Source organism: Pseudophryne corroboree, assembly GCF_028390025.1.
Source record: "Pseudophryne corroboree isolate aPseCor3 chromosome 7 unlocalized genomic scaffold, aPseCor3.hap2 SUPER_7_unloc_4, whole genome shotgun sequence".
Taxonomy (NCBI): domain Eukaryota; kingdom Metazoa; phylum Chordata; class Amphibia; order Anura; family Myobatrachidae; genus Pseudophryne; species Pseudophryne corroboree.
In genome coordinates, this window is record NW_026967613.1 from 721993 (window position 1) to 792546 (window position 70554).

General features: G+C 46.2%; 18 non-coding genes across 18 annotated transcripts; all 18 read right to left on the minus strand.

The window, feature by feature from the left end:
- Window positions 1-17506: 17506 nt before the first annotated feature.
- On the minus strand, window positions 17507-17669 carry LOC134986581 (U1 spliceosomal RNA). The gene has a single exon (XR_010192431.1). It is a non-coding gene; the product is annotated as a U1 spliceosomal RNA (small nuclear RNA).
- Window positions 17670-17814: 145 nt separating this feature from the next.
- On the minus strand, window positions 17815-17978 carry LOC134986634 (U1 spliceosomal RNA). The gene has a single exon (XR_010192485.1). It is a non-coding gene; the product is annotated as a U1 spliceosomal RNA (small nuclear RNA).
- A 661-nt stretch (window positions 17979-18639) lies between these two features.
- Window positions 18640-18802, minus strand: LOC134986596 (U1 spliceosomal RNA). The gene has a single exon (XR_010192447.1). It is a non-coding gene; the product is annotated as a U1 spliceosomal RNA (small nuclear RNA).
- Window positions 18803-18954: 152 nt separating this feature from the next.
- LOC134986619 (U1 spliceosomal RNA) lies at window positions 18955-19118 on the minus strand. The gene has a single exon (XR_010192469.1). It is a non-coding gene; the product is annotated as a U1 spliceosomal RNA (small nuclear RNA).
- A 14972-nt stretch (window positions 19119-34090) lies between these two features.
- On the minus strand, window positions 34091-34253 carry LOC134986611 (U1 spliceosomal RNA). The gene has a single exon (XR_010192460.1). It is a non-coding gene; the product is annotated as a U1 spliceosomal RNA (small nuclear RNA).
- A 152-nt stretch (window positions 34254-34405) lies between these two features.
- On the minus strand, window positions 34406-34569 carry LOC134986543 (U1 spliceosomal RNA). Its single transcript, XR_010192395.1, has one exon. It is a non-coding gene; the product is annotated as a U1 spliceosomal RNA (small nuclear RNA).
- A 671-nt stretch (window positions 34570-35240) lies between these two features.
- Window positions 35241-35403, minus strand: LOC134986612 (U1 spliceosomal RNA). Its single transcript, XR_010192461.1, has one exon. It is a non-coding gene; the product is annotated as a U1 spliceosomal RNA (small nuclear RNA).
- A 152-nt stretch (window positions 35404-35555) lies between these two features.
- Window positions 35556-35719, minus strand: LOC134986545 (U1 spliceosomal RNA). Its single transcript, XR_010192397.1, has one exon. It is a non-coding gene; the product is annotated as a U1 spliceosomal RNA (small nuclear RNA).
- Window positions 35720-36390: 671 nt separating this feature from the next.
- Window positions 36391-36553, minus strand: LOC134986607 (U1 spliceosomal RNA). The gene has a single exon (XR_010192455.1). It is a non-coding gene; the product is annotated as a U1 spliceosomal RNA (small nuclear RNA).
- Window positions 36554-36705: 152 nt separating this feature from the next.
- On the minus strand, window positions 36706-36869 carry LOC134986549 (U1 spliceosomal RNA). Its single transcript, XR_010192401.1, has one exon. It is a non-coding gene; the product is annotated as a U1 spliceosomal RNA (small nuclear RNA).
- A 671-nt stretch (window positions 36870-37540) lies between these two features.
- On the minus strand, window positions 37541-37703 carry LOC134986613 (U1 spliceosomal RNA). Its single transcript, XR_010192463.1, has one exon. It is a non-coding gene; the product is annotated as a U1 spliceosomal RNA (small nuclear RNA).
- A 152-nt stretch (window positions 37704-37855) lies between these two features.
- Window positions 37856-38019, minus strand: LOC134986546 (U1 spliceosomal RNA). The gene has a single exon (XR_010192398.1). It is a non-coding gene; the product is annotated as a U1 spliceosomal RNA (small nuclear RNA).
- A 671-nt stretch (window positions 38020-38690) lies between these two features.
- LOC134986608 (U1 spliceosomal RNA) lies at window positions 38691-38853 on the minus strand. The gene has a single exon (XR_010192457.1). It is a non-coding gene; the product is annotated as a U1 spliceosomal RNA (small nuclear RNA).
- A 152-nt stretch (window positions 38854-39005) lies between these two features.
- Window positions 39006-39169, minus strand: LOC134986563 (U1 spliceosomal RNA). The gene has a single exon (XR_010192414.1). It is a non-coding gene; the product is annotated as a U1 spliceosomal RNA (small nuclear RNA).
- A 670-nt stretch (window positions 39170-39839) lies between these two features.
- LOC134986590 (U1 spliceosomal RNA) lies at window positions 39840-40002 on the minus strand. Its single transcript, XR_010192440.1, has one exon. It is a non-coding gene; the product is annotated as a U1 spliceosomal RNA (small nuclear RNA).
- Window positions 40003-40154: 152 nt separating this feature from the next.
- On the minus strand, window positions 40155-40318 carry LOC134986562 (U1 spliceosomal RNA). The gene has a single exon (XR_010192413.1). It is a non-coding gene; the product is annotated as a U1 spliceosomal RNA (small nuclear RNA).
- Window positions 40319-40990: 672 nt separating this feature from the next.
- Window positions 40991-41153, minus strand: LOC134986585 (U1 spliceosomal RNA). The gene has a single exon (XR_010192435.1). It is a non-coding gene; the product is annotated as a U1 spliceosomal RNA (small nuclear RNA).
- Window positions 41154-41305: 152 nt separating this feature from the next.
- On the minus strand, window positions 41306-41469 carry LOC134986632 (U1 spliceosomal RNA). Its single transcript, XR_010192482.1, has one exon. It is a non-coding gene; the product is annotated as a U1 spliceosomal RNA (small nuclear RNA).
- Between the last annotated feature and the right edge of the window lie 29085 nt (window positions 41470-70554).

Here is a 70554-nt window from a genome sequence, read left to right on the forward strand (position 1 = left end):
AATGCAAAGGTACAAGACAGCTTTTCCTTGCCAATATCTCTCTTTTGCAAAGAGCTGCGCATTGGAAAATTCAGGGCTATGCCGTGTAGATGATGGCCTAACTGGAGGCTTTAAAATGTTCTTTCTAGTGTCCTTCGTTTGGGAGAAAAATGCAAAGGTACAAGACAGCTTTTCCTTGCCAATATCTCTCTTTTGCAAAGAGCTGCGCATTGGAAATTTCAGGGCTATGCCGTGTAGATGATGGCCTAACAGGAGGCTTTAAAATTTTCTTTCTAGTGTCCTTCGTTTGGGAGAAAAATGCAAAGGTACAAGACAGCTTTTCCTTGCCAATATCTCTCTTTTGCAAAGAGCTGCGCATTGGAAAATTCAGGGCTATGCCGTGTAGATGATGGCCTAACAGGAGGTTTTAAAATTTTCTTTCTAGTGTCCTTCGTTTGGGAGAAAAATGCAAAGGTACAAGACAGCTTTTCCTTGCCAATATCTCTCTTTTTCAAAGAGCTGCGCATTGGAAAATTCAGGGCTATGCCGTGTAGATGATGGCCTAACAGGAGGCTTTAAAATTTTCTTTCTAGTGTCCTTCGTTTGGGAGAAAAACGCAAAGGTACAAGACAGCTTTTCCTTGCCAATATCTCTCTTTTGCAAAGAGCTGCGCATTGGAAAATTCAGGGCTATGCCGTGTAGATGATGGCCTAACAGGAGGCTTTACAATTTTATTTCTAGTGTCCTTCGTTTGGGAGAAAATGCAAAGGTACAAGACAGCTTTTCCTTGCCAATATCTCTCTTTTGCAAAGAGCTACGCATTGGAAAATTCAGGGCTATACCATGTAGATGAAGCACTAACAGGAGGCTTTAAAATTTTCATTCTAGTGTCCTTCGTTTGGGAGAAAAACGCAAAGGTACAAGACAGCTTTTCCTTGCCAATATCTCTCTTTTGCAAAGAGCTGCGCATTGGAAAATTCAGGGCTATGCCGTGTAGATGATGGCCTAACAGGAGGCTTTACAATTTTATTTCTAGTGTCCTTCGTTTGGGAGAAAATGCAAAGGTACAAGACAGCTTTTCCTTGCCAATATCTCTCTTTTGCAAAGAGCTACGCATTGGAAAATTCAGGGCTATACCATGTAGATGAAGCACTAACAGGAGGCTTTAAAATTTTCATTCTAGTGTCCTTCGTTTGGGAGAAAAATCCAATGGTACAAGACAGTTTTTCCTTGCCAATATCTCTCTTTTACAAAGAGCTGCGCATTGGAAAATTCAGGGCTATGCCGTGTAGATGATGGCCTAACAGGAGGCTTTAAAATTTTCATTTTAGTTTCCTTCGTTTGGGAGAAAAATGCAAAGGTACAAGACAGCTTTTCCTTGCCAATATCTCTCTTTTGCAAAGAGCTGCGCATTGGAAAATTCAGGGCTATGCCGTGTAGATGATGGCCTAACAGGAGGCTTTAAAATTTTATTTCTAGTGTCCTTCGTTTGGGAGAAAAATGCAAAGGTACAAGACAGCTTTTCCTTGCCAATATCTCTCTTTTGCAAAGAGCTGCGCATTGGAAAATTCAGGGCTATGCCGTGTAGATGATGGCCTAACTGGAGGCTTAAAAATTTTCTTTCTAGTGTCCTTCGTTTGGGAGAAAAATGCAAAGATACAAGACAGCTTTTCCTTGCCAATATCTCTCTTTTGCAAAGAGCTGCGCATTGGAAAATTCAGGGCTATGCCGTGTAGATGATGGCCTAACAGGAGGCTTTAAAATTTTCTTTCTAGTGTCCTTCGTTTGGGAGAAAAATGCAAAGGTACAAGACAGCTTTTCCTTGCCAATATCTCTCTTTTGCAAAGAGCTGCGCATTGGAAAATTCAGGGCTATGCCGTGTAGATGATGGCCTAACAGGGGGGCAGATGTATTAACCTGGAGAAGGCATAAGGAAGTGATAAACCAGTGATATGTGCAAGGTGATAAAGGCACCAGCCAATCAGATCCTAACTGTTAATTTACATATTGGAGCTGATTGGCTGGTGCCTTTATCACCTTGCACATATCACTGGTTTATCACTTCCTTATGCCTCCTCCAGGTTAATACATCTGCCCCAGGAGGCTTTAAATTTTTCTTTCTAGTGTCCTTCGTTTGGGAGAAAAATGCAAAGGTACAAGACAGCTTTTCCTTGCCAATATCTCTCTTTTGCAAAGAGCTGCGCATTGGAAAATTCAGGGCTATGCCGTGTAGATGATGGCCTAAGAGGAGGCTTTAAAATTTTCTTTCTAGTGTCCTTCGTTTGGGAGAAAAATGCAAAGGTACAAGACAGCTTTTCCTTGCCAATATCTCTCTTTTGCAAAGAGCTACGCATTGGAAAATTCAGGGCTATACCGTGTAGATAAAGCACTAACAGGAGGCTTTAAAATTTTCATTCTAGTGTCCTTCGTTTGGGAGAAAAATGTAAAGGTACAAGACAGCTTTTCCTTGCCAATATCTCTCTTTTGCAAAGAGCTGCGCATTGGAAAATTCAGGGCTATGCCCTGTAGATGATGGCCTAACAGGAGGCTTTAAAATTTTCTTTCTAGTGTCCTTCGTTTGGGAGAAAAATGCAAAGGTACAAGACAGCTTTTCCTTGCCAATATCTCTCTTTTGCAAAGAGCTGCGCATTGGAAAATTCAGGGCTATGCCGTGTAGATGATGGCCTAACAGAAGGCTTTAAAATTTTCTTTCTAGTGTCCTTCGTTTGGGAGAAAAATGCAAAGGTACAAGACAGCTTTTCCTTGCCAATATCTCTCTTTTGCAAAGAGCTGCGCATTGGAAAATTCAGGGCTATGCCGTGTAGATGATGGCCTAACTGGAGGCTTTAAAATGTTCTTTCTAGTGTCCTTCGTTTGGGAGAAAAATGCAAAGGTACAAGACAGCTTTTCCTTGCCAATATCTCTCTTTTGCAAAGAGCTGCGCATTGGAAATTTCAGGGCTATGCCGTGTAGATGATGGCCTAACAGGAGGCTTTAAAATTTTCTTTCTAGTGTCCTTCGTTTGGGAGAAAAATGCAAAGGTACAAGACAGCTTTTCCTTGCCAATATCTCTCTTTTGCAAAGAGCTGCGCATTGGAAAATTCAGGGCTATGCCGTGTAGATGATGGCCTAACAGGAGGCTTTAAAATTTTCATTCTAGTGTCCTTCGTTTGGGAGAAAAATCCAATGGTACAAGACAGCTTTTCCTTGCCAATATCTCTCTTTTGCAAAGAGCTGCGCATTGGAAAATTCAGGGCTATGCCGTGTAGATGATGGCCTAACAGGAGGCTTTAAAATTTTCTTTCTAGTGTCCTTCGTTTGGGAGAAAAATGCAAAGGTACAAGACAGCTTTTCCTTGCCAATATCTCTCTTTTGCAAAGAGCTGCGCATTGGAAAATTCAGGGCTATGCCGTGTAGATGATGGCCTAACAGGAGGTTTTAAAATTTCTTTCTAGTGTCCTTCTTTTGGGAGAAAAATGCAAAGGTACAAGACAGCTTTTCCTTGCCAATATCTCTCTTTTGCAAAGAGCTGCGCATTGGAAAATTCAGGGCTATGCCGTGTAGATGATGGCCTAACAGGAGGCTTAACAATTTTCTTTCTAGTGTCCTTCGTTTGGGAGAAAAACGCAAAGGTACAAGACAGCTTTTCCTTGCCAATATCTCTCTTTTGCAAAGAGCTACGCATTGGAAAATTCAGGGCTATACCATGTAGATGAAGCACTAACAGGAGGCTTTAAAATTTTCATTCTAGTGTCCTTCGTTTGGGAGAAAAATCCAATGGTACAAGACAGCTTTTCCTTGCCAATATCTCTCTTTTACAAAGAGCTGCGCATTGGAAAATTCAGGGCTATGCCGTGTAGATGATGGCCTAACAGGAGGCTTTAAAATTTTCTTTCTAGTGTCCTTCGTTTGGGAGAAAAATGCAAAGGTACAAGACAGCTTTTCCTTGCCAATATCTCTCTTTTGCAAAGAGCTGCGCATTGGAAAATTCAGGGCTATGCCGTGTAGATGATGGCCTAACAGGAGGCTTTAAAATTTTATTTCTAGTGTCCTTCGTTTGGGAGAAAAATGCAAAGGTACAGGACAGCTTTTCCTTGCCAATATCTCTCTTTTGCAAAGAGCTGCGCATTGGAAAATTCAGGGCTATGCCGTGTAGATGATGGCCTAACTGGAGGCTTTAAAATTTTCTTTCTAGTGTCCTTCGTTTGGGAGAAAAATGCAAAGGTACAAGACAGCTTTTCCTTGCCAATATCTCTCTTTTGCAAAGAGCTACGCATTGGAAAATTCAGGGCTATACCGTGTAGATGAAGCACTAACAGGAGGCTTTAAAATTTTCATTCTAGTGTCCTTCGTTTGGGAGAAAAATCCAATGGTACAAGACAGCTTTACCTTGCCAATATCTCTCTTTCGCAAAGAGCTGCGCATTGGAAAATTCAGGGCTATGCCGTGTAGATGATGGCCTAACAGGAGGCTTTAAAATTTTCTTTCTAGTGTCCTTCGTTTGGGAGAAAAATGCAAAGGTACAAGACAGCTCTTCCTTGCCAATATCTCTCTTTTGCAAAGAGCTGCGCATTGGAAAATTCAGGGCTATGCCGTGTAGATGATGGCCTAACAGGAGGCTTTAAATTTTTCTTTCTAGTGTCCTTCGTTTGGGAGAAAAACGCAAAGGTACAAGACAGCTTTTCCTTGCCAATATCTCTCTTTTGCAAAGAGCTGCGCATTGGAAAATTCAGGGCTATGCCGTGTAGATGATGGCCTAACAGGAGGCTTTACAATTTTATTTCTAGTGTCCTTCGTTTGGGAGAAAAATGCAAAGGTACAAGACAGCTTTTCCTTGCCAATATCTCTCTTTTGCAAAGAGCTACGCATTGGAAAATTCAGGGCTATACCGTGTAGATGAAGCACTAACAGGAGGCTTTAAAATTTTCTTTCTAGTGTCCTTCATTTGGGAGAAAAATCCATTGGTACAAGACAGCTTTTCCTTGCCAATATCTCTCTTTTGCACAAAGCTGCGCATTGGAAAATTCAGGGCTATGCCGTGTAGATGATTGCCTAACAGGAGGCTTTAAATTTTTCTTTGTAGTGTCCTTCGTTTGGGAGAAAAATGCAAAGGTACAAGACAGCTTTTCCTTGCCAATATCTCTCTTTTGCAAAGAGCTGCGCATTGGAAAATTCAGGGCTATGCCGTGTAGATGATGGCCTAACAGGAGGCTTTAAAATTTTCTTTCTAGTGTCCTTCGTTTGGGAGAAAAATGCAAAGGTACAAGACAGCTTTTCCTTGCCAATATCTCTCTTTTGCAAAGAGCTGCGCATTGGAAAATTCAGGGCTATGCCGTGTAGATGATGGCCTAACTGGAGGCTTTAAAATTTTCTTTCTAGTGTCCTTCGTTTGGGAGAAAAATGCAAAGGTACAAGACAGCTTTTCCTTGCCAATATCTCTCTTTTGCAAAGAGCTACGCATTGGAAAATTCAGGGCTATACCGTGTAGATGAAGCACTAACAGGAGGCTTTAAAATTTTCATTCTAGTGTCCTTCGTTTGGGAGAAAAATGCAAAGGTACAAGACAGCTTTTCCTTGCCAATATCTCTCTTTTGCAAAGAGCTGCGCATTGGAAAATTCATGGCTATGCCGTGTAGATGATGGCCTAACAGGAGGCTTTAAAATTTTCTTTCTAGTGTCCTTCGTTTGGGAGAAAAATGCAAAGGTACAAGACAGCTTTTCCTTGCCAATATCTCTCTTTTGCAAAGAGCTGCGCATTGGAAAATTTAGGGCTATGCCGTGTAGATGATGGCCTAACAGGAGGCTTTACAATTTTATTTCTAGTGTCCTTCGTTTGGGAGAAAAATGCAAAGGTACAAGACAGCTTTTCCTTGCCAACATCTCTCTTTTGCAAAGAGCTAATTCAGGGCTATGCCGTGTAGATGATGGCCTAACAGGAGGCTTTAAAATTTTCTTTCTAGTGTCCTTCGTTTGGGAGAAAAATGCAAAGGTACAAGACAGCTTTTCCTTGCCAATATCTCTCTTTTGCAAAGAGCTGCGCATTGGAAAATTTAGGGCTATGCCGTGTAGATGATGGCCTAACAGGAGGCTTTACAATTTTATTTCTAGTGTCCTTCGTTTGGGAGAAAAATGCAAAGGTACAAGACAGCTTTTCCTTGCCAATATCTCTCTTTTGCAAAGAGCTGCGCATTGGAAAATTCAGGGATATGCCGTGTAGATGATGGCCTAACTGGAGGCTTTAAAATTTTCTTTCTAGTGTCCTTCGTTTGGGAGAAAAATGCAAAGGTACAAGACAGCTTTTCCTTGCCAATATCTCTCTTTTGCAAAGAGCTGCGCATTGGAAAATTCAGGGCTATGCCGTGTAGATGATGGCCTAACTGGAGGCTTTAAAATTTTCTTTCTAGTGTCCTTCGTTTGGGAGAAAAATGCAAAGGTACAAGACAGCTTTTCCTTGCCAATATCTCTCTTTTGCAAAGAGCTACGCATTGGAAAATTCAGGGCTATACCGTGTAGATGATGGCACTAACAGGAGGCTTTAAAATTTTCATTCTAGTGTCCTTCGTTTGGGAGAAAAATGCAAAGGTACAAGACAGCTTTTCCTTGCCAATATCTCTCTTTTGCAAAGAGCTGCGCATTGGAAAATTCAGGGCTATGCCGTGTAGATGATGGCCTAACAGGAGGCTTTAAAATGTTATTTCTAGTGTCCTTCGTTTGGGAGAAAAATGCAAAGGTACAAGACAGCTTTTCCTTGCCAATATCTCTCTTTTGCAAAGAGCTACGCATTGGAAAATTCAGGGCTATACCATGTAGATGAAGCACTAACAGGAGGCTTTAAAATTTTCATTCTAGTGTCCTTCGTTTGGGAGAAAAATCCAATGGTACAAGACAGTTTTTCCTTGCCAATATCTCTCTTTTACAAAGAGCTGCGCATTGGAAAATTCAGGGCTATGCCGTGTAGATGATGGCCTAACAGGAGGCTTTAAAATTTTCTTTCTAGTTTCCTTCGTTTGGGAGAAAAATGCAAAGGTACAAGACAGCTTTTCCTTGCCAATATCTCTCTTTTGCAAAGAGCTGCGCATTGGAAAATTCAGGGCTATGCCGTGTAGATGATGGCCTAACAGGAGGCTTTAAAATTTTATTTCTAGTTTCCTTCGTTTGGGAGAAAGACAGCTTTTCCTTGCCAATATCTCTCTTTTGCAAAGAGCTGCGCATTGGAAAATTCAGGGCTATGCCGTGTAGATGATGGCCTAACTGGAGGCTTTAAAATTTTCTTTCTAGTGTCCTTCGTTTGGGAGAAAAATGCAAAGGTACAAGACAGCTTTTCCTTGCCAATATCTCTCTTTTGCAAAGAGCTACGCATTGGAAAATTCAGGGCTATACCGTGTAGATGAAGCACTAACAGGAGGCTTTAAAATTTTCATTCTAGTGTCCTTCGTTTGGGAGAAAAATGCAAAGGTACAAGACAGCTTTTCCTTGCCAATATCTCTCTTTTGCAAAGAGCTGCGCATTGGAAAATTCAGGGCTATGCCGTGTAGATGATGGCCTAACAGGAGGCTTTAAAATTTTCTTTCTAGTGTCCTTCGTTTGGGAGAAAAATGCAAAGGTACAAGACAGCTTTTCCTTGCCAATATCTCTCTTTTGCAAAGAGCTGCGCATTGGAAAATTTAGGGCTATGCCGTGTAGATGATGGCCTAACAGGAGGCTTTACAATTTTATTTCTAGTGTCCTTCGTTTGGGAGAAAAATGCAAAGGTACAAGACAGCTTTTCCTTGCCAATATCTCTCTTTTGCAAAGAGCTGCGCATTGGAAAATTCAGGGCTATGCCGTGTAGATGATGGCCTAACAGGAGGCTTTAAAATGTTAGTTCTAGTGTCCTTCGTTTGGGAGAAAAATGCAAAGGTACAAGACAGCTTTTCCTTGCCAATATCTCTCTTTTGCAAAGAGCTACGCATTGGAAAATTCAGGGCTATACCATGTAGATGAAGCACTAACAGGAGGCTTTAAAATTTTCATTCTAGTGTCCTTCGTTTGGGAGAAAAATCCAATGGTACAAGACAGTTTTTCCTTGCCAATATCTCTCTTTTACAAAGAGCTGCGCATTGGAAAATTCAGGGCTATGCCGTGTAGATGATGGCCTAACAGGAGGCTTTAAAATTTTCTTTCTAGTTTCCTTCGTTTGGGAGAAAAATGCAAAGGTACAAGACAGCTTTTCCTTGCCAATATCTCTCTTTTGCAAAGAGCTGCGCATTGGAAAATTCAGGGCTATGCCGTGTAGATGATGGCCTAACTGGAGGCTTTAAAATTTTCTTTCTAGTGTCCTTCGTTTGGGAGAAAAATGCAAAGGTACAAGACAGCTTTTCCTTGCCAATATCTCTCTTTTGCAAAGAGCTACGCATTGGAAAATTCAGGGCTATACCGTGTAGATGAAGCACTAACAGGAGGCTTTAAAATTTTCATTCTAGTGTCCTTCATTTGGGAGAAAAATCCATTGGTACAAGACAGCTTTTCCTTGCCAATATCTCTCTTTTGCACAAAGCTGCGCATTGGAAAATTCAGGGCTATGCCGTGTAGATGATGGCCTAACAGGAGGCTTTAAAATTTTCTTTGTAGTGTCCTTCGTTTGGGAGAAAAATGCAAAGGTACAAGACAGCTTTTCCTTGCCAATATCTCTCTTTTGCAAAGAGCTGCGCATTGGAAAATTCAGGGATATGCCGTGTAGATGATGGCCTAACTGGAGGCTTTAAAATTTTCTTTCTAGTGTCCTTCGTTTGGGAGAAAAATGCAAAGGTACAAGACAGCTTTTCCTTGCCAATATCTCTCTTTTGCAAAGAGCTGCGCATTGGAAAATTCAGGGCTATGCCGTGTAGATGATGGCCTAACTGGAGGCTTTAAAATTTTCTTTCTAGTGTCCTTCGTTTGGGAGAAAAATGCAAAGGTACAAGACAGCTTTTCCTTGCCAATATCTCTCTTTTACAAAGAGCTGCGCATTGGAAAATTCAGGGCTATGCCGTGTAGATGATGGCCTAACAGGAGGCTTTAAAATTTTCTTTCTAGTTTCCTTCGTTTGGGAGAAAAATGCAAAGGTACAAGACAGCTTTTCCTTGCCAATATCTCTCTTTTGCAAAGAGCTGCGCATTGGAAAATTCAGGGCTATGCCGTGTAGATGATGGCCTAACAGGAGGCTTTAAAATTTTATTTCTAGTGTCCTTCGTTTGGGAGAAAAATGCAAAGGTACAAGACAGCTTTTCCTTGCCAATATCTCTCTTTTGCAAAGAGCTACGCATTGGAAAATTCAGGGCTATACCGTGTAGATGAAGCACTAACAGGAGGCTTTAAAATTTTCATTCTAGTGTCCTTCATTTGGGAGAAAAATCCATTGGTACAAGACAGCTTTTCCTTGCCAATATCTCTCTTTTGCACAAAGCTGCGCATTGGAAAATTCAGGGCTATGCCGTGTAGATGATGGCCTAACCGGAGGCTTTAAAATTTTCTTTGTAGTGTCCTTCGTTTGGGAGAAAAATGCAAAGGTACAAGACAGCTTTTCCTTGCCAATATCTCTCTTTTGCAAAGAGCTGCGCATTGGAAAATTCAGGGCTATGCCGTGTAGATGATGGCCCAACTGGAGGCTTTAAAATTTTCTTTCTAGTGTCCTTCGTTTGGGAGAAAAATGCAAAGGTACAAGACAGCTTTTCCTTGCCAATATCTCTCTTTTGCAAAGAGCTGCGCATTGGAAAATTCAGGGCTATGCCGTGTAGATGATGGCCTAACAGGAGGCTTTAAAATTTTCATTCTAGTGTCCTTCGTTTGGGAGAAAAATCCAATGGTACAAGACAGTTTTTCCTTGCCAATATCTCTCTTTTACAAAGAGCTGCGCATTGGAAAATTCAGGGCTATGCCGTGTAGATGATGGCCTAACAGGAGGCTTTAAAATTTTCTTTCTAGTTTCCTTCGTTTGGGAGAAAAATGCAAAGGTACAAGACAGCTTTTCCTTGCCAATATCTCTCTTTTGCAAAGAGCTGCGCATTGGAAAATTCAGGGCTATGCCGTGTAGATGATGGCCTAACAGGAGGCTTTAAAATTTTATTTCTAGTGTCCTTCGTTTGGGAGAAAAATGCAAAGGTACAAGACAGCTTTTCCTTGCCAATATCTCTCTTTTGCAAAGAGCTACGCATTGGAAAATTCAGGGCTATACCGTGTAGATGAAGCACTAACAGGAGGCTTTAAAATTTTCATTCTAGTTTCCTTCATTTGGGAGAAAAATCCATTGGTACAAGACAGCTTTTCCTTGCCAATATCTCTCTTTTGCACAAAGCTGCGCATTGGAAAATTCAGGGCTATGCCGTGTAGATGATGGCCTAACAGGAGGCTTTAAAATTTTCTTTGTAGTGTCCTTCGTTTGGGAGAAAAATGCAAAGGTACAAGACAGCTTTTCCTTGCCAATATCTCTCTTTTGCAAAGAGCTGCGCATTGGAAAATTCAGGGCTATGCCGTGTAGATGATGGCCTAACTGGAGGCTTTAAAATTTTCTTTCTAGTGTCCTTCGTTTGGGAGAAAAAAGCAAAGGTACAAGACAGCTTTTCCTTGCCAATATCTCTCTTTTGCAAAGAGCTGCGCATTGGAAAATTCAGGGCTATGCCGTGTAGATTATGGCCTAACAGGAGGCTTTAAAATTTTCATTCTAGTGTCCTTCGTTTGGGAGAAAAATCCAATGGTACAAGACAGTTTTTCCTTGCCAATATCTCTCTTTTACAAAGAGCTGCGCATTGGAAAATTCAGAGCTATGCCGTGTAGATGATGGCCTAACAGGAGGCTTTAAAATTTTCTTTCTAGTTTCCTTCGTTTGGGAGAAAAATGCAAAGGTACAAGACAGCTTTTCCTTGCCAATATCTCTCTTTTGCAAAGAGCTACGCATTGGAAAATTCAGGGCTATACCGTGTAGATGAAGCACTAACAGGAGGCTTTAAAATTTTCATTCTAGTGTCCTTCATTTGGGAGAAAAATCCATTGGTACAAGACAGCTTTTCCTTGCCAATATCTCTCTTTTGCACAAAGCTGCGCATTGGAAAATTCAGGGCTATGCCGTGTAGATGATGGCCTAACAGGAGGCTTTAAAATTTTCTTTGTAGTGTCCTTCGTTTGGGAGAAAAATGCAAAGGTACAAGACAGCTTTTCCTTGCCAATATCTCTCTTTTGCAAAGAGCTGCGCATTGGAAAATTCAGGGCTATGCCGTGTAGATGATGGCCTAACTGGAGGCTTTAAAATTTTCTTTCTAGTGTCCTTCGTTTGGGAGAAAAATGCAAAGGTACAAGACAGCTTTTCCTTGCCAATATCTCTCTTTTGCAAAGAGCTACGCATTGGAAAATTCATGGCTATACCGTGTAGATGAAGCACTAACAGGAGGCTTTAAAATTTTCATTCTAGTGTCCATCGTTTGGGAGAAAAATCCAATGGTACAAGACAGCTTTTCCTTGCCAATATCTCTCTTTTACAAAGAGCTGCGCATTGGAAAATTCAGGGCTATACCGTGTAGATGATGGCCTAACAGGAGGCTTTAAAATTTTCTTTCTAGTTTCCTTCGTTTGGGAGAAAAATGCAAAGGTACAAGACAGCTTTTCCTTGCCAATATCTCTCTTTTGCAAAGAGCTGCGCATTGGAAAATTCAGGGCTATGCCGTGTAGATGATGGCCTAACAGGAGGCTTTAAAATTTTATTACTAGTGTCCTTCGTTTGGGAGAAAAATGCAAAGGTACAAGACAGCTTTTCCTTGCCAATATCTCTCTTTTGCAAAGAGCTACGCATTGGAAAATTCAGGGCTATACCGTGTAGATGAAGCACTAACAGGAGGCTTTAAAATTTTCATTCTAGTGTCCTTCATTTGGGAGAAAAATCCATTGGTACAAGACAGCTATTCCTTGCCAATATCTCTCTTTTGCACAAAGCTGCGCATTGGAAAATTCAGGGCTATGCCGTGTAGATGATGGCCTAACAGGAGGCTTTAAAATTTTCTTTGTGGTGTCCTTCGCTTGGGAGAAAAATGCAAAGGTACAAGACAGCTTTTCCTTGCCAATATCTCTCTTTTGCAAAGAGTTGCGCATTGGAAAATTCAGGGCTATGCCGTGTAGATGATGGCCTAACTGGAGGCTTTAAAATTTTCTTTCTAGTGTCCTTCGTTTGGGAGAAAAATGCAAAGGTACAAGACAGCTTTTCCTTGCCAATATCTCTCTTTTGCAAAGAACTGCGCATTGGAAAATTCAGGGCTATGCCGTGTAGATGATGGCCTAACAGGAGGCTTTAAAATTTTCTTTCGAGTGTCCTTCGTTTGGGAGAAAAATGCAAAGGTACAAGACAGCTTTTCCTTGCCAATATCTCTCTTTTGCAAAGAGCTGCGCATTGGAAAATTCAGGGCTATGCCGTGTAGATGATGGCCTAACAGGAGGCTTTAAAATTTTCTTTCTAGTGTCCTTCGTTTGGGAAAAAAATGCAAAGGTACAAGACAGCTTTTCCTTGCCAATATCTCTCTTTTGCAAAGAGCTACGCATTGGAAAATTCAGGGCTATACCGTGTAGATGAAGCACTAACAGGAGGCTTTAAAATTTTCATTCTAGTGTCCTTCGTTTGGGAGAAAAATGCAAAGGTACAAGACAGCTTTTCCTTGCCAATATCTCTCTTTTGCAAAGAGCTGCGCATTGGAAAATTCAGGGCTATGCCGTGTAGATGATGGCCTAACAGGAGGCTTTAAAATTTTCTTTCTAGTGTCCTTCGTTTGGGAGAAAAATGCAAAGGTACAAGACAGCTTTTCCTTGCCAATATCTCTCTTTTGCAAAGAGCTGCGCATTGGAAAAGTCAGGGCTATGCCGTGTAGATGATGGCCTAACAGGAGGCTTTAAAATTTTCTTTCTAGTGTCCTTCGTTTGGGAGAAAAATCCAATGGTACAAGACAGCTTTTCCTTGCCAATATCTCTCTTTTGCACAAAGCTGCGCATTGGAAAATTCAGGGCTATGCCGTGTAGATGATGGCCTAACAGGAGGCTTTAAAATTTTCTTTCTAGTGTCCTTAGTTTGGGAGAAAAATGCAAAGGTACAAGACAGCTTTTCCTTGCCAATATCTCTCTTTTGCAAAGAGCTGCGCATTGGAAAATTCAGGGCTATGCCGTGTAGATGATGGCCTAACAGGAGGCTTTAAAATTTTCTTTCTAGTGTCCTTCGTTTGGGAGAAAAATGCAAAGGTACAAGACAGCTTTTCCTTGCCAATATCTCTCTTTTGCAAAGAGCTGCGCATTGGAAAATTCAGGGCTATGCCGTGTAGATGATGGCCTAACAGGAGGCTTTAAAAAAAAATTTCTAGTGTCCTTCGTTTGGGAGAAAAATGCAAAGGTACAAGACAGCTTTTCCTTGCCAATATCTCTCTTTTGCAAAGAGCTGCGCATTGGAAAATTCAGGGCAATGCCGTGTAGATGATGTCCTAACAGGAGGCTTTAAAATTTTCTTTCTAGTGTCCTTCGTTTGGGAGAAAAATGCAAAGGTACATGACAGCTTTTCCTTGCCAATATCTCTCTTTTGCAAAGAGCTGCGCATTGGAAAATTCAGGGCTATGCCGTGTAGATGATGGCCTAACAGGAGGCTTTAAAATTTTCTTTCTAGTGTCCTTCGTTTGGGAGAAAAATGCAAAGGTACAAGACAGTTTTTCCTTGCCAATATCTCTCTTTTGCAAAGAGCTGCGCATTGGAAAATTCAGGGCTATGCCGTGTAGATGATGGCCTAACAGGAGGCTTTAAAATTTTCTTTCTAGTGTCCTTCGTTTGGGAGAAAAATGCAAAGGTACAAGACAGCTTTTCCTTGCCAATATCTCTCTTTTGCAAAGAGCTGCGCATTGGAAAATTCAGGGCTATGCCGTGTAGATGATGGCCTAACAGGAGGCTTTAAAATTTTCTTTCTAGTGTCCTTCGTTTGGGAGAAAAATGCAAAGGTACAAGACAGCTTTTCCTTGCCAATATCTCTCTTTTGCAAAGAGCTGCGCATTGGAAAATTCAGGGCTATGCCGTGTAGATGATGGCCTAACAGGAGGCTTTAAAAAAAATTTCTAGTGTCCTTCGTTTGGGAGAAAAATGCAAAGGTACAAGACAGCTTTTCCTTGCCAATATCTCTCTTTTGCAAAGAGCTGCGCATTGGAAAATTCAGGGCTATGCCGTGTAGATGATGGCCTAACTGGAGGCTTTAAAATTTTCTTTCTAGTGTCCTTCGTTTGGGAGAAAAATGCAAAGGTATAAGACAGCTTTTCCTTGCCAATATCTCTCTTTTGCAAAGAGCTACGCATTGGAAAATTCAGGGCTATACCGTGTAGATGAAGCACTAACAGGAGGCTTTAAAATTTTCATTCTAGTGTCCTTCGTTTGGGAGAAAAATGCAAAGGTACAAGACAGCTTTTCCTTGCCAATATCTCTCTTTTGCAAAGAGCTGCGCATTGGAAAATTCAGGGCTATACCGTGTAGATGAAGCACTAACAGGAGGCTTTAAAATTTTCATTCTAGTGTCCTTCGTTTGGGAGAAAAATGCAAAGGTACAAGACAGCTTTTCCTTGCCAATATCTCTCTTTTGCAAAGAGCTGCGCATTGGAAAATTCAGGGCTATGCCGTGTAGATGATGGCCTAACAGGAGGCTTTAAAATTTTCTTTCTAGTGTCCTTCGTTTGGGAGAAAAATCCAATGGTACAAGACAGCTTTTCCTTGCCAATATCTCTCTTTTGCACAAAGCTGCGCATTGGAAAATTCAGGGCTATGCCGTGTAGATGATGGCCTAACAGGAGGCTTTAAAATTTTCTTTCTAGTGTCCTTAGTTTGGGAGAAAAATGCAAAGGTACAAGACAGCTTTTCCTTGCCAATATCTCTCTTTTGCAAAGAGCTGCGCATTGGAAAATTCAGGGCTATGCCGTGTAGATGATGGCCTAACAGGAGGCTTTAAAATTTTCTTTCTAGTGTCCTTCGTTTGGGAGAAAAATGCAAAGGTACAAGACAGCTTTTCCTTGCCAATATCTCTCTTTTGCAAAGAGCTGCGCATTGGAAAATTCAGGGCTATGCCGTGTAGATGATGGCCTAACAGGAGGCTTTAAATAAAAATTTCTAGTGTCCTTCGTTTGGGAGAAAAATGCAAAGGTACAAGACAGCTTTTCCTTGCCAATATCTCTCTTTTGCAAAGAGCTGCGCATTGGAAAATTCAGGGCAATGCCGTGTAGATGATGTCCTAACAGGAGGCTTTAAAATTTTCTTTCTAGTGTCCTTCGTTTGGGAGAAAAATGCAAAGGTACATGACAGCTTTTCCTTGCCAATATCTCTCTTTTGCAAAGAGCTGCGCATTGGAAAATTCAGGGCTATGCCGTGTAGATGATGGCCTAACAGGAGGCTTTAAAATTTTCTTTCTAGTGTCCTTCGTTTGGGAGAAAAATGCAAAGGTACAAGACAGTTTTTCCTTGCCAATATCTCTCTTTTGCAAAGAGCTGCGCATTGGAAAATTCAGGGCTATGCCGTGTAGATGATGGCCTAACAGGAGGCTTTAAAATTTTCTTTCTAGTGTCCTTCGTTTGGGAGAAAAATGCAAAGGTACAAGACAGCTTTTCCTTGCCAATATCTCTCTTTTGCAAAGAGCTGCGCATTGGAAAATTCAGGGCTATGCCGTGTAGATGATGGCCTAACAGGAGGCTTTAAAATTTTCTTTCTAGTGTCCTTCGTTTGGGAGAAAAATGCAAAGGTACAAGACAGCTTTTCCTTGCCAATATCTCTCTTTTGCAAAGAGCTGCGCATTGGAAAATTCAGGGCTATGCCGTGTAGATGATGGCCTAACAGGAGGCTTTAAAAAAATTTCTAGTGTCCTTCGTTTGGGAGAAAAATGCAAAGGTACAAGACAGCTTTTCCTTGCCAATATCTCTCTTTTGCAAAGAGCTGCGCATTGGAAAATTCAGGGCTATGCCGTGTAGATGATGGCCTAACTGGAGGCTTTAAAATTTTCTTTCTAGTGTCCTTCGTTTGGGAGAAAAATGCAAAGGTATAAGACAGCTTTTCCTTGCCAATATCTCTCTTTTGCAAAGAGCTACGCATTGGAAAATTCAGGGCTATACCGTGTAGATGAAGCACTAACAGGAGGCTTTAAAATTTTCATTCTAGTGTCCTTCGTTTGGGAGAAAAATGCAAAGGTACAAGACAGCTTTTCCTTGCCAATATCTCTCTTTTGCAAAGAGCTGCGCATTGGAAAATTCAGGGCTATGCCGTGTAGATGATGGCCTAACAGGAGGCTTTAAAAAAAATTTCTAGTGTCCTTCGTTTGGGAGAAAAATGCAAAGGTACAAGACAGCTTTTCCTTGCCAATATCTCTCTTTTGCAAAGAGCTGCGCATTGGAAAATTCAGGGCTATGCCGTGTAGATGATGGCCTAACTGGAGGCTTTAAAATTTTCTTTCTAGTGTCCTTCGTTTGGGAGAAAAATGCAAAGGTATAAGACAGCTTTTCCTTGCCAATATCTCTCTTTTGCAAAGAGCTACGCATTGGAAAATTCAGGGCTATACCGTGTAGATGAAGCACTAACAGGAGGCTTTAAAATTTTCATTCTAGTGTCCTTCGTTTGGGAGAAAAATGCAAAGGTACAAGACAGCTTTTCCTTGCCAATATCTCTCTTTTGCAAAGAGCTGCGCATTGGAAAATTCAGGGCTATGCCGTGTAGATGATGGCCTAACAGGAGGCTTTAAAAAAATGTTCTAGTGTCCTTCGTTTGGGAGAAAAATGCAAAGGTACAAGACAGCTTTTCCTTGCCAATATCTCTCTTTTGCAAAGAGCTGCGCATTGGAAAATTCAGGGCTATGCCGTGTAGATGATGGCCTAACAGGGCTGGGGAGGGCCGCTGCTCAGGCACATCTCTGTCAAGTAAAGAAGATTCAACTGAGGCAGCACAAGGGAACTCTCATCTGGGGACAACAACTGCAGGGAGAACACTTATTTTCAGATGAACATGGGAGGGCAGAAGGCTGCCTAATACTGAAGCACCCCCAAACAACAAACCAAATGCAACAACTAGTGCAAGCATTCCTGGGGGAAGGCTGCAGCAGATGGATTTGCATATGGTGATGTCATCCAAGCAGTGGGTCAAAGTTGGCTTCAACCCTCGTCTGCATATGAAAAGAGAAAAGGGGCGTGCAGGGCATGGCGGCCTTTTGCGGCGATTGGATGACCCCTAGTTCGCATTAAACACATCCACCCTCCTTCGGTGTGGGGCTCATGTTGGCTATGCCCCAGCCCCTGAAGCATTCAAGCTGATTTCTTGCAGCAGCTAGGCACTGTAACAGCTCCAGAGCTGCTCTGTAAGGCAAGTAAAAGGGCGTGGGCCCTGCAGCACTACCTGTAGTTCGCATTGTGCGTTGGAAGGCACAAATTAAGCAGACGGGAGAAGTCAGGATAGTGCACAAGGGCATAGAAGGGAGCGGCTCAAGAAAAAAGAAGTGGAAATAGACAGCAAACTAGGCTGGAGAGAGACCTGAGACAAAGAGATCTGAATTATACGAGAGCCGACCAGGGGAAACACAAATTATGCAGTCAAGTTTCCCACATTTGGGGAAATCGCAGGAGCAGCACACCCAGAGTGCAATGGGTGAGACTTGCCCTGGGAGAAGCACCTTCATGATCATAGTATCTCACCTGGCAGGTAAGTAGGATTTGGGATAGTTCTGGGGAGGGTCGCTGCTCGGGCTGTCAAGTGAAGTAGATCCAACTGAGGCAGCACAAGGAAACTCTCGATAGAAGAACAAGGCTAGAGGAAGATCTGAGACAAATAAATCTGACTTTTACCAGAGCTGACCAGAGGAAAGAACAAACACAGTCCCCCACTACCACAAATAATGCAGTCGAGTTTCCCACATTTGGGGAAATCATAGGGGTCAGCATACCCAGAATGCAATGAATGAACCTCACCCTGGGAGAACAATCTTCATGACCATGGTATCTCCTATGCAAAATAAGTATGACTTAGGATAGGGCTGGGGAGGGCCGCTGCTAAGGCACATCTCTGTCAAGTAAAGGAGATTCAACTGAGGCAGCACAAGGGAACTCTCATCTGGGGACAACAACTGCAGGGAGAACACATATTTTCAGATGAACATGGGAGGGCAGAAGGCTGCCTAATACTGAAGCACCCCCAAACAACAAACCAAATGCAACAACTAGTGCAAGCATTCCTGGGGGAAGGCCTGCAGCAGATGGATTTGCATATGGTGATGTCATCCAAGCAGTGGGTCAAAGTTGGCTTCAACCCTCGTCTGCATATGAAAAGAGAAAAGGGGCGTGCAGGGCATGGCGGCCTTTTGCGGCGCTTGGATGACCCCTAGTTCGCATTAAACACCTCCACCCTACTTCGGTGTGGGGCTATGCCCCAGCCCCTGAAGCATTCAAGCTGATTTCTTGCAGCAGCTGGGCACTGTAACAGCTCCAGAGCTGCTCTGTAAGGCAAGTAAAAGGGTGTGGGCCCTGCAGCACTACCTGTAGTTTGCATTGTGCGTTGGAAGGCACAAAGTAAGCAGACGGGAGAAGTCAGGATAGTGCGCAAGGGCATAGAAGGGAGCAACTCAAGAAAAGAGAAGTGGAAACAGACAGCAAACTAGGCTGGAGAGAGACCTGAGACAAAGAGATCTGAATTATACGAGAGCCGACCAGGGGAAACACAAATTATGCAGTCAAGTGTCCAACATTTGGGGAAACCGCAGGAGCAGCACACCCAGAGTGCAATGGGTGAGCCTTGCCCTGGGAGAAGCACCTTCATGATCATAGTATCTCACCTGGCAGGTAAGTAGGAGTTGGGCTAGAGCTGGGGAGGGTCGCTGCTCGGGCACCCCCCTGTCAAGTGAAGGAGATCCAACTGAGGCAGCACATGGAAACTCTCGAAAGAAGAACAAGGCTAGAGGAAGATCTGAGACAAATAAATCTGACTTTTACCAGAGCTGACCAGAGGAAAGCACAAACACAGTCCCCCACTACCACAAATAATGCAGTCGAGTTTCCCACATTTGGGGAAATCACAGGGGTCAGCATACCCAGAATGCAATGAATGAACCTCACCCTGGGAGAACAATCTTCATGACCATGGTATCTCCTATGCAAAATAAGTATGATTTGGGATAGGGCTGGGGAGGGCCACTGCTCAGGCACATCTCTGTCAAGAATTTATAAAGTCTATACATATATATAACCAAATGTCAATATATATATATAGAACCCAGCGCTCCTATCAAAACTTATCTATTTCACCAATTTGTTGCTTATTTAATCTTTATACATCTATTAATTTTCACCATATATTATAAAATGCTGCTCCCATAGGTAGTACTGTTCTACCAATAATAAACCAAATTTTAAAGATAATCACACTTGTTATCAAGGGAGCGCAAAAAATAAAATATACAAGCTCCTTATTTTTAAAAAATATATATAGACAGAAGAAACCCACATTCAATAAAATACAATGGAGTCAACATATATAGGCACCACTATCCATATCTAAATGTAATCAGGATCTATTTCATATTGCCCTTGATGACAACGGAATGTTTATTAAAGGGTCCAAAAAATCCTACTGGATACAGCTGTTGTAATTTAATCGTTTGTAACCCTACCTTGAACGAGAGCTGTCTATGTATTCTATTAAGGGATGGTTACCTAATAGCTGTGCCTCCGCTCAAGCTATGTGTAGTATTTAACTACCGTTAAGGCTTGCTTGAGTAAGCCTGATCTCTATCCTTAGGGGATGATTCCCTTATATCATAGATATATTATCTAATATACCTGTCTCTTTCTTCCAGGATCTTCAGATCAACTTCCAGACGGACCAGACACACATGGAAAGTATAACACTTTAATGACCAGTACCAAATGGATTAAGTATACATTAACATTTCATCAATTACACATTCCCCTTTAAGTCATTAATCCATGCTAACCCCCTGTCAATTAGGCCTATACACAGTACCTGCATGCAATACAACAAATCCTTTTTCTTTTCAAGACACCCTTAGGTGTTAGAGTGACCCGGGTACTCTTAATATGATAGTGCACTATAAGGGCCCATAAACTTCCTAAAAATAACAGCAGTTAATACAGAATGTCTGACACTATGTTTTAGTATCAACTATCAGTTCTCCCTTCAGTTAAAGAGAAAGATGTTTGGCTCAGTCTACTTATGGTAGCGATTACTTTCTCCTATAAGGTTACTTATAGTTCCTCCTTGGCAGATAACAGAAAGTATCTATTTAGCTCATAGATAGTAACATCAACAGTTGATTACCAAGGAATCTGTATCCTTTCCTCAGTAAAAATGTTACTGTAGTTGTCCAGTATTAAACTAAACTCCTAAGAAGCTGGTATGATAAACCTTTGTTATGCTGCGTCCTTGTGTCCATTTGAAGTAGCTGATGCTTTCTATATTTCAGAGCATATATAGCTTTTCGATTCCTGTATGCCTCAAATTATTGTTGTCTCTTAGGATGAGTCTATATTAAATATATCTGCAAGAGATGGTTTCTCTTATCATAGTCACAGCGAGCTCAAATCCTTTAACTTTATAACTAATAGTCTCTTACGTGTCAGTCCTTCTTACGGGTTCACGAATATACATATAACACAGTTGTATTAAAGTGCCACAAGCTAGTCTTCGAATCGGGATGATATTCTAATCCTTTGTGGCTAAGAGGCTTTAACATCCATCCAATGTCACTGTAGTATGGCTACCTTTAATGTCCTTGACTCTAATTCTGCTAATTCAGGGGCATAAATACACACATTAGGTGGCAGCTTTAGGGTGTTACTTTCTATTTAGCGCTGCGGAACAATGTCTCTGGCTCTCCTTTGACTGATGTGATGCTGATATATGGGGGAGTTTTAAAACTATTTATGAAGCGTTAAACAGTTCAAGTTTCACTCCACTCCTCCTGTTACATATATATACCCAGTGCTTTCTACCTTCTCCTTAGCACTATGATTAAGCCATACATGGAACTGTAATTATAGGTCACTCTGACTACTGTGACCCATTACTATCCTCCTGCTTAATAGCCATTATTGCGGCCTAGCCCTGGAGTACTTAGTCCCAATATGAAATTGACTATGTACAATAGTCACCTATGGCTTGCTGTGCTTAGTGTAGGGGTAATATAAATGGCTGGATTATGCACTCACACTTCTACCATCTAGTGATGCTGCTGCCGGATGCTCCCCCGACTCCTCCCTTACACTTACAGCCACACAGAATGGAGCCTCTGCTGCTGGTCCTGGCTTCTTTGTTGTGGCTGTCAGAGTCTGTGCCGGTAATAGGTAGGAAGGAACCCTCTCTGTGTCCCTGTCACAGATGTGCCCTTCCAATACTGCTGGGTGAGTTGACTAGCGCTGATCTTGGGTTCTATGAACAGTTCTGAGTCTCAATGCTGCTGTCACCACCTTTACAGTAAGGAAGCCCTGTTCTGGCTTCACACACTAAGCCCCCTCCGGCCGCCGCAATGTATACCGCTCAGCTCTAATGCGGGCGACGGCCGGAGCAGCAAAAAACTATGTCCTCTCACCAAGGGATATGCAGTCTCTATCTCAGCTACACTCACAGCACCTCTCCACTCCTCTCTAGTAGTCACATGACCCACTCTGAGGTGATGCCCCGCCCACTGGCAATCACCTCACTAGGTGATTGACAGTTAGGAGCACAAGGACATTAACCCTTTAGATACACTGTGAAACCATAAAATAAGCCTTCATTGTATTCACCACTACATTTACATCAATGTACATACAATTACATATATGTGAACTGTATTATTTACCTCACAACATGCATACAGTATTACAACATCCATTAACTTTTATATGAATAATATATATGCTTATACTCCATTTTAGTCACCATATTATAACTACCTCAGTATAAGTGTTGTTTAAACCCTAAATCAGGGTTACATTTCTCCCCCTGGTGCATTGTCACTGTTTAACATCTTTAGGTGCCAATGCACCATCTACCTTACTCACTATGCTAAAATAGTATATATTCATTCACATCCATTAGCAAGCCACCTCATCTCAACCATTTTAACTGTTGGCCAAATAGGGAGGGATGGAACTACATAGCCTTCATGCCTCCCAGGGATAGTGTTCTCTGATCGTGCTGGTTTCCCTTGCTCTTCTACACCTGATTTATTGACTTCTTTTAGTACTGGACTTCGGATGGAAGATTTAAGAGATTGTGCTAGGGTAAAGTTATCATGTACCTCACTACGATTTTCACTGAGACTAGTTTCTTTCTCTGACGAAGCTTCTAAAGTTATCAAGTCTTTAGCATCTGAATTTTCCGTTTCTTGATCCTGGGACTGATTTACTCTACCATTGAATCTCGAGAGAGGTCGGTAATGTAAGGTTGTAGAAGGATGACATGGAGCTGGATCTCTCCCTTGCCTTTGTTCTGAATATGCACTTCCTTCATCAACCACTTTTTCTCGTGGTTGATAACAATAACTGTATGATCCTCGTCGGTTTGGAGCAAATCGACTCCCTTTCACTGGTACTCCACCTATGCCAGTCACATTTGCTGCATGTACACCCTTTTCCCCTTCCAACACTTCAAATTCTACTTTCTCTCCATCTCCTACACTGTACAACAGTTTTAGGGGATTATTCTTCGTTATGGATGTCCAATGTACAAATATGTCTTCTCCGGTGTCATGCCTTTTAATGAAGCCATAGCCTTTCTTCACATGGAACCATATTACTGTGCCAGTCATTTTAAGAGACATATACTGTGTCCCTTTACTATCAACTTTATTCATAGAAGATTGTCTCAGCAATATACCATCCACTACCTCAGTCTGTAATGCTATGTCCTTAGTATCCGGTCGCATAGAAAATTCATGGATACGGTCTTCAGGACAGTTGTTTAGGAAGTTGGCATCCTTGAGTATTTTATTCTCAGATTCTAGCTGAGACAGTCTTTCTTTCATTTCATTCAGACAAATATGATCCTCCTTTTCAGTTTCTTTACCCACTTCCAATAATTCAGACAACTCAGTTATTTTTGATTCCAGAGAATGAATATTGTCTTCCTGCTGCTGGTACATTATCAACTTTTGTTGCTCCTGATCCACTCTGGTTTGTCTTTCATCAGATGCCATGGTTTCCATCTCTCTCTGTATAAACCAAAGTTCTCTCTCAAGCTCTTTGTTCCTCTCATCAATTTTGGTGTTAAACATCTGTTCTTCTTTTAGCTTCCATTGGGTTTCATCTAGAACCTCCAACAACTGATGTTTAGACCTGTCCAGTGCTATATGTCTTATCACCTCTATCGGGGTCTGTAGATCCACTGGGCTATCTCTTCTTGTTGGTTCCTCAATGGAAGTTGGAAACCGGGAAAGCAGGTCCTTCTGTTGATCTTTTGGAAGAGCTAATACTAATTGTCCATGTTTCTTATAATCCTCAGCTATTTGCTTTAGCACAGTTTCTAATCTCTGTATACCTACATCTATCTTCACTTCCCCTGGAACTCTCTCTTTCAGTGGTAGAACATTCTTATCTCCTTTCATTCCATAATCCATGTTAGCGACCAAAGTATGAGCAAGGTTGTCACTAACACCTCCCTCACTATCCTTTAGGTGGGGATCAAGTTTGACTTTCTTGTCCTTTGATTTTTTTCTTTCTCTTCTCCAACTCTACAGGGACATCTAATATTTTTTCATTTTTCACACCTAGGTTATTTACAAAAGTTCCCACAAACTTGCATGTCACCTCTTCCTTTAAGCCTGGTCCCTTACGGTACTCTTGTTTGTCCATACTTTTACATTCTCTAATGGCTTCAACTCTCCCAACTGATACAGCAATGGCTTTATGTCCAACCTTCTCCCTGTTCCTTTGCTTCTTTCCCATATTTGTATTTTATTTTTAGGGATGTGAGGACTTTATCAATAATAATTAATGGCAGCTGACACCTGTGGTGTAACAGGGCCTGAGTGTAACTTCTATCTCACGCGGTGCCTCCAAATGTAACCCTACCCTCATTACCTTGAACGAGAGCTGTCTATGTATTCTATTAAGGGATGGTTACCTAATAGCTGTGCCTCCACTCAAGCTATGTGTAGTATTTAACTACCGTTAAGGCTTGCTTGAGTAAGCCTGATCTCTATCCTTAGGGGATGATTCCCTTATATCATAGATATATTATCTAATATACCTGTCTCTTTCTTCCAGGATCTTCAGATCAACTTCCAGACGGACCAGACACACATGGAAAGTATAACACTTTAATGACCAGTACCAAATGGATTAAGTATACATTAACATTTCATCAATTACACATTCCCCTTTAAGTCATTAATCCATGCTAACCCCCTGTCAATTAGGCCTATACACAGTACCTGCATGCAATACAACAAATCCTTTTTCTTTTCAAGACACCCTTAGGTGTTAGAGTGACCCGGGTACTCTTAATATGATAGTGCACTATAAGGGCCCATAAACTTCCTAAAAATAACAGCAGTTAATACAGAATGTCTGACACTATGTTTTAGTATCAACTATCAGTTCTCCCTTCAGTTAAAGAGAAAGATGTTTGGCTCAGTCTACTTATGGTAGCGATTACTTTCTCCTATAAGGTTACTTATAGTTCCTCCTTGGCAGATAACAGAAAGTATCTATTTAGCTCATAGATAGTAACATCAACAGTTGATTACCAAGGAATCTGTATCCTTTCCTCAGTAAAAATGTTACTGTAGTTGTCCAGTATTAAACTAAACTCCTAAGAAGCTGGTATGATAAACCTTTGTTATGCTGCGTCCTTGTGTCCATTTGAAGTAGCTGATGCTTTCTATATTTCAGAGCATATATAGCTTTTCGATTCCTGTATGCCTCAAATTATTGTTGTCTCTTAGGATGAGTCTATATTAAATATATCTGCAAGAGATGGTTTCTCTTATCATAGTCACAGCGAGCTCAAATCCTTTAACTTTATAACTAATAGTCTCTTACGTGTCAGTCCTTCTTACGGGTTCACGAATATACATATAACACAGTTGTATTAAAGTGCCACAAGCTAGTCCTTGAATCGGGATGATATTCTAATCCTTTGTGGCTAAGAGGCTTTAACATCCATCCAATGTCACTGTAGTATGGCTACCTTTAATGTCCTTGACTCTAATTCTGCTAATTCAGGGGCATAAATACACACATTAGGTGGCAGCTTTAGGGTGTTACTTTCTATTTAGCGCTGCGGGACAATGTCTCTGGCTCTCCTTTGACTGATGTGATGCTGATATATGGGGGAGTTTTAAAACTATTTATGAAGCGTTAAACAGTTCAAGTTTCACTCCACTCCTCCTGTTACATATATATACCCAGTGCTTTCTACCTTCTCCTTAGCACTATGATTAAGCCATACATGGAACTGTAATTATAGGTCACTCTGACTACTGTGACCCATTACTATCCTCCTGCTTAATAGCCATTATTGCGGCCTAGCCCTGGAGTACTTAGTCCCAATATGAAATTGACTATGTACAATAGTCACCTATGGCTTGCTGTGCTTAGTGTAGGGGTAATATAAATGGCTGGATTATGCACTCACACTTCTACCATCTAGTGATGCTGCTGCAGGATGCTCCCCCGACTCCTCCCTTACACTTACAGCCACACAGAATGGAGCCTCTGCTGCTGGTCCTGGCTTCTTTGTTGTGGCTGTCAGAGTCTGTGCCGGTAATAGGTAGGAAGGAACCCTCTCTGTGTCCCTGTCACAGATGTGCCCTTCCAATACTGCTGGGTGAGTTGACTAGCGCTGATCTTGGGTTCTATGAACAGTTCTGAGTCTCAATACTGCTGTCACCACCTTTACAGTAAGGAAGCCCTGTTCTGGCTTCACACACTAAGCCCCCTCCGGCCGCCGCAATGTATACCGCTCTGCTCTAATGCGGGCGACGGCCGGAGCAGCAAAAAACTATGTCCTCTCACCAAGGGATATGCAGTCTCTCTCTCAGCTACACTCACAGCACCTCTCCACTCCTCTCTAGTAGTCACATGACCCACTCTGAGGTGATGCCCCGCCCACTGGCAATCACCTCACTAGGTGATTGACAGTTAGGAGCACAAGGACATTAACCCTTTAGATACACTGTGAAACCATAAAATAAGCCTTCATTGTATTCACCACTACATTTACATCAATGTACATACAATTACATATATGTGAACTGTATTATTTACCTCACAACATGCATACAGTATTACAACATCCATTAACTTTTATATGAATAATATATATGCTTATACTCCATTTTAGTCACCATATTATAACTACCTCAGTATAAGTGTTGTTTAAACCCTAAATCAGGGTTACACGTTACTTTCCAATTGTAATTGATACATTAAATTCCTTCTTGTGGATGAACAGCAACAGTTGTAACCAACGCCTCTTTTCTCTAACGTCCTAAGTGGATGCTGGGGACTCCGTAAGGACCATGGGGAATAGCGGCTCCGCAGGAGACTGGGCACATCTAAAGAAAGCTTTAGGACTATGTGGTGTGCACTGGCTCCTCCCCCTATGACCCTCCTCCAAGCCTCAGTTAGATTTCTGTGCCCGACGAGAAGGGTGCACACTAGGGGCTCTCCTGAGCTTCTTAGTGAAAGTTTTAGTTTAGGTTTGTTATTTTCAGTGAGACCTGCTGGCAACAGGCTCACTGCATCGAGGGACTAAGGGGAGAAGAAGCGAACTCACCTGCGTGCAGAGTGGATTGGGCTTCTTGGCTACTGGACATTAGCTCCAGAGGGACGATCACAGGCCCAGCCTGGATGGGTCCCGGAGCCTCGCCGCCGGCCCCCTTACAGAGCCAGAAGAGCGAAGAGGTCCGGATAAATCGGCGGCAGAAGACGTTCCTGTCTTCAATAAGGTAGCGCACAGCTGTGCGCCATTGCTCTCAGCACACTTCATACTCCGGTCACTGAGGGTGCAGGGCGCTGGGGGGGGCGCCCTGAGACGCAATAAAACATGATAAAAATACCTTACATGGCAAAAAATACATCACATATAGCTCCTGGGCTATATGGATGCATTTAACCCCTGCCAGAATATACAGAAAAACGGGAGATAAGGCCGCCGAAAAGGGGGCGAAGACTATCTCCTCAGCACACTGGCGCCATTTTCCCTCACAGCTCAGTTGGACGGAAGCTCCCTGGCTCTTCCCTGCAGTCACTACACTACAGAAAGGGTTAAAAAAAGAGAGGGGGGCACTAATTAGGCGCAGTATTAAAACATACAGCAGCTATAAGGGGAAAAACACTTATATAAGGTTATCCCTGTATATATATATATAGCGCTCTGGTGTGTGCTGGCATACTCTCCCTCTGTCTCCCCAAAGGGCTAGTGGGGTCCTGTCCTCTATCAGAGCATTCCCTGTGTGTGTGCTGTGTGTCGGTACGTTTGTGTCGACATGTATGAGGAGAAAAATGATGTGGAGACGGAGCAGAGTGTCTGTAACAGTGATGTCACCACCTAGGGGGTCGACACCTGAGTGGATGTACTGTTGAAAATTACATGACAGTGTCAGCTCTGTATAAAAAAACAAAAAAAAAAACAGTGGTTGACATGAGACAGCCGGCTACTCAGCTTGTGCCTGTCCAGACGTCTCATAGGCCGTCAGGGGCTCTAAAGCGCCCGTTACCTCAGATGGCAGATACAGACGCCGACACGGATACTGACTCCTGTGTCGACGGTGAAGAGACAACCGTGCTTTCCAGTAGGGCCACACGTTACATGATTGAGACAATGGAAAATGTTTTATACATTTCTGATAATACGAGTACCACCAAAAAGAGGGGTATTATGTTCGGTGAGGGAAAAACTACCTGTAGTTTTCCTGAATCTGAGAAATAAAATGAGGTGTGTGATGATGCGTGGGTTTCCCCCCGATAACAATTGATCATTTCTTAAAAAGTATTGGCTGTATACCCTTTCCGGCAAGAGGTTAGGGTGCGTTGGGAAACACCCCCTAGGGGGGATAAGGCGCTCACACGCTTGTAAGAACAAGGGCTCTACCCTCTCATGAGATGGCCGCCCTTAAGGATCCTGCTGATAGAAAGCAGGAGGGTATCCAAAAATGTATTCACACACATACTGGTGTTATACTGCGACCAGCAATCGCCTCAGCCTGGAGGTGCAGTGCTGGGTTGGCATGGTCGGATTCCCTGACTGGAAATATTGATATCCTAGATAAGGATAGTATATTATTGCCTATAGAGCATTTAAAAGATGCATTTCTATATATGCATGATGCACAGCGGAATATTTGCCGACTGGCATCAAGTATAAGTGCGTTGTCCAATTCTACCAGTAAAATGGTCAGGTGATGCGGATTCCAAACGGCATTTGGAAGTATTGCCTTTGAAAGGGGACATTTGGGGTCGGTATTTTAGACCTGGTGGCCACGGCAACAACTGGGAAATCCACGTTTGTACCCCAGGTCGCCTCTCAAAATAAGACGCCGTATTATCAGGCGCAGTCCTTTGTTGGCAAGCGGACAAAAGGTTCCTCTTTTCTGCTCGTGACAGAGGGAGAGGAAAAAGGCTGAAGAGATTAGCCAGTTCCCAGGAACAGAAACCCTTTCCCGCCTCTGCCAAGCCCTCAGTATGACGCTAGGGCCTTACAAGCTCAGGCACGGTGGGGGCCCGTTCTCAATGAATTTCAGTGCGCAGTGGGCTCACTCGCAAGTAGACCCCTGGATCCTTCAGGTAATATCTCAAGGGTACATATTGGAATTCGAGACGTCTCCCCCTCGCCGTTTCCAAAAGTCGGCTTTACCGACGTCTCCCTCTGACAGGGAGGCAGTTTTGGAAGCCATTCACAAGCTGTATTCCCAGCAGGTGATAATCAAGGTACCCCTCCTGCAACAGGGAACGGGGTATTATTCCACACTATTGTGGTACCGAAGCCAGACGGCTCGGTGAGACCGATTCTAAATCTAAAATCTAAAATCTTTGAACACTTACATACAGAGGTTCAAATTCAAGATTGAGTCACTCAGAGCAGTGATTGCGAACCTGGAAGAAGGGGACTACATGATGTCTCGGGACATCAAGGATGCTTACCTTCATGTCAAAATTTACCCTTCTCACCAAGGGTACCTCAGGTTATGGTACAGAACTGTCACTATCAGTTCAGACGCTGCCGTAGGGATGGTCCACGGCACCCCGGGTCTTTACCAAGGTAATGGCCGAAATGATATCCCTTCGAAGGAAGGGAATTTTAGTTATCCCTTACTTGGACGATTCCCTGATAAGGGTAAGATCCAGGGAACAGTTGGAAGTCGGTGTAGCACTATCTCAGGTAGTGTTGCGGCAGCACGATTGGATTCTCAATATTCCAAAATCGCAGCTGGTTCCGACGACTTGTCTTCTGTTTCCTAGGGATGTTCCTGGACACAGTCCAGAAAAAAGGTGTTTCTCCCGGAAGAGAAAGCCAGGGAGTTATCCGAGCTAGTCAGGAACCTCCTAAAACCGAACCAAGTCTCAGTGCATCAATGCACAAGGGTTCTGGGTAAAAATGGTGGCTTCCTACGAAGCAATCCCATTCGTTAGATTCCACGCAAGAACTTTCCAGTGGAACCTACTGGACAAATGGTCCGGGTCGCATTTTCAGATGCATCAGCGGATAACCCTGTCACCAAGGACAAGGGTATCCATCCTGTGGTGGTTGCAGAGTGCTCATCTTCTAGAGGGCCGCAGATTCGGCATTCAGGACTGGGTCCTGGTGACCACGAATGCCAGCCTGCGAGGCTGGTGAGCAGTCACACAGGGAAGGAATATCCAGGGCTTAGGGTCAAGCCTGGATACATCACTTCACATAAATATCCTGAAGCTAAGGGCCATTTACAATGCTCTAAGCTTAGCAAGACCTCTGCTTCAAGGTCAGCCGGTGTTGATCCAGTCGGACAACATCATGGCAGTCACCCACGTAAACAGACAGGGTGGCACAAGAAGCAGGAGGGCAATGGCAGAAGCTGCAGGGATTCTTCGCTGGGCGGAAAATCATGTGATAGCACTGTCAACAGTATTCATTCCGGGAGTGGACAACTGGGAAGCAGACTTCCTCAGCACGACCTCCACCCGGGAGAGTGGGGACTTCACCCAGAAGTCGTCCACATGATTAAAAAACTCGACAGGTATTGCGCCAGGTCAAGAGACCCTCAGGCAATAGTTGTAGACGCTCTGGTAACACCGTGGGTGTACCAGTCAGTGTATGTGTTCCCTCCTCTGCCTCTCATACCCAAGGTACTGAGATTGATAAGATGGAGAGGAGAAAGCACTATATTCGTGGCTCCGGATTGGCCAAGAAGGACTTGGTAACCGGAACTTCAAGAGATGCTCACGGAGGATCCGTGGCCTCTACCTCTAAGAAGGGACCTGCTCCAGCAAGGACCCTGTCTGTTCCAAGACTTACCGCGGCTGCGTTTGACGGCATGCCGGTTGAACACCGGATCCTGAAGGAAAAAAGGCATTCCGGATGAAGTCATCCATATCCTGATCTAAAGCCAGGAAGGATGTAACCGCAAAAACATTATCACCGCAATTGGCGAAAATATGTTGCGTAGTGCGAGGCCAGTAAGGCCCGATGGAGGAAATTCAACTGGGTCGATTCCTACATTTCCTGCAAACAGGAGTGTCTATGGGCCTGAAATTGGGGTCCATTAAGGTTCAGATTTCGGCCCTGTCAATTTTCTTCCAAAAAAGAACTAGCTTCAGTCCCTGAAGTTTAGACGTTTGTAAAAGGGGTACTGCATATACAGCCTCCTTTTGTGCCTCCAGTGGCAATTTGGGATCTCAATGTAGTTTGGGTTCCAAAAGTCACATTGGTTTGAACCACTTAAATCTGTGGAGTTAAAATATCTCACATGGAAAGTGGTCATGCTGTTGGCCCTGGCCTGGGCCAGGCGCGTGTCAGAATTGGCGGCTTTATCCTGTAAAAGCCCTTATCTGATTTTCCATTCGGACAGGGCGGAATTGAGGACTCGTCCTCAGTTTCTCCCTAAGGTGGTTCCAGCGTTTTCACCTGAACCAACCTATTGTGGTGCCTGCGGCTACTAGGGACTTGGAGGAATCCAAGTTGCTGGATGTTGTCAGGGCCCTGAAAATATGTTTCCAGGACGGCTGGAGTCAGGAAATCTGACTCGCTGTTTATCCTGTATGCACCCAACAAGCTGGGTGCTCCTGCTTCTAAGCAGACTATTGCTCGTTGGATTTGTAGTACAATTCAGCTTGCACATTCTGTGGCAGGCCTGCCACAGCTAAAATCTGTAAAAGCCCGTTCCACAAGGAAAGTGGGCTCATCTTGGGCGGCTGCCCGAGGGGTCTCGGCTTTACAACTTTGCCGGGCAGCTACATGGTCAGGGGCAAACACGTTTGCTAAATTCTACAAATTTGATACCCTGGCTGAGGAGGACCTGGAGTTCTCTCATTCGGTGCTGCAGAGTCATCCGCACTCTCCCGCCCGTTTGGGAGCTTTGGTATAATCCCCATGGTCCTTACGGAGTCCCCAGCATCCACTTAGGACGTCAGAGAAAATAAGAATTTACTTACCGATAATTCTATTTCTCATAGTCCGTAGTGGATGCTGGGCGCCCATCCCAAGTGCGGATTGTCTGCAATACTTGTACATAGTTATTGTTACAAAAATCGGGTTATTATTGTTGGGAGCCATCTTTTCAGAGGCTCCTCTGTTATCATGCTGTTAACTGGGTTCAGATCACAGGTTGTACGGTGTGATTGGTGTGGCTGGTATGAGTCTTACCCGGGATTCAAAATCCTTCCTTATTGTGTACGCTCGTCCGGGCAAAGTATCCTAACTGAGGCTTGGAGGAGGGTCATAGGGGGAGGAGCCAGTGCACACCACATAGTCCTAAAGCTTTCTTTAGATGTGCCCAGTCTCCTGCGGAGCCGCTATTCCCCATGGTCCTTACGGAGTCCCCAGCATCCACTACGGACTATGAGAAATAGAATTATCGGTAAGTAAATTCTTATTATTTACTGCAGTTAAAGTTCATATGTAACTCACGTGAGTAATGAAAGAAAACAGGGGGAGAGCGCTGTGATGGTTGGTGAAACACAGCGGTATGCTACGACCCCCGTTAACCGTGGCTGGATCTTATTGGCACTCGCGGTCGGGATATTTCTCCCTGCCGTGGGGTAGAGACCTCCTTTTGCTCGGTCTCAAATTGCTTTTTCCCCTTCACCGCTGTCTTTACATCAGACGTCCGCCGTGATGTAGCTCGTTCATGAACGGGCTTATATCTCAGCAATCAGAGTGTCCGGTAATCACCTTTCTTACGCGTTTCTCCGCTGTTATCCAAGAGCGGTTTCGTCAGAGGATACATCAGCAGCCTAGCAGGCTCTTTTTAAAATGCACCGGACCAATAGCATTACTAATTAGTTGATTGGATACATACATGTACTAATTGGATGCATACATGTAATGACTCACATATGGAACAACTTTCTAATTGCAATTGCACATATAAAGGCATTTCATAATATAAAAATAAGCAACATGGTGATTAAAAATAATAATAAAATAAGCAACAAGGTGGTTTAAAAAATAACAGAAAATATATAATCTATATACAGATTAACCTATAATCTTTCAATCAATACCTCATATCTATAATCACATATACATAATTCAGAGACTCAGCACTAAGGATCCCCATTTACTTATATAAAACCTTTTAGGGTAACATAAATCCATGCCACTACTAAAGCAGTTCTTGTGGCGCAGGGGAAACATCAAATGCACTCTATGCAGCTAGTCCCATGTTCGAATCCAACCCGCTCAGCTTAACATCCATATTATTTATTTACTTTTAATGGGATCATTCTATCAATTCATTTTTACCTTTAATTTTTGTTAATATTATTTCTATATTTCATTATTTTAACCCCTGGAATAACTACATTGCTGTTTAAACAACAAAAAGAATTGAAGAAAAAATAAATATTAAACAGACAATTTAAGGATTCGAAGATTTAAATATTTAAAGATTTTAAAATTTAAAACAGGGAGGGGGGGGGAGGGAGGGGGGCCTTTTGGGAGAAGGAGGGTGGAAAAATAAAAATAGAAAAAAAAAAATATATATAGAACCAAGAGAAAGTGTAAAAAGAGGATGGAGGAAGAAATCTGATGTTCATCATTACTAGTGGATTTTACTAAAGAACTTTAAAGGAACACACACAACAGGATTATACAGTTTCATCCTAAGAGGAAAGCTGTTTCCAAAATAGCTACTTCTAATAATTTTGTTTATTTATTAAACATACAATAAATGGATATTCAATAAATAATATATTAGGTAAATCAATAGATAAAATCTTCAGAGACTGCAAATGTTGTTCAGTTCGATGCTCTCATTCAGACCATCAGGTGTAAGGGTACCCAAAGAAAAAATCCAAAATGCCTCCCTTGTCAAGTAAAGGAGATTCAACTGAGGCAGCACAAGGGAACTCTCATCTGGGGACAACAACTGCAGGGAGAACACATATTTTCAGATGAACATGGGAGGGCAGAAGGCTGCCTAATACTGAAGCACCCCCAAACAACAAACCAAATGCAACAACTAGTACAAGCATTCCTGGGGGAAGGCCTGCAGCAGATGGATTTGCATATGGTGATGTCATCCAAGCAGTGGGTCAAAGTTGGCTTCAACCCTCGTCTGCATATGAAAAGAGAAAAGGGGCGTGCAGGGCATGGCGGCCTTTTGCGGCGCTTGGATGACCCCTAGTTCGCATTAAACACCTCCACCCTACTTCGGTGTGGGGCTCATGTTGGCTATGCCCCAGCCCCTGAAGCATTCAAGCTGATTACTTGCAGCAGCTGGGCACTGTAATAGCTCCAGAGCTGCTCTGTAAGGCAACTAAAAGGGTGTGGGCCCTGCAGCACTACCTGTAGTTCGCATTGTGCGTTGGAAGGCACAAAGTAAGCAGACGGGAGAAGTCAAGATAGTGCGCAAGGGCATAGAAGGGAGTGGCTCAAGAAAAGAGAAGTGTAAACAGACAGCAAACTAGGCTGGAGAAAGACATGAGACAAAGAGATCTGAATTATACGAGAGCCGACCAGGGGAAACACAAATTATGCAGTCAAGTTTCCCACATTTGGGGATATCGCAGGAGCAGCACACCCAGAGTGCAATTGGTGAGCCTTGCCCTGGGAGAAGCACCTTCATGATCATAGTATCTCACCTAGCAGGTAAGTAGGAGTTGGGCTAGAGCTGGGGAGGGTTGCTGCTCGGGCACCCCCCTGTCAAGTGAAGGAGATCCAACTGAGGCAGCACAAGGGAACTCTCGAAAGAAGAACAAGGCTAGAGGAAGATCTGAGACAAAGAAATCTGACTTTTACCAGAGCTGACCAGAGGAAAGCACAAACACAGTCCCCCACTACCACAAATAATGCTGTCAAGTTTACCACATTTGGGAAAATAACAGGGGTCAGCATACCCAGAATGCAATGAATGAACCTCACCCTGGGAGAACAATCTTCATGACCATGGTATCTCCTATGCAAAATAAGTATGATTTGGGATAGGGCTGGAGAGGGCCGCTGCTCAGGCACATCTCTGTCAAGTAAAGGAGATTCAACTGAGGCAGCACAAGGGAACTCTCATCTGGGGACAACAACTGCAGGAGGTACACATATTTTCAGATGAACATGGGAGGGCAGAAGGCTGCCTAATACTGAAGCACCCCCAAACAACAAACCAAATGCAACAACTAGTGCAAGCATTCCTGGGGGAAGGCCTGCAGCATATGGATTTGCATATGGTGATGTCATCCAAACAGTGGGTCAAAGTTGGCTTCAACCCTCGTCTGCATATGAAAAGATAAAATTGGCATGCAGGGCATGGCGGCCTTTTGAGGTGCTTGGATGACCCATAGTTCGCATTAAACACCTCCACCCTCCTTCGGTGTGGGGCTCATGATGGCTATGCCCCAGCCCCTGAAGCATTCAAGCTGATTTCTTGCAGCAGCTGGGCACTGTAACAGCTCCAGAGCTGCTCTGTAAGGCAAGTAAAAGGGTGTGGGCCCTGCAGCACTACCTGTAGTTTGCATTGTGTGTTGGAAGGCACACAGTAAGCAGACGGGAGAAGTCAGGATAGTGCGCAAGGGCATAGAAGGGAGCAACTCAAGAAAAGAGAAGTGGAAACAGACTGCAAATTAGGCTGGAGAGAGACCTGAGACAAAGAGATCTGAATTATACGAGAGCCGACCAGGTGAAACACAAATTATGCAGTCTAGTGTCCAACATTTGGGGAAACCGCAGGAGTAGCACACCCAGAGTGCAATGGGTGAGCCTTGCCCTGGGAGAAGCACCTTCATGATCATAGTATCTCACCTGGCAGGTAAGTAGGAGCTGGGCTAGAGCTGGGGAGGGTCGCTGCTCGGGCACCCCCCTGTCAAGTGAAGGAGATCCAACTGAGGCAGCACAAGGGAACTCTCGAAAGAAATACAAGGCTAGAGGAAGATCTGAGACAAAGAAATCTGACTTTTACCAGAGCTGACCAGAGGAAAGCACAAACACAGTCCCTCACTACCACAAATAATGCAGTCCAGTTTCCCACATTTGGGGAAATCACAGGGGTCAGCATACCCAGAATGCAATGAATGAACCTCACCCTGGGAAAACAATCTTCATGACCATGGTATCTCCTATGCAAAATAAGTATGATTTGGGATAGAGCTGGGGAGGGCCGCTGCTCAGGCACATCTCTGTCAAGTAAAGGAGATTCAACTGAGGCAGCACAAGGGAACTCTCATCGGGGGACAACAACTGCAGGGAGAACACATATTTTCAGATGAACATGGGAGGGCAGAAGGCTGCCTAATACTGAAGCACCCCCAAACAACAAACCAAATGCAACAACTAGTGCAAGCATTCCTGGGGGAAGGCCTGCAGCAGATGGATTTGCATATGGTGATGTCATCCAAGCAGTGGGTCAAAGTTGGCTTCAACACTCATCTGCATATGAATAGAGAAGAGGGGCGTGCAGGGCATGGCGGCCTTTTGCGGCGCTTGGATGACCCCTAGTTCGCATTAAACACCTCCACCCTCCTTCGGTGTGGGGCTCATGTTGGCTATGCCCCAGCCCCTGAAGCATTCAAGCTGATTTCTTGCAGCAGCTGGGCACTGTAACAGCTCCAGAGCTGCTCTGTAAGGCAAGTAAAAGGGTGTGGGCCCTGCAGCACTACCTGTAGTTCGCATTGTGCGTTGGAAGGCACAAAGTAAGCAGACGGGAGAAGTCAGGATAGTGCGCAAGGGCATAGAAGGGAGCGGCTCAAGAAAAGAGAAGTGGAAACAGACAGCAAACTAGGCTGGAGAGAGACCTGAGACAAATACATCTGAATTATACGAGAGCCGACCAGGGGAAACACAAATTATGCAGTCAAGTTTCCCACATTTGGGGAAATCACAGGGGCAGCACACCCAGAGTGCGATGGGTGAGCCTTGCCCTGGGAGAAGCACCTACATGATCATAGGATCTCACCTGGCAGGTAAGTAGGAGTTGGGCTAGAGCTGGGGAGGGTCGCTGCTCGGGCACCCCCCTGTCAAGTGAAGGAGATCCAACTGAGGCAGCACAAGGGAACTCTCGAAAGAAGAACAAGGCTAGAGGAAGATCTGAGACAAAGAAATCTGACTTTTACCAGAGCTGACCAGAGGAAAGCACAAACACAGTTCCCCACTACCACAAATAATGCTGTCAAGTTTACCACATTTGGGAAAATAACAGGGGTCAGCATACCCAGAATGCAATGAATGAACCTCACCCTGGGAGAACAATCTTCATGACCATGGTATCTCCTATGCAAAATAAGTATGATTTGGGATAGGGCTGGAGAGGGCCGCTGCTCAGGCACATCTCTGTCAAGTAAAGGAGATTCAACTGAGGCAGCACAAGGGAACTCTCATCTGGGGACAACAACTGCAGGAGGTACACATATTTTCAGATGAACATGGGAGGGCAGAAGGCTGCCTAATACTGAAGCACCCCCAAACAACAAACCAAATGCACCAACTAGTGCAAGCATTCCTGGGGGAAGGCCTGCAGCATATGGATTTGCATATGGTGATGTCATCCAAACAGTGGGTCAAAGTTGGCTTCAACCCTCGTCTGCATATGAAAAGATAAAATTGGCATGCAGGGCATGGCGGCCTTTTGAGGTGCTTGGATGACCCATAGTTCGCATTAAACACCTCCACCCTCCTTCGGTGTGGGGCTCATGATGGCTATGCCCCAGCCCCTGAAGCATTCAAGCTGATTTCTTGCAGCAGCTGGGCACTGTAACAGCTCCAGAGCTGCTCTGTAAGGCAAGTAAAAGGGTGTGGGCCCTGCAGCACTACCTGTAGTTTGCATTGTGTGTTGGAAGGCACAAAGTAAGCAGACGGGAGAAGTCAGGATAGTGCGCAAGGGCATAGAACGGAGCAACTCAAGAAAAGAGAAGTGGAAACAGACTGCAAATTAGGCTGGAGAGAGACCTGAGACAAAGAGATCTGAATTATACGAGAGCCGACCAGGTGAAACACAAATTATGCAGTCTAGTGTCCAACATTTGGGGAAACCGCAGGAGTAGCACACCCAGAGTGCAATGGGTGAGCCTTGCCCTGGGAGAAGCACCTTCATGATCATAGTATCTCACCTGGCAGGTAAGTAGGAGCTGGGCTAGAGCTGGGGAGGGTCGCTGCTCGGGCACCCCCCTGTCAAGTGAAGGAGATCCAACTGAGGCAGCACAAGGGAACTCTCGAAAGAAATACAAGGCTAGAGGAAGATCTGAGACAAAGAAATCTGACTTTTACCAGAGCTGACCAGAGGAAAGCACAAACACAGTCCCTCACTACCACAAATAATGCAGTCCAGTTTCCCACATTTGGGGAAATCACAGGGGTCAGCATACCCAGAATGCAATGAATGAACCTCACCCTGGGAAAACAATCTTCATGACCATGGTATCTCCTATGCAAAATAAGTATGATTTGGGATAGAGCTGGGGAGGGCCGCTGCTCAGGCACATCTCTGTCAAGTAAAGGAGATTCAACTGAGGCAGCACAAGGGAACTCTCATCGGGGGACAACAACTGCAGGGAGAACACATATTTTCAGATGAACATGGGAGGGCAGAAGGCTGCCTAATACTGAAGCACCCCCAAACAACAAACCAAATGCAACAACTAGTGCAAGCATTCCTGGGGGAAGGCCTGCAGCAGATGGATTTGCATATGGTGATGTCATCCAAGCAGTGGGTCAAAGTTGGCTTCAACACTCATCTGCATATGAATAGAGAAGAGGGGCGTGCAGGGCATGGCGGCCTTTTGCGGCGCTTGGATGACCCCTAGTTCGCATTAAACACCTCCACCCTCCTTCGGTGTGGGGCTCATGTTGGCTATGCCCCAGCCCCTGAAGCATTCAAGCTGATTTCTTGCAGCAGCTGGGCACTGTAACAGCTCCAGAGCTGCTCTGTAAGGCAAGTAAAAGGGTGTGGGCCCTGCAGCACTACCTGTAGTTCGCATTGTGCGTTGGAAGGCACAAAGTAAGCAGACGGGAGAAGTCAGGATAGTGCGCAAGGGCATAGAAGGGAGCGGCTCAAGAAAAGAGAAGTGGAAACAGACAGCAAACTAGGCTGGAGAGAGACCTGAGACAAATACATCTGAATTATACGAGAGCCGACCAGGGGAAACACAAATTATGCAGTCAAGTTTCCCACATTTGGGGAAATCACAGGGGCAGCACACCCAGAGTGCGATGGGTGAGCCTTGCCCTGGGAGAAGCACCTACATGATCATAGGATCTCACCTGGCAGGTAAGTAGGAGTTGGGCTAGAGCTGGGGAGGGTCGCTGCTCGGGCACCCCCCTGTCAAGTGAAGGAGATCCAACTGAGGCAGCACAAGGGTACTCTCGAAAGAAGAACAAGGCTAGAGGAAGATCTGAGACAAAGAAATCTGACTTTTACCAGAGCTGACCAGAGGAAAGCACAAACACAGCCCCCCACTACCACAAATAATGCAGTCGAGTTTCCAACATTTGGGGAAATCACAGGGGTCAGCATAAACAGAATGCAATGAATGAACCTTACCATGGGAGAACAATCTTCATGACCATGGTATCTCCTATGCAAAATAAGTATGATTTGGGATAGGGCTGGGGAGGGCCGCTGCTCAGGCACATCTCTGTCAAGTAAAGGCGATTCAACTGAGGCAGCACAAGGGAACTCTCATCTTGGGACAACAACTGCAGGGAGAACACATATTTTCAGATGAACATGGGAGGGCAGAAGGCTGCCTAATACTGAAGCACCCCCAAACAACAAACCAAATGCAACAACTAGTGCAAGCATTCCTGGGGAAGGCCTGCAGCAGATGGATTTGCATATGGTGATGTCATCCAAGCAGTGGGTCAAAGTTGGCTTCAACCCTCGTCTGCATATGAAAAGAAAAAAGGGATGTGCAGGGAATGGCGGCCTTTTGCGGCGCTTGGATGACCCCTAATTCGCATTAAACATCTCCACCCTCCTTCGGTGTGGGGCTCATGATGGCTATGCCCCAGCCCCTGAAGCATTCAAGCTGATTTCTTGCAGCAGCTGGGCACTGTAACAGCTCCAGAGCTGCTCTGTAAAGCATGTAAAAGGGTGTGGGCCCTGCAGCACTACCTGTAGTTTGCATTGTGCGTTGGAAGGCACAAAGTATACAGACAGGAGAGGTCAGAATAGTGCGCAAGGGCATAGAAGGGAGCGGCTCAAGAAAAGAGAAGTGGAAACAGACAGCAAACTAGGCTGGAGAGAGACCTGAGACAAAGAGATCTGAATTATACGAGAGCCGACCAGGGGAAACACAAATTATGCAGTCAAGTTTCCCACATTTGGGGAAATCACAGGGGCAGCACACACAGAGTGCAATGGGTGAGCCTTGCCCTGGGAGAAGCACCTACATGATCATAGTATCTCACCTGGCAGGTAAGTAGGAGTTGGGCTAGAGCTGGGTAGGGTCACTGCTCGGGCACTTCCCTGTCAAGTGAAGGAGATCCAAGTGAGTCAGCACAAGGGAACTCTCGAAAGAAGAACAAGGCTAGAGGAAGATCTGAGACAAAGAAATCTGACTTTTACCAGAGCTGACCAGAGGAAAGCACAAACACAGTCCCCCACTACCACAAATAATGAAGTCGAGTTTCCCACATTTGGGTAAATCACAGGGGTCAGCATACCCAAAATGCAATGAATGAACCTCACCCTGGGATAACAGTCTTCATTACCATGATATCTCCTATGCAAAATAAGTATGATTTGGGATAGGGCTGGGGAGGGCCGCTGCTCAGGCACATCTCTGTCAAGTAAAGGAGATTCAACTGAGGCAGCACAAGGGAACTCTCATCTGGGGACAACAACTGCAGGGAGAACACATATTTTCAGATGAACATGGGAGGGCAGAAGGCTGCCTAATACTGAAGCACCCCCAAACAACAAACCAAATGCAACAACTAGTACAAGCATTCCTGGGTGAAGGTCAGCAGAAGACGGATTTGCATACAGTGATGTCATCCAAGCAGTGGGCCAAAGTTGGCTGGAACCCTCATCTGCATATGAAAAGAGAAAAGGGGTATGCAGGGAATGGCGGCCTTTTGCGGCGCTTGGATGACCCTTAGTTCGCATTAAACACCCCCACCCTCCTTCGGTGTGGGGCTCATGTTGGCAATGCCCCAGCCCCTGAAGCATTCAAGCTGATTTCTTGCAGCAGCTTGGCACTGTAACAGCTCCAGAGCTGCTCTGTAATGCAAGTAAAAGTTTGTGGGCCCTGCAGCACTACCTGTAGTTTGCATTGTGCATTGGAAGGCACAAAGTAAGCAGACAGGAGAAGTCAGGATAGTGCACAAGGGTATAGAAGGGAGGGGCTCAAAAAAAGAAGAAGTGGAAACAGACTGCAAACTAGGCTGGAGAGAGACCTGAGACAAAGAGATCTGAATTATATAAAAGCCGACCAGTGGAAACACAAATTATGCAGTCAAGTTTCCCATATTTGGGGAAATCACAGGGGCAGCACACCCAGAGTGCAATGGGTGAGCCTTGCCCTGGGAGAAGCACCTTCATGATCATAGTATCTCACCTGGCAGGTAAGTAGGAGTTGGGCTAGAGCTGGGGAGGGTCGCTGCTTGGGCACCCCCCTGTCAAGTAAAGGAGATCCAACTGAGGCAGCACAAGGGAACTCTCGAAAGAAGAACAAGGCTAGAGGAAGATCTGAGATAAAGAAATCTGACTTTTACCAGAGCTGACCAGAGGAAAGCACAAACACAGTCCCCCACTACCACAAATAATGCAGTCAAGTTTCCCACATTTGGGGAAATCACAGGGGTCAGCATACCCAGAATGCAATGAATGAACCTCACCCTGGGAGAACGATCTTCATGACCATGGTATCTCCTATGCAAAATAAGTATGATTTGGGATAGGGCTGGGGAGGGCCGCTGCTCAGGCACATCTCTGTCAAGTAAAGAAGATTCAACTGAGGCAGCACAAGGGAACTCTCATCTGGGGACAACAACTGCAGGGAGAACACATATTTTCAGATGATCATGGGAGGGCAGAAGGCTGCCTAATACTGAAGCACCCCCAAACAACAAACCAAATGCAACAACTAGTGCAAGCATTCCTGGGGGAAGGCCTGCAGCAGATGGATTTGCATATGGTGATGTCATCCAAGCAGTTGGTCAAATTTGGCTTCAACCCTCGTCTGCATATGAAAAGAGAAAAGGGGCGTGCAGGGCATGGCGGCCTTTTGCGGCGCTTGGATGACCCCTAGTTCGCATTAAACACCTCCACCCTCCTTCGGTGTGGGGCTCATGTTGGCTATGCCCCAGCCCCTGAAGCATTCAAGCTGATTTCTTGCAGAAGCTGGGCACTGTAACAGCTCCAGGGCTGCTCTGTATGGCAAGTAAAAGGGTGTGGGCCCTGCAGCACTACCTGTAGTTCGCATTGTGCGTTGGAAGGCACAAAGTAAGCAGATGGGAGAAGTCAGGATAGTGCGCAAGGGCATAGAAGGGAGCGGCTCAAGAAAAGAGAAGTGGAAACAGACAGCAAACTAGGCTGGAGAGCTCTTCTGTCTATATTTTGCAATCCTGCTCTTGTCCTCTCCAGCTGCTCCATGTAGATTTGACGTCTGGAAAGGTGCATAACCCACTGACAAGCAGGCACACTCCTGCATGAGTTTTCTCTCTCACTAGCTGGATGATACACAATCATTTGCATGTGCTCCACCTCCGACACACCACCCACCCAACCACCCAGTGACCAGAGCCACCCACAAGCCAACTGGCTCCTTGATTTAATTTGCACAGTGTAGTCATCCAGGCAGCATGTCCTTCTCAATGGAAGGATCTCTGGTTCCATGGAATCTTCCACATTGGAATGCTGCGGAATAAAAAGGATTTAAATATTCAGCTTGCTAGCATTCAATGTACCTGCGGCTTGGCTTTAGCACATGGGTCTTCATCCTGTGGCCCTCCAGCTGCTGTGAAACTACACATCCCAGCATGCCCTGCCACAGTTTTGCTATTAAGGTATGCTAAAACTGAGGCAGGGCATGCTGGGATGTGTAGTTCCACAGCAGCTGGAGGGTCGCAGGTTGAAGACCCATGTTCTAGCATGCCTGTTCTATGATGCATGTACCGTGGTGTCACAATCAGCTTGGAATGGGGTGTCTAGCAGGCATTTGCTGACAGCCACTTGAGGGAGACACACATCAGGAGATGCAGCATATCGGAGGTCTTCGATGCCTTTCCAGCAAATGCACACCACCTGCTGCTGGTCTGGACACAAAACAATGCCCACAATCGAAGTCCCAAAATGCCCAACTACAGGATTCATGTAAGTAGTGAATTTAGGAATGAATTTAGAAGTAGGAAATGAAGTTAGTTCACAAGTACATTCAAATTCAGATCTAAAGTCTAGGTAGGCCTCACGTCCTGGCAGCCCCCAGCACTTATAAATGCCTTGATTAGAGGTAGAGAATTAAATGTAGATAAAAAGTAGACACAAAATAAGACTCCACAGAGCAGTTATCAGGTGTCTTTATCAATTGTTGCATTTAAAAAATCAAGCAATTAGGGAACACAATGTTGCAACAATGTAACCCTATTTGCAAAATAGTACTAAATAAGTTTGTCGATGTAAGACATTTGCAAAGGCGCATCCAAAACACGCTGGAAAATGCAACTGAATCTGTTTTTGGAGGCTAGAATAGGAAATGTGCATCGGTCCTACAAGTACTGAAAGCTCTTCTACCATCTCCCTTTTCTGAAAAGCCATTTAATATATGGTTCCCAGATAGGGGACATATCAGATATTGCCTTTCAAAAGCAGCAAATATCATACCACTTCTATTGCCATCAAAGATAAACATTGATTGTTTTCAGATATTGGATTGAAAAAGCAGTCTTTATTGACATAAAGAAGCAAAAAAACATACATAAACATTACACACATAAGTACTGTGTTGCAGCACAGATAAAACACAATACAAATGCTGTCGGTATAGTACAGTTCAAGAACTACAGCACAGGCCAGCCTACACTATAAATCATGAACTGCACTATACATTTAAACAATACAATAATACAACAGTTAATAAGGCTATGGGTGTGGAGTGTAAGAGGGTGAGGGAATCACAAGCCCGAAGCTTTATTGAAAGACAGACACATATAAAGGGAGGATTAATAAATACAAAGATATCCTTTACTATAGAATGTAGTCCAATCCGGTCTTTCAACTCTTCCACAACTTAAAAACGGATAGTGTTCCCAAGCCTTCCATCCTGGAATATCTTCAGTCTCTCGCCAATGAAGAAAACAATCCCTCCAGCAGACTCTTCAACCACGATACAAGATCACAGCCAAAAGGGCGAGAAGCAACTACACTTGCGTTTAACCAAAACAGCTAAAACTTAGTGGAGGAAAGTGCAGTGCACCAAAACATAAGCTGACACAATCATGGAGAATGCGCCAGCATATATGCTCTTCTATCTATATTTTGCAAACCTGCTCTTGTCCCCTCCAGCTGCTCCATGTAGATTTGACGTCTGGCAAGGTGCATAACCCACTGACAAGCAGGCACACTCCTGCATGAGTTTTCACTCTCACTAGCTGGATGATACACATTCATTTGCATGTGCTCCACCTCCGACACACCGCCCACCCAACCACCCAGTCACCAGAGCCACCCACAAGCCAACTGGCTCCGTAACTTAATTTGCACAGTGCAGTCATCCAGGCAGCATGTCCTTCTCAATGGAATAATCTCTGGTTCCATGGAATCTTCCGCATTGGAATGCTGCGGAACAAAAAGGATTTAAACATTCAGCTTGCTAGCATTCAATGTACCTGCGGCTTGGCTCTAGCACATGGGTCTTCATCCTGTGGCCCTCCAGCTGCTGTGAAACTACACATCCCAGCATGCCCTGCCACAGTTTTGCTATTAAGGTATGCTAAAACTGAGGCAGGGCATGCTGGGATGTGTAGTTCCACAGCAGCTGGAGGGTCGCAGGTTGAAGACCCATGTTCTAGCATGCCTGTTCTATGATGCATGTTCCGTGAAGTCACAATCAGCTTGGAATGGGGTATCTAGCAGGCATTTGCTGACAGCCACTTGAGGTAGACACACATCAGGAGATGCAGCATATCGGAGGTCTTCGATGCCTTTCCAGCAAATGCACACCACCTGCTGCTGGTCTGGACACAAAACAATGCCCACAATCGAAGTCCCAAAATGCCCAACTACAGGATTCATGTAAGTAGTGAATTTAGGAATGAATTTAGAAGTAGGAAATTAAGTTAGTTCACAAGTACATTCAAATTCAGATCTAAAGTCTAGGTAGGCCTCACGTCCTGGCAGCCCCCAGCATTTAAAAATGCCTTGATTAGAGGTAGGGAATTAAATGTAGATAAGAAGTAGACGCAAAATAAGACTCCACAGAGCAGTTATCAGGTGTCTTTATCAATTGTTGCATTTAAAAAATCAAGCAATTAGGGAACACAATGTTGCAACAATGTAACCCTATTTGCAAAATAGTACTAAATAAGTTTGTCGATGTAAGACATTTGCAAAGGCGCATTTAAAACACACTGGAAAATGCAACTGAATCTGTTTTTGGAGGCTAGAATAGGAAATGTGCATCGGTCCAACGAGTACTGAAAGCTCTTCCACCATCTTCCTTTTCTGAAAAGCCATTTAATATATGGTTCCCAGATAGGGGACATATCAGATATTGCCTTTCAAAAGCAGCAAATATCATACCACTTCTATTGCCATCAAAGATAAACATTGATTGTTTTCAGATATTGGATTGAAAAAGCAGTCTTTATTGACATAAAGAAGCAAAAAAACATACATAAACATTACACACATAAGTACTGTGTTGCAGCACAGCCAAAACACAATACAAATGCTGTCGGTATAGTACAGTTCAAGAACTACAGCACAGGCCAGCCTACACCAGTGTTGCCAACTCTGAAATGGAAAACAAGCAACCGATGACTGAAAAATAAGCCCAAAACAAGCCCAAACCAATCCTAAAAAGCCCCAAAAAAAGCCCAACTCAAGGTTGTTGTTTTTTTATATATATATATATATATATATATATATATAAACAGACATTATTGTTTGTCTTATTAAAATACATATAATTATTTATATAATCTGCCTTTAAGGTCTTTACAATGATATTTATCAGCACAAAACTGGCTTTTAAAGAATACTGGAATTTTTATAAATATTATAGTTAGAGTTGTGAATTTAAGATACTATGCTTTCATGTTTCCTCTAAAGAAAAATCTCAAGTGAAAATTGCCAACTGTATATACTGTATCTGTGGTCATTTGTATTCACTGTGAAATATTTATTCTATGGAAAGATAAAACAAATAATCTTACAACATCCAACTTTGTACTTCTATTAAATAAATTAAGAGGCCAAATCAAGGTAACAAAACAAAAGATTATTAAGACAATTCAAAATAATAAATGCATATATAAATATTAAATAGTAACTCAATTCAATAAATAACAAAGGAATTACTGAGAGGTAAAGTGCATTGCAGATGGCACACTGTGAGGTAAAGTGCATGGTACACTGTGTGAAGTAAAGTGCATTGCAGATGGCATACTATGTGAGGTAAAGTGCATGGCACACTGTGTGAAGTATAGTGTATTGCAGATAGCACACTGGGGGTCATTCCGAGTTGTTCGCTCGTTGCCGATTTTTGCAACGGAACGATTAAGGCAAAAATGCGCATGCGTATGGACGCAGTGCGCATGCACTAAGTAATTTAGAACAAAACTTAGTAGATTTACTCACGTCCGAACGAAGAATTTTCATCATTGAAGTGATCGGAGTGTGATTGACAGGAAGTGGGTGTTTCTGGGCGGAAATTTACCGTTTTCTGGGAGTGTGCAGGATAAAACGCAGGAGTGTCTGGAGAAACGGGGGAGTGGCTGTCCGAACGCAGGGCGTGTTTGTGACTTCAAACCAGGAACGAAACGGGCTGAGCTGATCGCAGTGTAGGAGTAAGTCTCGAGCTACTCAGAAACTGAAAATAATTATTTATTCGCAATTCTGCTAATCTTTCGTTCGCAATTCTGCTAAGCGAAGATACACTCCCAGAGGGCGGCGGTCTAGCGTGTGCAATGCTGCTAAAAGCAGCTAGCGAGCGAACTCGGAATGACCCCCACTGTGTGAGGTAAAGTGCATGGCACACTGTGTGAAGTAAAGTGCATTGCAGATGGCATACTGCGAGGTAAAGTACATAGCACACTGAATTACAAAGGTTTTATGTAAAATGGATATAAGCAAATTCATCTGAGCTGTCTCCATCGTCTATAGAAGCTTCCATGTTATATATTCCTGAGTTGAAGCGCTGAAGCATATTGGTAGTTGGTTTAAAAATCCTTGCAACAAATACCCAAGCGTCTTAAACCATATCTGACATAAAGAATACCACATAAAGTGGTCCTAAATTGCTTCACTGTTGTGTGTCTGGTCAGTATCTTTGTTGTTGTCATTGTTAAAAACAAATTAGCCCTACTGAATACACACAACCGGCAGTCGGCAACAATAGACATAATGAATGACTCATCATTTCTTTAAGACTCTATTCATCCACAACGTCTCACCTACAGTATGTCTGTGTGAGGATCTGTGTTATATGGATGAATGACTAATTATCTCTGGAAGTCGGTATCAGTGATACCTAAAAACAAAAGAAGCCCAAAAACAAGCAGCAAAAAAAATTATAAGCCCAAAAACAAGCAACAAGCAACCACCCCAAAAAATAAGCAACCAGAAGAAAAAACAAGCCCAATTCCGCTTGTTATAAACTGAATTGGCAACTATGGCATACACTATAAATCATGAACTGCACTATACATTTAAACTATACAATAATACAACAGTTAATAAGGCTATGTGTGTGGAGTGTAAGAGGGTGAGGGAATCACAAGACCGAAGCTTTATTGTAACACAGACACATATAAGGGGAGGGGCAATAAATAGAAAGGTATCCTTTACTATAGAATGTAGTCCAATCCGACCTCTGTGCTCTTCCACAACTGAAAAACGGATAGTGTTCCCAAGCCTTCCATCCTGGAATATCTTTGGTCTTTCGCCAATGAAGAAAACAATCCATCCCTCCAGCAGACCCTTCAACCACGATACAAGATCACAGCCAAAAGGCAGAGAAGCAACTACACTTGAGCTTAACAAAAATGGCTAAAACTTAGTGGAGGAAAGTGCAGTGCACCAAAACATAAGCTGTCACAATCATGGAGAATGTGCCAGCATATATGCTCTTCTATCTATATTTTGCAAACCTGCTCTTGTCCCCTCCAGCTGCTCTATGTAGATTTGACGTCTGGCAAGGTGCATAACCCACTGACAAGCAGGCACACTCCTGCATGAGTTTTCTCTCTCACTAGCTGGATGATACACAATCATTTGCATGTGCTCCACCTCCGACACACCACCCACCCAACCACCCAGTCACCAGAGCCACCCACAAACCAACTGGCTCCGTGATTTAATTTGCACAGTGTAGTCATCCAGGCAGCATGTCCTTCTCAATGGAAGGATCTCTGGTTCCATGGAATCTTCCACATTGGAATGCTGCGGAACAAAAAGGATTTAAATATTCAGCTTGCTAGCATTCAATGTACCTGCGGCTTGGCTCTAGCACATGGGTCTTCATCCTGTGGCCCTCCAGCTGCTGTGAAACTACACATCCCAGCATGCCCTGCCACAGTTTTGCTATTAAGGTATGCTAAAACTGAGGCAGGGCATGCTGGGATGTGTAGTTCCACAGCAGCTGGAGGGTCGCAGGTTGAAGACCCATGTTCTAGCATGCCTGTTCTATGATGCATGTACCGTGATGTCACAATCAGCTTGGAATGGGGTGTCTAGCAGGCATTTGCTGACAGACACTTGAGGGAGACACACATCAGGAGATGCAGCATATCGGAGGTCTTCGATGCCTTTCCAGCAAATGCACACCACCTGCTGCTGGTCTGGACACAAAACAATGCCCACAATCGAAGTCCCAAAATGCCCAACTACAGGATTCATGTAAGTAGTGAATTTAGGAATGAATTTAGAAGTAGGAAATTAAGTTAGTTCACAAGTACATTCAAATTCAGATCTAAAGTCTAGGTAGGCCTCACGTCCTGGCAGCCCCCAGCATTTAAAAATGCCTTGATTAGAGGTAGAGAATTAAATGTAGATAAGAAGTAGACACAAAATAAGACTCCACAGAGCAGTTATCAGGTGTCTTTATCAATTGTTGCATTTAAAAAATCAAGCAATTAGGGAACACAATGTTGCAACAATGTAACCCTATTTGCAAAATAGTACTAAATAAGTTTGTCGATGTAAGACATTTGCAAAGGCGCATCCAAAACACGCTGGAAAATGCAACTGAATCTGTTTTTGGAGGCTAGAATAGGAAATGAGCATCGGTCCTACAAGTACTGAAAGCTCTTCTCCCATCTCCCTTTTCTGAAAAGCCATTTAATATATGGTTCCCAGATAGGGGACATATCAGATATTGCCTTTCAAAAGCAGCAAATATCATACCACTTCTATTGCCATCAAAGATAAACATTAATTGTTTTCAGATATTGGATTGAAAAAGCAGTCTTTATTGACATAAAGAAGCAAAAAAACATACATAAACATTACACACATAAGTACCGTGTTGCAGCACAGCCAAAACACAATACAAATGCTGTCGGTATAGTACAGTTCAAGAACTACAGCACAGGCCAGCCTACACTATAAATCATGAACTGCACTATACATTTAAACAATACAATAATACAACAGTTAATAAGGCTATGGGTGTGGAGTGTAAGAGGGTGAGGGAATCACAAGCCCAAAGCTTTATTGAAAGACAGACACATATAAAGGGAGGATTAATAAATACAAAGATATCCTTTACTATAGAATGTAGTCCAATCCGGTCTTTCAACTCTTCCACAACTGAAAAACGGATAGTGTTCCCAAGCCTTCCATCCTGGAATATCTTCAGTCTCTCGCCAATGAAGAAAACAATCCCTCCAGCAGACTCTTCAACCACGATACAAGATCACAGCCAAAAGGGCGAGAAGCCACTACACTTGCGTTTAACCAAAATGGCTAAAACTTAGTGAAGGAAAGTGCAGTGCACCAAAACATAAGCTGACACAATCATGGAGAATGCGCCAGCATATATGCTCTTCTATCTATATTTTGCAAACCTGCTCTTGTCCCCTCCAGCTGCTCCATGTAGATTTGACGCCTGGCAAGGTGCATAACCCACTGACAAGCAGGCACACTCCTGCATGAGTTTTCACTCTCACTAGCTGGATGATACACATACATTTGCATGTGCTTCACCTCCGACACACCGCCCACCCAACCACCCAGTCACCAGAGCCACCCACAAGCCAACTGGCTCCGTGATTTAATTTGCACAGTGCAGTCATCCAGGCAGCATGTCCTTCTCAATGGAATAATCTCTGGTTCCATGGAATCTTCCGCATTGGAATGCTGCGGAACAAAAATGATTTAAACATTCAGCTTGCTAGCATTCAATGTAGCTGCGGCTTGGCTCTAGCACATGGGTCTTCATCCTGTGGCCCTCCAGCTGCTGTGAAACTACACATCCCAGCATGCCCTGCCACAGTTTTGCTATTAAGGTATGCTAAAACTGAGGCAGGGCGTGCTGGTATATGTAGTTCCACAGCAGCTGGAGGGTCGCAGGTTGAAGACCCATATTCTAGCATGCCTGTTCTATGATGCATGTTCCGTGATGTCACAATCAGCTTGGAATGGGGTGTCTAGCATGCATTTGCTGACAGCCACTTGAGGGAGACACACATCAGGAGATGCAGCATATCGGAGGTCTTCGATGCCTTTCCAGCAAATGCACACCACCAGCTGCTGGTCTGGACACAAAACAATGCCCACAATTGAAGGCTCAAAATGCCCAACTACAGGATTAATGTAAGTAGTGAATTTAGGAATGAATTTAGAAGTAGGAAATTAAGTTAGTTCACAAGTACATTCAAATTCAGATCTAAAGTCTAGGTAGGCCTCACGTCCTGGCAGCCCCCAGCATTTAAAAATGCCTTGATTAGAGGTAGGGAATTAAATGTAGATAAGAAGTAGACACAAAATAAGACTCCACAGAGCAATTATCAGGTGTCTTTATCAATTGTTGCATTTAAAAAAATCAAGCAATTAGGGAACACAATGTTGCGACAATGTAACCCTATTTGCAAAATAGTACTAAATAAGTTTGTCGATGTAAGACATTTGCAAAGGCGCAAACAAAACACGCTGGAAAATGCAACTGAATCTGTTTTTGGAGGTTAGAATAGATGCAGGATCAAGTAGCTCAATGGGTAGGGTATTTGATTAGAATTCAACAGGTTATAGGTTTGAATCCTGGGTATGATAGTTTGAGGTGTTATTTAATAAAGTATGTTTATATATTAGTCACACATGGCTTACTTGTACAAATGGCATGTCACCAGTTAGTGCTGACTGCTGATATGCCATTTGCACAAACACGCCATGTGTGACTGTATATGCATTTAAGGAGGGCACCCCGGCAATACCACAAACCATTGAGTGTCAAGTATACTAGATATATCTTCATATCTCATGTGCTTTCTCTGAGACCAATCTTGTTATGCCCCTTCCCCACAAGGCATGCGCCTTTTGTCCATATTGCAAAAATGGGGAGGGGGGGGGGGGCATATAATTATCTGTCACAGGGCACCAAAAAGTCTAGTTATGGCTCTGGTATGCATTATGTAATCTGGCAGACCATATCTCCAACACTGGCTGGTTGGAATAGAAATCCGGTTATCTATGTGAGCAAATGACCATCAACGATTTACTCTCAAACACTAGAAAATGGACAAAAATGGTCCCCTAAACAAATTGGTTAAATTTTGGGTTTAACCAATTTGTGTAATGACCATTTTTGACCACTTTTCTAGTGTTTGGGAGCAAATGGTTAATTGACATTTGCTCCTATACATTACCAGATTTTCATTCCATCCATCCAGACTGGATAGATAGCCTGACAGATAATTGTGTAGTGTACGCCCAGGATAACTGTCAGTTGTGCTTTCTTTTATGACGGCACATAAATGGGTGGGCAGATCCAGAGCAAGCACTGCCCACTCATGCATAGTTGTCAACTGATGTGAAGTTCCAGGGGGCAATCTCAGTTATAAAGAAAAGTATCTGGAAATTGTCCCTAGTTTAAAAAAAAATTAAAAAAAAATTGATCAACTCCATTTATTTAGTATGATATCCCAGGTGATAGGATGCCAGCAGTCAGAACAACATACTTTATTAAATAACACATCTCAAACTACCATACCCAGGATTCAAACCTATAACCTGTTGAATTCTAATCAAACCCCCTACCTATTGAGCTATTTGATCCTGCGTAAAAATTGTGAACATTATATAAAGCTATTGGCACTTTGAAAAAAAAAGTATCAGCATTACAACGCAGCAGATCCATGCAGTTTGCAGCCACACACTACATGTATCTGCTCAGCCACAATGCTGATTATTTCTTCACAAAGTACAAGGTGAGCTCCAAACAGAATTCTCTAGCTTAGAATTATGCCAAACCTAGAAGTCGGGCCCCCCACCCTGGGATCCCCCAGAGGGAGGCCTGCACCGTCATGCGGCAGGCTTGTCTGTTTTGGAAGCAGGCTGATGGGCAGCCCAGGCTTGCTTCAGTCTGGGCTTGGCAGGTCTGGAAGCATGAGCTTGCTTTGGGTATGCCTGACCTTGGGTACGCTTTACCTTGAGGATGAAAGGGCCAAGGGAAAGTACTTTTAGCCTTCTGCGTGGTAGGAGTCATACTAGGTAGGCAAGCTGTTTTAGCAGTAGCCAGATCAGCTACAATCTTATTGAGGTCTTCTCCAAAGAGAGTGTCTCCCTTGAAAGGAAGCACCTCCAGGGTTTTCTTGGAATCCATATCCACCGACCAGGATCTCAACCAGCTGTATAAAGTATTACCTTGGAACTGGCTCTCCACTCCCCATTATCTGGTTATCATGGCTTCCTCCGCCAGTGTCCAGACTCGCTTGCTGAAGCTCGGCCACTTCTTCCTAGCAGCAGGCTCCTGGATCACTGGGCAGCAGAGGTGCTTGGGAGCCGGAAGGGGGCGGAGCAATCAGGCAGGCAGTTGCAGTGCTGCCCAGCTATCTGTGGTGTGAGAAGAAGCAGGGGCACCCCACCGCTGGCAGTGCTGCAGCTAGCGGTGGTGGCAGCGGCGAGGCTGCTGGGCTGGGTCTTGAAAAAGGTGGAAAGAAGGGTGTTACGGCATGGAATGTACAAACTGCGAGACCCTGCTGGTAGCGCCTTTGTCTATTTAGTAGGAAGGGCACGTAACAGCCGGAGGGCAATGGAGGAAGCCCCTTTAGGGCTGGAGCCCGGCGGCAACTGACTCCGTTGTCTCTGGCAGTTCCGCCCCTGGACTAGAGGAATGGTCAAGAACATGGCAACATTTAATGCCAAAAAATGCAAAATCATACACGTCTCAAAAATACAAAGGCTAACTATAATATTAAGGGCATTATAATGGCAAGAGGAAAGCTATCTAAGTATTACTATTTCAGGTGAGCAATGTAACAAAGCAATAGGAAAGGCAAGTCAGATGCTTGTTTGCATAGGTAAAGAACCAGTAGCAGAAAAAAGTAATACAGGTTGAGTATCCCATATCCAAATATTCCGAAATACGGAATATTCCGAAATACGGACTTTTTTGAGTGAGACTGAGATAGTGAAACCTTTGTTTTTTGATGGCTCAGTGTACACAAACTTTGTTTAATACTCAAAAAGTTATTAAAAATATTGTATTAAATGAACTTCAGACTGTGTGTATAAGGTGTATATGACACATAAATGAATTCTGTGAATGTACACACACTTTGTTTAATGCACAAAGTTATAAAAAATATTGGCTAAAATGACCTTCAGGCTGTGTGTATATGGTATATATGAAACATAAATGCATTCTGTGCTTAGATTTAGGTCCCATCACCATAATATCTCGTTATGGTATGCAATTATTCCAAAATACAGAAAAATCCGATATCCAAAATTCCTCTGGTCCCAAGCATTTTGGATAAGGGATACTCAACCTGTAATGCCACTGTATAGGTCCTTGGTACAGCCACATTTAGAATCCTGTGTTCAGTTCCAGAAGCCATATCTCAAGCGCCTTGAGTCCTGTTGGAGAAAGAGCACTATATAAATAAATAGTATCAAAATTTGTTTCACGGCACCCCTAGGCCAAAGTTTTTTTTATTGAGAAATTCAGAAAAAAATATAAAATTAAGTAAATTGTGTTTATAGCATGTCATCCTCAGGTTCAGTTATGTTGTGAGGGAATGGTTTTGCCAATTTAATAAAGTATAAATAATTTTAATTGGTCCTGGACCACCAAACTATGCTACCAGTGCAAGAACCCCAGTTTGGAAACTACTGCCATAAAATAAACCTTTTTTGTTTTTTTTTAAACTACATGTAATACACCTTAGATCTCAGTTCCTAAAAGGTTTTAAACCCTTGCATACAGTAAACTACACATATTTAAAAATCCTACACCGGGCACAAGTGCTCACGGGCCAATTTCATGGCAGTCTCGGATAGGAGGGCATTGTGGATTCACCAAGGGAATGCTGATGCTGACTCCAAGAAGCCTCTTCAAGATCGCAGGAGCAGAGTCCTCTGCTTCTGCCAAATCCACTGCATGACGCTGGGGCTCTCTTGCAGGAGCCCACACCAGTGGGGGGCACCAGGGGCGGAACTACTGGCAGGGCAGGCAGTGCATTGCACTGGGGCCCCGCCGCACTCAAGGGCCCACAGCCGCCGGCATTACAATGAGTCACAATGACTCATTGTATCATGCCGCAGCCGCACACCAGCGCTCCCGTCGGGTCTGCGTCCTGCGACTCCCGCCGCCCGCCCGCCCGTCGTAACGAACAGATCAGGCCAGGGCACTACGGGCAGCAGCCGCAGCACCAGACACGCTGCCGCCTCTGTAACACACGAAGAGGGAGGAGGGTCGCTTGGAGATGAGAGGAGCAGCGGCACGGGGGGGAGGAGGAGGAGGAGGGAGGTGAAGGAAGGAGCCGCAGCAGCGCTTTGTTACTGGTGGAGGCGCTGCTGCTGCCCCTCTGCTTCACTATAGGCTGTCTTCCGAGAACAGCCTATAGTGAAGCAGAGGGGCAGCAGCAGCAGCGCCTCCACCAATAACACAGCGCTGCTGCGGCTCCCTCCTCCACCTCCCTCCTCCTCCTTCTCTACTGCCCGGGAATCGTCAAGCTGCACGAGGAGCCTGAGCCAGCGGAGAGGGTAAGTATAATTCTTCTTTCTTTCTTTCTTTCTTTCTTTCTTTCTTTCTTTCTTTCTTTCTTTCTTTCTTTCTTTCTTTCTTTCCTTCTTTCTTTGTTGGGACTGCCTGCCGCTATGTGTAAAAAGGGGGAATCTGCCTGCCGCTATGTGTAAAAAGGGGGAATCTGCCTGCCGCTATGTGTAAAAAGGGGGAATCTGCCTGCCGCTATGTGTAAAAAGGGGGAATCTGCCTGCAGCTATGTGTAAAAGGGGGGAATCTGCCTGCAGCTATGTGTTAAAAGGGGGAATCTGCCTGCAGCTATGTGTAAAAAGGGGGACTGCCTGCCGCAATGTGTAAAAAGGGGGAATCTGCCTGCCGCTATGTGTAAAAAGGGGGAATCTGCCTGCAGCTATGTGTAAAAAGGGGGACTGCCTGCCGCAATGTGTAAAAAGGGGGAATCTGCCTGCCGCAATGTGTAAAAAGGGGGAAGCTGCTTGCCGCAATGTGTAAAAAGGGGGAATCTGCTTGCCGCAATGTGTAACAAGGGGGAATCTGCCTGCCGTAATGTGTAACAAGGGGGATGCTGTCTGCCGTAATGTGTAACAAGGGCACGCTGTCTGCCATAATGTGTAACAAGGGCAAGCTGTCTGCTGTAATGTGTAACAAGGGCAAGCTGTCTGCTGTAATGTGTAAAAAGTGTACGATGTCTGCCATTATGTGTAACAAGGGCAGGCTGACTGCTGTTATGTGAAAAAAGTGTACGCTGTCTGCCGCTATGTTTAACAAGGGCAGGCTGTCTGCCGTTATGTGTAAAAAGTGTACGCTGTCTGCCGCTATGTGTAACAAGGGCACGCTGTCTGCCATAATGTGTAACAAGGGCAAGCTGTCTGCTGTAATGTGTAACAAGGGCAAGCTGTCTGCTGTAATGTGTAAAAAGTGTACAATGTCTGCCGTAATGTGTAACAAGGGCAGGCTATCTGCCGTTATGTGAAAAAAATGTACGCTGTCTGCCGCTATGTGTAACAAGGGCACGTTGTCTGCCGTTGTGTAAAAAAGGGGGATGCTGTCTGCCGTAATGTGTAAAAAGGGGACGCTGTCTGCTGTAATGTGTAAAAAGAGGACGCTGTCTGCTGTAATGTGTAAAAAGAGGAATCTGTCCGCCGTAAGGTGTAAAAGGGTCTCTACCTGGTGTAGTGGTGCTACTGTGCGGCATAATTTGAATAATGGAGACTACTGTGCACCGTTTTATGAATTGGTATTATTTTGTGGCCACACCCCTTAACCACGAAGCCACGCCACTATGTTTTTTTGCGCGCGCCTACGGCGCGCACTGCCCCTGTTTTGCATGCAGGGGTGGGGCTCCAATGCCGTTTCTTGCACACACTGCTAAAATGTCTAGTTACGGCACTGTTGCTAGGTATCCACTTCCCTGAGCAGGCCCCCCTCACCAGATCCTCTCCAGGGGTGAGGGGGTGGACTTGGATGGGATGGGATGGGGGGGGGGCCCAAGCCATTTTGTCGCACATGGGCCCATTGCTCGCTAGTTCCGCCACTGGGGGGCACGTCTAAAACTCTTCAGTCAGTTCTGGATTCATTCGGACCTGGACTTGTTGGTTTTACAAATAGTGTCCCAAGGGTACAAACTGGGGTTTCAAGAAGTTCCCCCTCACCGATTGTTCAAATCAGCCTTAGTCAGCAGGGAGAAGGTTTTTATTCAAGCCTCTTCGTGGTCCCGAAGCCGGACGGCTCAGTCAGACCAATCTTAAATCTGAAATCCCTTAATTTCTACCTAAAGAAATTCAATTTCAAGATGGAATCTCTCAGGGTAGTGATCTCCAGTCCGGGGGATAAAGGAGATTTCATGGTTTTGGTAGACATAAAGGATGCCTACTTACATGTTCCCATTTAGCCACTGCATCAAGCTACCTGAGGTTTGCAATTCAGGATTGTCATTACCAATTTCAGACGTTGCCGTTTGGTCTGTCCACGGCTCCGAGGATTTTCACCAGGGTGATGGCGGAAATGATGGTTCTCCTTCGCAAGCAAGGAGTCACAATTATCCCGTACTTGGATGATCTCCTGATAAAGGCGAGATCCAGGTACCAGTTGGTGCAAAACATCTACTCTCCCTGACAGTTCTTTAACAACATGGTTGGCTCCTAAACTTGCCAAAATCGCAGTTGGTCCTAATGACGCGGTTGTTGTTTTTGGGAGTGATACTGGATACAGAAGAGGTTTTCTTCTAGTGGAATGGCTCTGGAGATCCAGAGTCTGGTCAAACAAATTCTGAAACCAGCAAGAGTGTTAATCCATCAATGCATTCGGTTGCTGGGGAAGATGGTTGCGGCCTACGAGGCCATTCAGTTTGGCAGGCTCCATGCCAGAGTGTTCCAGTGGGACCTGTTGGACAAGTGGTCCGGATCCCACCTACACATGCACCGGAGGATAATCCTGTCTTCCAAGACCAGAATCTCACTCCATTGGTGGCTGCACAGTTCTCACCACCTAGAGGGGCGATGGTTTGGGATCCAGGACGGGATCCTAGGGACCACGGATGCAACCCTCCGAGGCTGGGGAGCAGTCACACAGGGGGAAAACATCCAAGGAAGATGGTCAAGTCAGGAAAGTTGTCTCCACATAAATGTTCTGGAGTTAAGGGCCATTTCATAACTGCAGACACAGTACGCACTGGGATGGGTGCCCAGCATCCTCTACGGACTAAGAGAAAAGGATTTACCAGTAGGTATTAAAATCCTATTTTCTCTAAAGTCCTAGAGGATGCTGGGGACTCCGTAAGGACCATGGGGATAGACGGGCTCCGCAGGAGACATGGGCACTTTAAGAAAGACTTTAGTTCTGGGTGTGCACTGGCTCCTCCCTCTATGCCCCTCCTCCAGACCTCAGTTTGATACTGTGCCCAGTGGAGACTGGGTGCTTTTCAGGAGCTCTCCTGAGCTTTCTGACAGAAAGTATTTTGTTAGGTTTTTAATTTTCAGGGAGCACTGCTGGCAACAGACTCCCTCATCGAGGGACAGAGGGGAGAGAAGCAGCCCTACTCTCTGAGTTGCAAGGTCCTGCTTCTTAGGCTACTGGACACCATTAGCTCCAGAGGGATTGGTACGCAGGATCTCACCCTCGCCGTCCGTCCCAGAGCCGCGCCTCCGTCCCCCTCGCAGAGCCGGAAGATAGAAGCCGGGTGAGTATGAGAAGAAAAGAAGACTTAAGAGGCGGCAGAAGACTTCATGATCTTCACTGAGGTAACGCACAGCACTGCAGCTGTGTGCCTTTGCTCCCATACACCTCACATACTCCGGTCACTGTAAGGGTGCAGGGCGCAGGGGGGGCGCCCTGGGCAGCAATATAAACCTTTTTCGCAAAAATATAACATATATACAGCTGGGCACTGTATATATGTATGAGCCCCCACCAATTTTACAGTTTAAGCGGGACAGAAGCCCGCCTCCGAGGGGGCGGGGCTTCTCCCTCAGCACTCACCAGCGCCATTTTTTCTCCACAGCACCGCTGAGAGGAAGCTCCCCGGACTCTACCCTGCTTATACCACGTTAGACAAGAGGGTTGAAAAGAGGGGGGGGTGGGCACATAATTCGCAAATTACATACAGCAGCACTACTGGGCAAACATTAAGTTACTGTTTTATTCCTGGGTTATATAGCGCTGGGGTGTGTGCTGGCATACTCCCTCTCTGTCTCTCCAAAGGGCCTTGTGGGGAAACTGTCTTCAGAAAAAGCATTCCCTGTGTGTGTGGTGTGTCGGTACACGTGTGTCGACATGTCTGAGGAAGAAGGCTATATTAGAGAGGAGCGGGAGCAAATGAATGTGGTGTCTCCGCCGACAGCTGATTGGATGGATATGTGGAATGTTTTAAATGCTAGTGTAAACTCATTGCACAAAAGATTAGACAAGGCAGAAGCTTTGGGACAGTCAGGGTCTCAACCCATGCCTGATCCTATGTTGCAGGGACTGTCAGGGTCTCATAAGCGCCCACTATCCCAGTTTGTTGACACAGATACCGACACGGATTCTGACTCCAGTGTCGATTACGATGATGCAAAGTTACAGCCAAAATTGGCAAAATCCATTCGATTTATGATTATGGCAATAAAAGATGTTTTGCACATCACAGAGTAACCCCCTGTCGCTGACAAGAGGGTACATATGTACAAGGGAAAGAAGCCTGAGGTAACCTTTCCCCCCTCACGCGAGCTGAACGAGTTATGTGAAAAAGCTTGGAAATCTCCAGATAAAAGACTGCAGATTTCCAAAAGGATTCTTATGGCGTATCCTTTCCCATCAACGGATAGGTTACGATGGGAATCCTCCCCTAGGGTGGACAAAGCATTAACACGCTTATCCAAGAAGGTAGCCCTCCCGTCCCAGGATACGGCTACCCTCAAAGAGTGTGCTGACCGCAAACAGGAGATTACCCTGAAGTCCATTTATACACATTCAGGTACCTTACTCAGACCGGCAATTGCGTCGACCTGGGTGTGTAGTGCTGTAGCGGCATGGACAAATGCCTTATCTGAGGGGATGGATAGCCTAGACAAGGATACTATTTTATTGACCCTGGGGCATATAAGAGATGCTGTCCTATATATGTGTGTATGCAAACTACCGGTGGTGCTGCAGGGCCCACACCCTTTTACTTGTCTTGTAGAGCAGCTCTGAAGCTGTTACAGTGCCCAGCTGCTGCAAGAAATCAGCTTGAATGCTTCAGGGGCTTGGGCATGGCCAACATGAGCCCCACACCGAAGGAGGGTGGGGGTGTTTAATGCAAACTTGGGGTTATCCAAGCGCCGCAAAAGACCGCCATGCCCCGCATGCCACTTTTCTCTTTTCATATACAGATGAGGGTTCCAGCCAACTTTGGCCCACTGCTTGGATGACATCACCGAATGCAAATCCGTCTGCTGCAGACCTTCCCCCAGGAATGCTTGCAATAGTTGTTGCATATGGTTTAATGTCTGAGGGTGCTTCAGTATTAGGCAGCCTTCCGCCCTCCCATGTTCATCTGAAAAGATGTGGTCTCCCTGCAGTTGTTGTCCCCAGACGAGAGTTCCCTTGTGCTTCCTCAGTTAAATCTCCTTAACTTGACGAGGGTGTGCCCGAGCAGCCGCCCTCCCCAGCCCTTTCCCAACACATACTTATCTTGCATATGAGATCTCTTGATCATGAAGATAGTTCTCACAGGTTGAGGTTCATCCTGGCCCCGCTCCCCGATGGAGAGCGCTGATGAGGACAGCAGCGGGGCTTCAGCAGCAGGGTGAGTATGTGTGGCCAGAGACCTCCCTTCCCATGTGCAGGCCTGCAGAGTGTGCCGCGCAGAATGGGGCATGTGACACTCTCCCTCCCTGGGGCTCTTCCAGATGTAGCTCCTCAGCAGTATTTTTCCCGGGCTGCGCGGCGCTCTCCCTGACTGGCATCCGCCCTGGAACACTGCCTTCCTCAACGCAACATCAGCAGGGGGCCCGGGCCTCATCACCATCCCAGGTCTTTCTCATGTATGTATCATGTATGTGTGTGTGATATATGTATGAATCATATATGTTTGTGATATATTATAAGGGCACGGTCGTGCCCTTATATTAAGGCTGAATCGAACAAACGGAATTCTCCCATAGGGAACTTCTGAGATGGGGGCATGGTGTTTGAGGGGCTACACCTCAAAACTGATTGGACGTACTGAGCTGAAATTTGGCATGGGCGTGTAGAATCGTCACCCGGTGCTGCATGCCAAATTTCAGGGCAAAATAATAAAAAATGAGGAATTGGGAGTAACCTAAAGTTCCAACTGTCAGTTTTTTTCTGTGACTTCCTTTGTGGCTTTTTGACACCGTTTTCCCTATAGAGTGAATTAGATATTTTTTGGGAAGGCATAACTCCGGATAGAGGACGAATTAAGACTTGGGGTTTGTTTTACTAGATAGAGTATGCCCCAGTGTAGTGCCTTTTGGGGTTGTGGTTTTTCAGAAAGTTATAGGGTTTTTTTAATTAAGAGAAATATGCCCCATTATAGAGATAGGGCTTTTCAATTTGTTGCGGCTGCGCAGTGGCCGCCAGGAGAGCGAGAGTGAGTGAGGGAAGGGGTCTCGTGCAGGCTGAGGTTATAAAAGTAGCTGCTGGCGGCGGGAAGAGAGCCAGCGGTTCCTGGGTGTGTGCACCTGCGGTCCCTTACAGACTGCAGCGACCCATTAGGACTGTGGAGGAGAGGGGGTAGCGGCATAGCAGCCGCAGGCTTACCGAAAGTGCTCACTACTGAGCAATATGGTCCCCTTACCCGAAGTGGGAGCCGCAGCGGGAGGAATAGCTTGGAGCTGCGCCGCAGGAGAAAGTCAGAGGACATCCAGAAGAGACATCCGGTGCAGCGCTGACTCCTGACTGACAGCGCTTGCCTACTGAGCGGTGTGGTACCCCCACACCTGAAGCGAGTGCGGGAGCGGCAGCCGGAGAAGACAGCTGTGCTGCACGGAAGAAGTCAGGCAGCAGCGGCAGCACCAGCGGGCTGAGGTGGGGAGGATCAGTATGGTCCCTTACGTGCGGCTCACATTCAGATCCATCCTGCTCCCTTCCCCTCCTCCCCTGCACCCTTAGCAGCCTGCCCCCACCATGTATTCCATCCTGGGGAGGGGGGGGGGGACTGGCAACAGTAGCAGTGGCATCGGAGCATAGATACATACTCTGCGGTAGTTACCGGCAGCGGGACGTGCGGCTCATGTTCAGATCCCTCCGGCTCCCTCCCCCCCTGCAACTTTAGCAGCCTGCCCCCACATCTCATTCACCCACCGCCGCAGACTCCTCCCCCACACGGTTATTATAATAAGGCCACCCCCCTACGCCCTTCCCTCCCTGCTGTGTGTCCAGCCACCCCCCCCCCCCTCACCTGCTGTGTGTCCGGCCTACCCCCCCCCCTCACCTGCTGTGTGTCCGGCCTACCCCCCCCCCCTCACCTGCTGTGTGTCCAGCCACCCCCCCCTCACCTGCTGTGTGTCCGGCCTACCCCCCCCTCCCTGCTGTGTGTCCGTCCACCCCCCCCCTCACCTGCTGTGTGTCCGGCCAACCCCCCCCCTCACCTGCTGTGTGTCCGGCCTACCCCCCCCCCTCACCTGCTGTGTGTCCGGCCTACCCCCCCCCCTCACCTGCTGTGTGTCCGGCCTACCCCCCCCCCCTCACCTGCTGTGTGTCCAGCCCCCCCCCCTCACCTGCTGTGTGTCCAGCCCCCCCTCCTCCTCTGCTGTGTGTCCGGCCTACCCCCACCCCCCTCCCTGCTGTTTGTCCGGCCACCCTCCCCTCCCCTGCTGTGTGTCCGGCCACCCTCCCCTCCCCTGCTGTGTGTCCGGCCACCCTCCCCTCCCCTGCTGTGTGTCCGGCCACCCTCCCCTCCCCTGCTGTGTGTCCGGCCTACCCCCTCCCCTGCTGCGTGTCCAGCCTACCCCCCTCCCCTGCTGCGTGTTTAGCCTACCCCCCCCCTCCCCTGCTGCGTGTCCAGCCTACCCCCCCTCCCCTGCTGCGTGTCCAGCCTACCCCCCCCTCCCCTGCTGCGTGTCCAGCCTACCCCCCCCCCCTGCTGTGTGTCCAGCCCCCCCCTCACCTGCTGTGTGTCCAGCCCCCCCCCTCACCTGCTGTGTGTCCAGCCCCCCCCCTCACCTGCTGTGTGTCCAGCCCCCCCCCTCACCTGCTGTGTGTCCAGCCCCCCCCCTCACCTGCTGTGTGTCCAGCCCCCCCCCTCACCTGCTGTGTGTCCAGCCCCCCCCTCCTCACCTGCTGTGTGTCCAGCCCCCCCCCCCTCACCTGCTGTGTGTCCAGCCCCCCCCCCCTCACCTGCTGTGTGTCCAGCCCCCCCCCTCACCTGCTGTGTGTCCAGCCCCCCCCCTCACCTGCTGTGTGTCCAGCCCCCCCCCCCCCTCACCTGCTGTGTGTCCAGCCCCCCCCTCACCTGCTGTGTGTCCGGCCTACCCCCCCCCCCCCTGCTGTTTGTCCGGCCACCCTCCCCTCCCCTGCTGTGTGTCCAGCCACCCCCCCCCCTCACCTGCTGTGTGTCCGGCCTACCCTCCCCCCCTGCTGTTTGTCTGGCCACCATCCCCTCCCCTCCCCTGCTGTGTGTTCGGCAACTCCCCCCTCTTCCCGCTGTGTTCGGCCACCCCCTACCCCCTCCCCTCCCTGCCGTGTGTCCGGTCACCCTCCCCTCTCTGCTGTGTGTCCAGCCACCCCCCCCCCCTCTCTGCTGTGTGTCCGGCCACCCCCCCCCAGACACGCAGCGCCTGACACACACAGACATGCAACGCCTGACACACGCATACGCATATGCAGCGCCTGACACACACGCACACACACACACACAGCACCTGACACACACGCACACACACAGCACCTGACACACACACACACACACACAGCACCTGACACTCACGCGGACCTGACACACGCGCACACACTCACACGCAGCACCTGACACACACGCAGCACCTGACACACGCACACACAGATGCAGCACCTGACACTCACACGGACCTGACACACACGCACACACTCACACGCGGCGCCTGACGCACACGCGGCGCCTGACGCACACGCGGCGCCTGACACACACGCACAGGCAGCGCTTGACACACACGCACAGGCAGCGCCTGACACACACGCACACGCAGCGCCTGACACACACAGACACGCAGCGCCTGACACACACAGACACGCAGCGCCTGACACACACAGACACGCAGCGCCTGACACACACAGACACGCAGCGCCTGACACACACAGAAACGCAGCGCCTGACGCACAGGCAGCGCCTGACAAACACGCACACGCACACGCAGCGCCTGGCACACGCAGCGCCTGACACACGCACACGCAGCGTCTGACACACACACGCACCTGACACACACACGCACCTGACACTCACATGCACCTGACACACGCACTCACACGCAGCACCTGACATACTCACACGCAGCACCTGACACACACGCAGACACGCAGCAACTGACACACACACACGCAGCACCTGACACACACACGCAGCGCCTGACACACACGCAGACACGCAGCACCTGACACACGCAGACACGCAGCGCCTGACACACGCAGACACGCAGCGCCTGACAGACACGCAGACACGCAGCGCCTGACAGACACGCAGCGCCTGACAGACACGCAGCGCCTGACAGACACGCAGACACGCAGCGCCTGACAGACACGCAGACACGCAACGCCTGACACACGCATACGCATATGCAGCGCCTGACACACACGCACACACACACACACAGCACCTGACACACACGCACACACACAGCACCTGACACACACACACACACACACAGCACCTGTCACTCACACGGACCTGACACACGCGCACACACTCACACGCAGCACCTGACACACACGCAGCACCTGACACACGCACACACAGATGCAGCACCTGACACTCACACGGACCTGACACACACGCACACACTCACACGCGGCGCCTGACGCACACGCGGCGCCTGACGCACACGCGGCGCCTGACGCACACGCGGCGCCTGACACACACGCACAGGCAGCGCTTGACACACACGCACAGGCAGCGCCTGACACACACGCACACGCAGCGCCTGACACACACAGACACGCAGCGCCTGACACACACAGACACGCAGCGCCTGACACACACAGACACGCAGCACCTGACACACACAGACACGCAGCGCCTGACACACACAGACACGCAGCGCCTGACGCACAGGCAGCGCCTGACAAACACGCACACGCAGCGCCTGGCACATGCAGCGCCTGACACACGCACACGCAGCGCCTGACACACACACGCACCTGACACACACACGCACCTGACACTCACATGCACCTGACACACGCACTCACACGCAGCACCTGACATACTCACACGCAGCACCTGACACACACGCAGACACGCAGCACCTGACACACACACACACGCAGCACCTGACACACACGCAGCGCCTGACACACACGCAGACACGCAGCGCCTGACACACGCAGACACGCAGCGCCTGACACACGCAGACACGCAGCGCCTGACAGACACGCAGACACGCAGCGCCTGACAGACACGCAGCGCCTGACAGACACGCAGCACCTGACAGACACGCAGCGCCTGACAGACACGCAGACACGCAGCGCCTGACAGACACGCAGACACGCAGCGCCTGACAGACACGCAGCGCCTGACAGACACGCAGCGCCTGACAGACACGCAGCGCCTGACAGACACGCAGCGCCTGACACACACGCAGACACGCAGCGCCTGACACACACGCAGACACGCAGCGCCTGACACACACGCAGGCACGCAGCGCCTGACAGACATGCAGACACGCAGCACCTGACAGACACGCAGCACCTGACAGACACACACACACACAGCACCTGACACAGATATGCAGCGCCTGACACACACACGCAGACATACAGCGCCTGACACACACGCAGACATGCAGCACCTGACACACACATGCAGCACCTGACAGACACCCACACCCACACACACACACACAGACATGCAGCGCCTGACACACACACACACACACACACACACACCCACACACACACACACACATGCATCACCTGACACACCCACACACACAGACATGCAGCACCTGACACACACACACACACATACAGACATGCAGCGCCTGACACACACACACACACATACAGACATGCAGCACCTGACACACACACACACACATACAAACATGCAGCACCTGACACACACACACACACACACACACACGCAGCACCTGACACACATATATACATGTGGCATTTAACGCACACACGCACAGCACCTGACACACAATCATATACACTCAGAGCACCTAACACACACATACACTCGCAGCACCTCACACACACTCGTATACACACGCAGCACCTGCCACTCACACATATATACACATGCAGCACCTGCCACTCCCACATACATGAACAGCACCTGACACACACATACACGCGCAGCACCTGACAGTCACACACATACAGATGCGACAGCTGACACAAACACGCTCAACACCTGACACCCACGTGGCAGCTGACGCATACAAATGCAGCACCTGAAATACACACATATACACGTGCAGCACCTGAGACACACACATACACGTACAGCACCTGAGACACACACACACACACATGCATGTACACGCGCGGCTCCAGGCACACACATACGTACGTACACACGCGGCACTTGACACACACACGTACACGTGCGGCACCTGACACACACACACACAAACACACACGTACGTACGTACGTACGTACGTACACGTGTGGCACCTGACACACACACGTATGCACACGTGTGGCTCCTGACACACACGCGCGTTGCTCCTGACACACACACATGTACGTACACGCTCGGCTCCTGACACACACACGTATGTATACGCGCGGCACCTGACACCTACACGCATGTACGTATACGCCCGGCTCCTGACACCCTCACGCATGTACACGCGTGGCTCCTGGCACACACACACACACACACACACGTACACGTGCGGCACCTGACACATACACGCGTGTACGTACACACATGCACAGCACCTGACATACACACATGTAGGTACGCGCCACCTGACACACGCACGACACCTGACACACACGTAAATACGTACGTACGTACGTACGTACGCGCACGGCACCTGACACACACGTACATACTAGTGATGAGTGGGTTCGGTTCGTCGGAATCCGGACCCCCCGAACTTCACCCATTTTACATGGGTCCGAGGCAGGTTCGAACCTTCCCGCCTTGCTCTGCTAACCTGAGCGCGCCCGAACGTCATCATCCCGCTGTCGGATTCCCGCGAGATTAGGATGTCTGCATTCGTGGAAAGGGGTCCCATGTGTAAACATGGGACCCCTTTCAGTCCGTCTGGTCCGGGTGTTCGGTTTGTTGTTTTGCCAAGTACGTGAATTTAATCTGGAACCTGGATCAGGTGAGTATAATTATCTTTTATTTTCAGGTACCCGTGGATTCTACTTGGAGAAGAGGACCGACTGCTTCGTGTCAACATAGGTAAGTATGTGTGTGTCGGCAAGTGTGAAATAAAGTTATACTTTCACGGTGTCTGTGTCCTGTTTTTATTTGGGTATTTTTTCCCCAGTAGAACTACAGGTACCAGCGGGCCCGTTTTTCTCCCGCATGCTGGTACTTGTGGTTCTCAAAGTACCAGCTTGCGGGGGAGGCTTGCTGGGACTTGTAGTACTACTGGAAAAAACAATATTCTTTCAATTTTCTCAAGGCTATCAGCCTCCCATCCGCAGCCCTTGGATGGGGGGGACAGCCTCGGGCTTCACCCCTGGCCCTTGGGTGGCTGGGGGGGGGACCCCTTGATTGAAGGGGTCCCCACTCCCCCAGGGTACCCCGGCCAGGGGTGACTAGTTGGATATTTAATGCCACGGCCGCAGGGCACTGTATAAAAGTGACCCCCGGCTGTGGCATTATCTGTCCAGCTAGTGGAGCCCGATGCTGGTGTAAAAATAATGGGGGACCCTACTCTTTGTCCCCCGTATTTTTTGCACCAGCACCAGGCGCAGAGCCCGGAGCTGGTTTTTTAAAAATACGGGGGATCCCCTGTCCGTTTTTCCCCCGGTTTTTTAGAACCAGGACCGGCTCGAAGAGCCCGAGGCTGGTTATGCTTTGGAGGGGGGACCCCACGCAATTTTTCTTTTCCGGGTTTTTCACATTCCATTTAAAAAAAATAATAATAATAATAATAATCTTTTAACAAAATATATAAATAATACTTGTGCCTCCAAAAAAGACAAACCAAGTACCTAATCCCTTCTAATATAAATAGATATGCTATTACCCCAAAAAAAACATGTTTTAAATTTTTTTTATTAGATTCCGCCTGCAAAGTGTGGCGGATTGAAAATGACGAATTTACTGTTTAAAAGCACTGTTGTCGAATTGACAAACTTCAATTGAATATACTTTTGTTGAATTGCCGCATTTGTACCATTGCAGAAAAGTCGAATTTGTCAAATGTCGAATTTTAAAAAGTCGAATTTTGAAAGGATGCAAGAATAGGCCCCGCCCCCTTCACATCAGCCGTCCCCTTCTACCCCTGTACCTTGCTCTCTCCTGTCTGTGCTCTCTCCCGTCTGTAGGACTAGGCCCCGCCCCCTTCTTACCCTCCAGTGACTGCTCTCTCCTGACAAGTGGACCAGGCCTGCCCCCTACACGCTGCTGGTGTCTTCATTCTTACTTGGTCTGGAGCTCCGTTGGGGAGAGAACTCACGTGAGCTCATTAAGAATGAGGAACTGGGATGTTTTAATTTTATTGTGAGTAGTGTAGTGTGGTGATGTAGTATGTTGTATGGGGGGTATAGTGTAACTATGAAGTGCAGCATATGGGAGGGCTATAGCATAGTGATGTAGTGTGGCATATGGGGGGTGGTAGCGCATAGGCGTGCGTACAGGGGGTGGCCGGTGCGCACAGGCACTCCCTAATGTCCAGCACCGCTGCACGCCACGCTTGCTGTAGCACAGTGATCGCTGAGTGTGTGATCGGTGGAGCCTAGCCTGTAGCTCATTTCCGTACCTCCCACCACCGCTGCGCCCGCCCCCCCTCTGCCTGCTGCTAATACTATGCTGAGTGCATTCGTCGGCGGCCTCACTGGGGGGACTGGTGTCACCTTGCAATGTGACGTGGTGATGTCCGCCTATGCTCTCCTCCCGCCCACCCGTGCTTTCCTCCCGCTGCGGTCTCTCAGTCCTAGTGTGCCGCGGCTGCCACACCACTGGCAGTGTTCCTCTAGGGGGGACTGGGAGCCGCCGGCAGACACATTCTGCTGAGACTTACTTGTCAGTGCGGGTTCCGGATGGCAGGCGGCGGGTGGGAGGGCAGACGGGGAGCAGGTGTCACAAGGAGTGTGTGGGTAACTAATTCACAATACTTCCGCTCAACGTGGCACTGCTGGTCCTTCATCTCCCATGTCTCTTCACCAGGTGGCGGGCGGCCCGGAAATTAAGTGATATGTTGTGCAGCAGTCAGTGTGAAGTGACTGTGAGTAACACTGATGGTGCTGATGATGCTGCTGCAGAATCGGGAAGCAATTAATTCATAAATATAATGTACTCTATCAGTGTATTATACATACATAAACATGTACATACGTGTATTTGTGTATACATGTATATACATGTGTGTGTGTGCATATATATATATATATACAGCCAGTTCCCAGGAACAAAAGTCCTCCCCCGCTTCCGCTAAGTCCACAGCATGACGCTGGGGCTCCACTGGTGGAGCCAGGTGCGGTGGGGGCCCGTCTCAAGTGCTTCAGCGATCAGTGGGCTTGCTCACAGGTGGATCCCTGGATTCTACAAGTAGTGTCTCAGGGATACAAGCTGGAATTCGAGACGTCTCCCCCTCGCCGTTTCCTAAAATCTGCCTTGCCAACATCTCCCTTGGACAGGGAGGCTGTGATAGAGGCAAATTCACAAGCTGTATTCGCAGCAGGTGATAGTCAAGGTACCCCTCCTTCAACAAGGAAGGGGTTACTATTCCACAATGTTTGTGGTACCGAAACCGGACGGTTCGGTGAGACCCATTTTAAATCTTTGAACACGTATATAAAACGGTTCAAGTTCAAGATGGAATCGCTCAGGGCGGTTATCTCAAGCCTGGAGGAAGGGGATTACATGGTATCACTGGACATCAAGGATGCTTACCTGCATGTCCCCATTTACTCTCCTCACCAGGAGTACCTCAGATTTGTGGTACAGGACTGTCATTACCAATTCCAGACGCTGCCGTTTGGTCTGTCCACGGCACCGAGGGTGTTTACCAAGGTAATGGCCGAGATGATGATACTCCTGCGAAAAAAGGGAGTTATAATTATCCCGTACTTGGACGATCTCCTGATAAAGGCGAGGTCCAAGGAACAGTTGTTGATCGGAGTAGCACTTGCTCGGCAGGTGCTACAACAGCACGGCTGGATCCAGAATATTCCAAAGTCGCAGCTGGTTCCTGCAACACGTCTATTGTTCCTGGGGATGGTTCTGGACACAGAACAGAAAAGGGTGTTTCTCCCGGAGGAGAAGGACAAGGAGTTGTCATCGCTAGTCAGAGACCTCCTAAGACCAAAACAGGTGTCGGTGCACCACTGCACGCGAGTCCTGGGAAAGATGGTAGCTTCTTACAAAGCAATTCCGTTCGGAAGGTTCCATGCACGGATCTTTCAGTGGGATCTGTTGGACAAGTGGTCCGGATCGCATCTTCAGATGCATCAGAGGATAACCCTGTCTGCAAGGACCAGGGTGTCTCTACTGTGGTGGCTGCAGAGTGCTCATCTTCTGGAGGGCCGCAGATTCGGCATACAGGACTGGGTCCTGGTAACCACGGACGCCAGCCTTCGAGGCTGGGGAGCAGTCACACAGGGAAGAAATTTCCAGGGACTATGGTCAAGCCAGGAAATGTCCCTACACATAAATATTCTGGAACTAAGAGCTATTTACAATGCCCTAAGTCAGGCAAGACCCCTGCTTCAAAGTCAGCCAGTACTGATTCAGTCAGACAACATCACGGCGGTCGCCCATGTAAACCGACAGGGCGGCACGAGAAGCAGGATGGCGAT